This window comes from Channa argus, chromosome 11 (genome assembly GCF_033026475.1).
Source record: "Channa argus isolate prfri chromosome 11, Channa argus male v1.0, whole genome shotgun sequence".
NCBI classification, from domain to species: domain Eukaryota; kingdom Metazoa; phylum Chordata; class Actinopteri; order Anabantiformes; family Channidae; genus Channa; species Channa argus.
The window spans coordinates 5,819,483-5,891,571 of NC_090207.1; the positions used below are offsets into that span (position 1 = coordinate 5,819,483).

The window sequence follows — 72,089 nt, forward strand, 5'->3', positions numbered from 1 at the left end:
GGTATAGTCACTCCTTTGTGTTCCTTTGTGCCGTAATGCCAACGTGAATTTATGTTTTACATATCAACCTTCAATACTAAGTCAATAAACAAGCACAATATTACTCTTAGCTAACTGCAGAGGGGATATGGCGAGACCAGGTTCCATAATCATACACAGGCCTCTGCAATTTAACTTCATTCAAAAGCAGCAGGCAAAGAATCCCATCGCAAGTCGTGCACATGCTCAGTCAACACAGTTTATCCTAAAATGCTGCACAGGGGTGACACGCAATGCACATTTCCAAGCTGTGACTTTCCCACAACATATCAAGGATGAAAAGCCATAAACATGTGCTGGTATGCTCAGCTGACAGTCTCCTCCATCTGCGAGGAGCGAACGGGCAGATGGAGGCAGTTGTGTCAACATTCCTCTAAGATCAATTTGTGATCTATTAAAGACTAAACAAGTCGGCAGCATGGGCCAGTTTTATCCTTCTGTGAGGCTGCACACCGTGGTTTCCTTGAGCCAAATGATAACATCAGCCTGCTTACACGCTAACAATGACAATGTCAACACATTCAGAAGGTACAGTATAATGCCCACCATCTTGTTAGTGTGATGGCATGAAGACATTTACTAACGGGCAGCTGGTGCATCTAAAAAAGGCAGCAAACAGTATGTCGCTCAAAACCTGGAGAACCCTTAATCTGTTGATCTGCTCAGGGGACAAAATCAAGCTAAGGCATGAGCAAGTGGGCCAGATCTTCCAACTGTTTGACTGGTTTAAAAAGGCTGAATCTAAATCAATAATTTGTCATCATCAAGAAAAGACTCGAGTCTGTGTTGAGGCACAAATACAAACTACACCGCACAAGTAGTAAATATAACCATCTCAAAAGAGTAAAATGTACCCAACCCATCACATGACCTGTCCTTCCATTCATTCTCCTTCATTGCCTTGCGGCCCCGGTCGTGGTTATGTCCAGGACCTGGGGCCACAATATATGATTAACTCCTTAGTACAGACTTTCCACTGTTTTTCCTTCATGAAAAGATCTGTTGTCCCCCCCCCCACCCACCCTCAAGGAAGAGTCCCCTGGTTCCCTCAGCCTCTTTGAAAAGCCAGTGTGACTGAACGACACGGCAGGACTCCTGCCCAGTAGCCCTGAGTCACAGGAAAGGGTCAAATACCAATCAGCCTTTAAACTCTGCAGAGAACTAAAAACGGTATATTTATGCAGCAGACAGTATGATGGCTATAAGTGATATATGCATATGGATTAAATGATGACTAATTCATAAGTTCAGGTTTGAGTAGAGCTACATGTATTGCTTTTTTTATTCCAAAGAAGTATATGAAGAAACACAAATGGAAATCAAAGGTGTGTAACAACAAACCACAAAAGACAAAATACATCCTACAGCTGGTTGCAGCTTTTCAGGCCCTTCTTCACAAAAATGCATTGCAAGCCTATAAAAAACAGGTATGGGCCAGTCAGATAACAATTGGCACTTCATAATTACACAATATTATGGTTTTAAGTATGTACTGTAAATGCATTTGTTTCAACAGTGGTATCATAGTAGTATTGTACACTCCTTTCTGCATGAGTTATTTTCTTATGGCAGACAGTAATAACTGGAGGGAACAAGACAGTTACAGATTTCCTGCGTGGTTATTAATGCCATATACTGTAATTACACTCCGTGTCATGCAGTTAAGTGTTACACAAACAATAACATCAACAGAGAACAATTACAAAGCCAATGTAAACTTTACAGGAGGAAAGTACTGAAACTGAAAAGTTTCCTTCAGAGCCCAAAACGAGCAAAATACAAAAAAAAAACAAAGCAAAAAACCACATGAAAGCCAGTTCACTGACACCAAGGAAAACAGAAGAACTAATAAGGTCATATAAGCACAGCTTACAAAGATAACAAGAAGTACACAATGTATACAAGTAGAACAAATAACCAAAGAAAAATTGTTGTACCTTGATAAAAACACACGAGTCAAAGTTTTGTTTTTGGTTTTTTCAATTTAGCTGTTTGACGTTTTCTTCGGTGCAAAACATGCCAATGAACATTAGCTTGTTACACAGCCATCCTCCATTGTTCAGAGCTCACGTTTTGAGTGCTTTTTTTAAATCTAGCTTTCCCCCAATAACAGAAAAAAAAAAAAAAAAAAAAAAAGCTTGATCAGTCCAGTTTCCGGCCAGACAAGGTTTTTTGGTTTAGTTTAATGCAATAAAAGTTTAGGCACAAGTGGGTTCTTCTGCTTAAACTGATCCACAGTTGAGGCACTTTTCGAAACTTGAGGCACTGTACCATTTATAATCAGCCTAAACCAAAGCACCTTTTTACCTCAGCATGACTCTACTCGCTAAAGATAATGTGATCCTTAAGGGCCTAAACATCTTTGACAAGGGTTTAATTTTTTTTACATTACCCCAGTGGCATAAACAAATTTGTGAAACGAAAATAGCTCAAATATTGACCTAGTTTCTCGACTAAATCAAAAGACCACATGAAGACACGACGGTCTCCTGTAATCTGTAGAGAATGTGAGCGTTTTAACAAAACCATTTATTGCATCTGATTTACGAGATGATATTGTCCTGCAGTATGTTTTCCTAAATGTAGCACAGGGAAAGTGCAGCTGTTGCTATATTACAGGGTAAGTGGGCGAGTTAAAAGGGATTTATAAGCATGACATAAAGTGAGGACATTGGATAACTTGGGCTTTCATTTCTGACATAGTGCTTTAGCTGAATGAATAAAAAGTACAGTTGGAGCACGTTCTGCTGTTTGTGGTGTTAGCAGAAGTATGAAAACAGCACAAAGATCGAAAGGTTTGTATGGGAGTTGGACATAAGAGAGCAAACCAAAAAATGCTATATTCTTGCCCGAGAAGAGCCTTGAAACCAATGAAGTTCAACGAAGAACTAAAAGTGCAAGCAAGGAAGGCAACGTCCTAAATGCAGTACGACGTCTGTTCTTCGAGGTGTCAAGTTTAGTTGACTTCGACTTCAAATCTGTTTAACAAGGGGAGTGTGAGTACAAATGGGTTTTCGTTGCTGAAGACAAAGTCCTCCACCAAAACCACAATGAAAATTAGAACAGTGGTCCTCGTGACAAGGTTTGGTTAGCTCCTTTCCTGCACAGAAACGTTTTGGTATAAACACAAGGATCTCGCCTTATTGTGGATTAAGGTACAGAATTGTATTTGTGCATGTTGATCCGCCGAACTAGGGAAGAACACCAAAGCAGACAAAAAAAAAAAATATATATATAGCTTGCAATCCTGAGACGATCAAATTTTTTCCAGTACCTTAAGTACCTGTGGAAAGCATAGTGAAAACAGCTCTTTTCTGGCACCTGCAAACGGCAGTTATCCAACCTGAAACGCAATCGGTATTGTATATAAATTAAGTGGTAGACTAGCTGCAGAGGATTGGAGATGAATTAACTACAGATTGCGTCTTTGCGCCACTGTTCTCACAGCTGTGTTCGGCTTGGACACAGGTTGTGGTGTGAGATCGATACATAGTTGTTAAGCCATAAAGGACTCTTGAAATACAATGGTGTATAGGGGTCATTACAATACAACTCACCCATTTGACCTAATTGTGTCCTCAATTTAAAAGCTCTTCTCACTCTTGACTGGTCCTGAAGTCACAGCACACTCACACAGGAACATGTTTTCATTCCTCGATTGGAAAACTATGTGGTTCGCCTTCAGTCACCGCAAGCTTGTCTTCAAATGCACTTACTTCACTACCTGGGGAGGCATGATGGCTGTCTTTTGCTGAGGTGTTTTACTTTCAGGTGTTTCCAAAGTCCCCTCCTTGCCTTTCTTTCTGGGTGGCTTTTTTATGGGAGTTTTCTTTGGCGTGGCATCCAACGTTGGGTCCCCTGGCCTTGAGCCGTTTAAGTCCTGCTTCTCTGGGCTCTTGGTGTCGGGGTTACCGAGGTCGGCGGTGACGGGCGCCACCATCTTCTGGAGGTTGCTGGAGGTGGGCAGCAGGGGCTTGGTGGAGCCCTGCTGGCTCATTCCACTGGAGGGAGTCCTCTTGGCTTTCTGAGGAGGTGTGGGCTTCTCTCGGTTTACCTTGGGTGTGGAGAGGCCGTTGGTCTTTGTCAGGCCGAACCCCTCGTTCCTGTTGATGCTTTGGGTTTTCTCTTTGAGCTGAGCAGCCAGTAGCGTGGCAGCCTGAGAGTTCATATGAGGATGAATGACCTTGGGGCTCTTTGGTGGCTCTTTTGGGGTCTCCTTTGGACTGTCAGCACTCTTCTTATCAGATGAGGGGCTGTGGAAACTACTAATTTTCTTGAGGGCATTCTGAACAACGCCGTTGATGTGCTCCATGTGGCTGGGACTGCTGTGCTCATCCCCAGACTTCTTCCCTCGCAGAGGTTTCTGTTTGCTGGGGGAGACCTTGCTGTCTGCCTCCTTCCCCTCCTGTTTTTTCTGCTGCTCACAGTTCATTTCCTTCATTTTCTGCTTCTCCGCACTCTTGACCGAGCTATTACTTGAGTTCCTCTTTTTCACCTTTGGCACGGCAAGTGCCTTGAATGCCCCCTGCCCCTGCTGGTCTGGCTGGGGAGGCCCAGTGGTATTTCCATGTATCCACGACACCTTGGGCTTAGTAGATGGATCTGGTGGGCGTGGCTTCAGCTTGCCAGGTGAGGGTGGTGGCTTTCCATTTCGCTTAGCCTCAGTGGTAGGTGTGCCCTCATCGTCCCTGCCACTGCCATCATCCTCCTTGGATTGCTTGGAGAGGCGGGCGATACGTGCGTAGAGGGCTGCAGTCGTGGACTCAGATCCACTGGTGGAGCCTTCGCTGTCAGAGGACTTGAGTAGGGGCTGCTCGCTCCCTTCCTGTTTTGTGACACTGGTGTCTTTCAGGGAGGTGTACTCCCCTGCATCTTCCTCATCTGGGATGTCATCTGGCTGCTCTGTTGCTGGGCTGGGACTACGCTTTTCTTTGCTCTCGCTCACTGATTCTGTGGATTGTTGACAAATCAACACATATTAGTCAAACATTATAAAAATATACAACATTTGTACAATAATTTTTTTACTTTTAAGTACCAAAGATGGATTAAACTAAACTTATACATTTTATTTTTTAATTGCAAGAAGTTTTTCTAAATATAAAATTAGATACATTAGATATTCGGAATTCATGAACAATAAATGAACCAAGGCTTAAATTAATACTCTCAAGGACTTATCTAGAATGACCAGAGATGGTAAGTAACAAAGTACATTTACTCCATTACAATACTTGAGTGCAATTTAGCACTTTCCTTGATTGTTTCCATTAGGCTACTTTTACTTTTACTCCACTAAAATAAAAATTGTACTTTTACTTCAAAACATTTATTCTACAGCTTTAGTTATGAGTAATTTTTTTTGCAGATGAAGATTCTTATTTTTGAGTCTTCTTTTCTTTTAGGCTGTTCCCTTTCAGGGGTCACCACAGAGAATCATGTGCCTCCATCTAACCCTGTCCTCTGCATCCTCATCTCTCACACCAACTAACCTCATGTCCTCTCTCACTACATCCAGAAATCTCCTCTTTGGTCTTCCTCTAGACCTCCTGCCTGGCAGCTCCAACCTCAGCATCCTTCTACCGATATAACCTAACCCCAGGGCTCAGTCATCTACACAAAGCTTGACTGAGAATTATGGAGGGTGATGAAGGTAAGATTGCTGTCATTACGAATACCTGGTCATGGACTTTTGGCTGACCAATGCCCAATTCCTGAATCTAGTCAATGATGCGTTAGGAGATTTGCTGAACAAATATGTGTACGACATACTCATTTTCCAATCTGAGAATGATCATGTCCACCATGTCAGAGCAATCCACCAGCAAGTCCTCCAAAATCAGCTATTTGTCAAAGCAGAGGAATGTGAGTGCCTTGCCACCAGTTACATTCCTTGGCTACATCAGCTCAATAGGCAAGTTCCCCATGAATCAGGAAAAAGTGCAGGGAGTAAAAGAATGGCCTAATAGTCACGACAACAACTCCAAAGGTTCTTAGGATACGCCAATTTATACTGCCGCTTTGTTAAGGGATATAGTAGATAGAGTCCATAGTAGCACCTCTTCATCAACTCACCTCCTCCAAGGTCAGGTTCACGTGGTCGACTGCGGACCTTCCCCTTCGGGTGTAGGGCAGGAAGCTTGCCCCTTGCTTTATTGGCCCTTTTCCCTTTGCCAAAGTCATCAACCCCGTGGCTGTCAAGCTACATCTACCCAGACCACTTAGGATCCATCCCATGTTCCATGTCTCTAAGGTCAAACCAGCAGCCACCAGTCAACTCATGCCCTCCTTTAGGCCCCCACAACCTTTCCATCCTATGTAGATGTTTTAATCACGCCATGCATGCGTTTTACTAAGCCATGTGATTGTCTGACTACTTCTTTATACAGAGCTCAGACGAGCATTCACCACGTGCTCATACACTTAACTGTTGATTTGAATCAAGTGTCAAGGACTGTTCTAGTAGAAACCAGGTTAATATCCCAGACATACTTTCACGTGTCCAAATACTGTGAACCAAGTTAATGTCACGGAAGCATTTTAAGGAACCCAGAATTAAAGGACTATTCTTGGCTTAATGCACCTCGTGCTTTTGGACTTTTTAATTGCTTTTGGAAATAGATAGTTTCATAGAGGAGTACTTGTACTTTTGGACTTTAAGTAAATTGTAAAGCATGCACTTTTAACTATAAACTGAGTAAAGAATTTGAAATAGTACTTCCACGTAAAGGCTAGCACTTTCTCTTGAGTATTGAGTATACTTTTACTCCCTCTGAATATGACCACTAGCTTAAGGTGGCTAATATTTGCTAATGTTGGCCCACATTTATAAGATTTCTCTGTATAAGACATTATTTTCTGCCTACCAGAAAAGTACTCCCACACATTACTGAGTGATATTTGATATTTGATATCACTTCATCTACTAATTTGTGTACACATACTTTAAATCTGGAACAGCTCCAATGCAAACAATCCTATCTGTGCAGCTCCTAATTCTTTTCATGATGTTTACAGTAATTATTTTGAGGCTGAGGCCTTTTGCCCAAACTCTATTGTTTCAAAACCCCTTGAACAATTAATGGGAAGAACACGAACTAAAACCAGACTAAGTGTTCACTATAAATACATCAAGCAAACATATAAAAAATCCACACAAACAAGACTTGCACTGTCAGACATCCAGTATAGAAGCTGATGAAATGGGTGTTTTCCACCAAACATCAAGGAGTTATGTCATTGTTTGGATTTGCGCCATATGCTGACTTGACATTTCCTGTTTATACTCCACTTTCCCTCCAAGGAAACACTGAACCTAGATGGCATATGATAAAGAGCCAACTATCTCCATAATGAGGTTTACAAAAAGTGGGCGAATCGCTGCAGACTTAAGGTCTGGATCTTGACTTTTTCGCATACGTCGTTATCTGTGTGTGAATGTCTTTGTGCGTGTGTGAGTGGGGGCCCCCACAAGCGACTCACCTTCGTGGGGCACACAGTAAACTGGCCCCTCATCTCCACTCTCAAAGGAAGAGAAGGACTCCTGGGACGACCAGGAGGAGGGGGAGGGCTGCTCGGCCACTGAGGGGGGCTCGATGAAGCTGCAGTTGAAGGTGTTCTCTGGGTCGTGGTGGGCTACTGAGAACAGAAAACAAAGCAGAAGCCAAAAGGTCAACTGGAGGGTATTGTACCATGTTACAAGATCAACAGTCTGTTCTCACTCATTCTCACAATTGTAGCTTTTAAGTGAGCCCGCAGGAAAAAAATGAGTTTTATTGGTTTTGCATGTGAGTTAACAAAGGCTCCAACGTTACTGGCTTTTGAAAGCAAATATAGAAATATTATATGAACACCTTATACTCAGATATGCATGTATAAGCTGTTCCGCATATTTATATTCTAATGCCATAAGCGAAAGCAGCTCAGGTTTTCCACAGTTTTCTTCTTACAACAACACATTGTGACCATGATATAAAACAGAAAGTCTCATTCAAGAACTGATGGTATTTTTTGGAGGGGCCAGAAGCTTCTAGTGACGCAATAAACTACAAAATGTCTGAACAAATTTCACATTTTAATGGACGTAGAGACAAAAAGGCAAAAAATAAAAAGGACATTCTTAGAAGACATGTCTGTATATCTGGCCTTTACAAAAACCACATAGTTCCAGAAATGTGAACTTCTGCTGTAGTTCATGTTCTGTAGCTGCAATAGCTGAGAATGTGTCCCTACAACAGCAATATATAGTATAATATGTCACACAGTACACTGTAGTATATAGTATCAGCTGTTCCTGTAAACATGGCATTAACATTAACCATTTATCTTTGCAGCAGGTGTTGAGCCACATCAGCCATCATTTGGTTTTCTCATTAACTTTCAGTGAATCCGCACCCTCAGCAATATATAGGTCACGTTGTGTTTCTTTCTAGCTGCTCTCCTTTTTCCTTCCTCCCCGGCAGACACTGCATCATTCTGCTGACCCTTCAGTCTTGGGACAGCTGCGGTTTCTGAGGCATCCTTGGGGTTGATCTTCCCATCTGGCGTGAACAATTTTGGCCTAAACTGTGGTGGGCGTTCCCTCGACATGACCGACCACATCAGACACAGCTGTTTACACGGCTGATGACACACGGGTCCATCCGTTTGTTTCAATCTTCAGCGGGTAGGAATGCCCTTTGTGCAACGAACACTCTAACCGATGCTGCATTCACTTTCTATTTTTCTGTGTAATATCACGGTACTTCACACATTCTCTGCATCTTCTTTTGATGGCAAATCTTGACTTTAACAAATAACTAATATAGCACAACTTTGAAAGACGCTCTGTTTAGATGTTCTTTCACCAAGAAGTGTAAATAAACCTGGTTGGTTTACTCTTCATCATAAACTAGTCTGATGTTTAGTCTCTTGCTTCCCATGTCCATCTGTCTGCCTCACATCATGTGACTTTGTGCCTTTTTAACTTTCAACATTTTCTCAAATAACAACCAGATTTCGTCGAGACCAAATCAGAAGTGGGTCATCTAGGGCACGCATCTGTGTGTCTGTAGCATGTTTGGTATAAAGCAACTTTCAGAGACCCCCAGTTGTTTCTTCCTTGAAGCTGCTGAGTCTTATCTTTTAGCTGCAAGCTACTACCCGAGATGGAGGATTTGTTTCAAGGCATGCAAATATAAATGACTAATCTCTATTGCTACACTGATCTAAATGTATTTATTTCTTACATTTATGCTTGAGTTTGAGAGAATATATGCCTTTATGTTGCTTGCAGGGTGGATATGTCAACACAATAAGCAAGTACAGATGTGTGTAAAGGGGAACAAAGACTATAAATACAAGTGTTTCAGATATACTGTATGTGTAGAGGGAACTTCCATTCAAGGGCACTGCGATTATTTAAGGACATCCTGTTTACCAGAACATGCCAACCAGCTCTCTCTTTCTTTAAAAGTAGTTATAGGGTTACACAACACAGAGATGCCTAACATGGTGATACACCTCTGATTAGATTAACTATAAATTAATTAGCTTTGTTTGGATGTGCTAACGCTATGCAGAACCCAGTAAAGAATCTATCTAGAGGTTGGTGGATAACAAAATGGTTTTGCCCAAATTCAGTGGAATGAATAAATAAATGCATAGATTAAGCTGTGCACTCTCTCTGCACTTCTGCTGTCAAAGGGTTGTTACTGGGGAGAAGCAGGCAGGAAGACAAATACTCTGAGGGACTGAGGAATGCAGAGCAGCTAACCTATGCAAAGGCTCCTTTTAGGCTAGTCGACAGGCTAATGTGTGGACATTTTGCAACATTATTTGTATGAAGTGATGAACAACTGCAGGCCTTGAAGGCAGCTCCCTACAGACTATGGGTTGAGCAGGATTACATGCCACTGTCAACCCTCCCCACGTGGAGGCCAGTGCACAAAAGGGCATTATTGACACGTCCCCAGCTGCAAAGATCAACCACCACAGCTGCTCAGCAGGGGGGGGGGGGGGGGCGCCTTTACACAGCGTTGGCAGCGCTGGTCTAGAGGCTTAAGTGCTGTGGTAGAGCAAGACGGCTGCTGGCTGAGATCTTTGGTCTACATTACAATAATAATCCAATGAATGAATATGTTTCACACGAATTCACATTATTTCAAACTCCAGTTAAAATTTCCATCGGTGCAATTTAAACGTGTGTGTTTAAGAGCAACTATGAGACTGGGAGACTTTTTTGTTATGCAGCTCACATCTGCGTGCATGTGAAGTGGTGTTACTGCAAACACACAGGCAATCCACTGGATAAAATGAAGATGAAAAAAGCAGGTGGTGCTGCTCTCAGCACTCACCCATGGGGAAGCATTTGGACGCAGAGGATGCAAGGAATGGTAGATAGAGGGGAATTTATAGAGTGAATAGGTGACACTCTGACTTTTTATACTAACACAGAACGAAATGTTGTCTTCCTCCTCTGCTTCACCACTGTTCCTTTTTTTATTTTGCCTCACCACATCTGTTGCCACTGACCCTGGTGTGGATAAATCACAGCCTGACACAGGGCTGGGGTAAATTTGACCACTTCCTGTTTCTAGCCTCATTGGGCCCCCTCTGGAATGTGGGTGTGCAGAAGTGCAGCCCCAGTCACAGCTAGAGTTTCTAAATGTCGGCAGACCACACTTCTGCTGGGTTACCAATAGAAGTGGCGAAAATGGGCATAGGATAGAATGAGGAAGGAGCAGAGAGAGTTTCGACATTTGTAATGGGTTTAACTGGGTATGAAGGTCTGCCTTTAAAAGTTTGTTGATCCATTTTGCTGTTATCTATTGTCAGAAAATGGCTAAAGTGACCTAAAAACTGAGATTTTATGGGAAAAAATGTGAAGTAGATCATTTGTTAAAAAGGAATATTACATCATTGACGTTGTTTTTTTATGTCTATTGCACATGCTCCACGCTGCCTCAGTGTCGTATAATGCAGGCAGATTCTAGCCGTGGAGACGGCACACACTGCTCAGAAAAGAAACCGAGGCATGTTTTAACTTCTTATGCACCACGTTGAAATGAAAGACCTCTTTTAAAGCAGCAAATTGCAATGTTTTAGCCACAGCAAGTGAAGGAAGCCACGTGACACCGGCAAATGTGCAACTTCCTTAAGTCTCTACGTCTCAACAATCCTGGTTTTCAGTTTACAAGGTCAGAAAACAGACACAAGCAGGAAATTCTCACTTTTGAGAAAAGGAATTGCAGAGATGCTTTTTGTTGATAAATTATGTCTGACAGTCTATAGATTATCAAGCCTAAAGACACTAATGTGAAGTTGGGAAAATGAATCAATTAGTCCGCTCTCATTTTTAATTTAGCAGATGTCACTTCTGTTTTGCCAGTTTTCTTAGCTAAACATTATTCATCTACTACTTCAATTACTAAATAAAACATTTGTACAAGTAATGAAAACACCCCTCTACTGTCTTAATGTGTATACAGCAAGAAAGATAAGCAGGGGAAGTACATTAAGACATGCTGTTGAAGGCTGATATGCAGTACCTTTATTTTTGCAACTGATTGTACTACACCAAAATGACTAACATTTAAATAGTGATTTATAAGGAAACAGGAGCAAGAGGACCAATCGGTTTTACACGAAAACATGGAGTTTTAAAGAAGTTAAATTAGAGTCATTTTGTGTTTTTAAAAATGTCTATGAACCTTAAAGAAAAGCAGCCGTGTTAAACTGTGTGGAACGGACATTAAAAGATCAGCATATGTCCTCTGTCCACAATGAAACAGACTTGGGTCACAGACAGATCTGTCACACACCACGAGACCTCCACATGGAGCAGCAGCGCTTCGGCGTCCACCCAAACAGTGCGGCCTTTGATAGCAGTGTCACCCCCCCCCCCCCACACACACACACACACACACACGCGCCCAACCCCCGACAACCAATGGCCTTCTTTTAATAACACAGCCTCCTCCTCAGCCCAAGACAAAATTTCTTGGGGAAGAAAAAAACAGTTTAGGGTTGTTATAATATGAACACATGGCATTTGAGGGTGCCAAGAATAATAAGGGGCTCTAAAACCAGTGCATTCCTTTCAAATGAAACCCCATCCTCGCCTGGCAGCCACCACACACTTTTCAACCCTATTCATCATCTAAGAGACAGACTAAGGTAGCGCTGGAAGAAAATGCTAACCCTGACCGCCATTCGTCTCTGTCACTGTCCCTGCTGCGCTAAGCTGAAGACACTGCTAAGCTGATGTCCGGAAAGCCACTAAGTTTTTGTATTTGACAAACTCATGCATAAATTCAAAAAAAAAAAAAAAAAAAAAAAGCAAACTGTGAAATTACGTTGTTCATATTTATAACTATACACATGCAAAGTTTTGATCCATTTGAAAAGGTGGCATGGCTGGACTAAAGGAAGCTGGACTTTCACTACTGAGCCATCTTGCTGAAATAAGCAGGTCCTTCTCAAAAAAAAGACCTGCTCTAATTGTGACCCCGACCAGTTACCAGTCAACCTCACAAGGTTTAGGAAGTTTCACCTGATGTGTTTTTAGCATTACACAATAAATAGTCATTTTTGTTTTTAACCAACAATCAAATTTTTCATTTTTAACAGTTAAAAGATGCCGTCACTGATTTTGTTTCTAATTTGGACAAGTTCTTGTAACTGAATCAATAATACGTCCCTCTGACTTTCTTACATTAAAATAAAACCCTCCGGATGATGTCATCTGGAGGAGCTTTTTAGCTAGAAGCAAAGAAATATTTGAATGTACGTTTACACCCTAACCTAAAGCCATGGAAAGCAAGTTTATAACTGGTGAAGTTGCTTTTTAATATGTTGTCTTTGTAGTATTTACGATTAAAAATAAAGTCTTAAATTATTTACAATTCATTATGTTCATTTAAGTCTTCTGGAAATGGGGTTTGCATGTCTAAAGTTGGAAAATGATCTGTACATGCACCGAAGAAAAAAAACGACATGAACTACAGAAGCTTCTGGCAGCACGGTGGGATATGAGAAGGAGTTTTGGGGCTTACCGACTACTTTGGGCAGTTTCTGTCGCCTCAGTGGAATACGGGGAAGTTTAGTGCTGATTTGGTTGAATCGTCCGCACAGGATCCGCTTGGCTTTTTTGCTGTTGGTAAGAGATGTCTTGGTTAGGACTGAAAAGAGATGACGCCATGGAAACTCAAATGAATCATTCGAAAGAGGCACATTAAACCTGGCCCTGTGCCTCTTTTGAGGGCTCTGGGGCTGCTCACATTGCTACCCACACTGTAACGTCAACACACAAATGCAATTCATATGCATTTATTCATATGACAACTTATACCTGTGAGAAGAAGCATAGAGAAAATATCTTCCCATATTTTCCCGACAAAGCTGGCAACGGGATCCCTCATCACAGACCCCTGAGTTAGAGACACCTATCTGTCACTCACTTGTGGTCGTCTTTGTGTCGACACAGGCAGCAGCAGCACAGCAGTGAGAGGAGGACAATCAATAAAAAAGAGACCAGGGTTCCAGCCGCGATCACACCCATCCGCTGGTTGGGCTCTGAAAGACGAGATGCAGGGAAATCTGGGTGTGCCACACTGGCGCAGGGAAACACTGAATGCCAATTTCAACAAATCTCTCTCTCTCTGTCATCACTAGCACTTCAGACAATGACATCCAGTAAATGATTGTGATTTATCTTGAAGCTACGGTACATTTAACTCACTTGAGGCTTTAGGAGATCGGATATAATTTTCATTAATGTCACGTTAGCTTTGATCAATATTCAACAGTTTGTAAATTTCGGTCATTTGCAGTCTGATTTCCTCCTTTTACGAAACGGACAATAATGTAAGCTCACCCCCACTTTACTACAAACCCCTTACTGTGTCTCATCAGTCATTTGAAATGATTTAGCACCCCTCCCTCATCAACTGGGATGCACCCCAAAGATAATATGTTCCGTGTTGCAGAAGTGTGGTCAGCATTTGGTGCCTGCAAGGACAGCCACCAAGAGACGCAAGGCATCCCTCAAGTCCTGGAGGCCGTCGGGTCTTTACAATGTCACGTAAGGCTAACAGGGATTGTTAGGCAGTCTGGGTGCGGGAGGTTATGTTTCATTGCCAGTTTGGGAGGTATACTAAGGTGTAAGTATAATTTTTAATGATATCAGCCGCCCAAAATCTCTTCTACCCTGTGTCGTATAGAATGTTATTCCCACTGCACAACAACACAACAACACACAAAGAAATAGTTTCAAATCTACTTTATTCCACTCCTCTGTTTCTTCTCCAAGTTATTCATTTCTCTTTCTTTCTTTCTTTCTTCCAACGCCCACTCTTCTTCCTTCCTCTCTCTCTCTCTCTCTCTCTCTCTCTCTCTCGTTCTTCCTCTTTTACTCTGGCTGGACATGAACACAGCCAACAAACACAGCCATAAAAATGACACCAGTCTGGGTCTGGAAACACTATCAAGGCACTGCAATGCTAACTCTCCAACCACATATGCTGATAATATGAAATAATAAACTAGCAAATGTGTTTGTTGGTATTCGGTTTGTACAGCCAATTATTAGACATTTAATACAGCAGCAGCACTAGTTAAAATTTAAATGCTTAGAATGGCTTGTGTATGTGCATTACCAGATCTGTCTTGTCTGAGAAAACGTACATTATTGGGAAAACGATGTGTTTTCAAATACTGGTCAGGAAAACATTTAAAAAAAATCCTAACTCCTGCTCTTAAAAATCAGATGGTTTTCTTACGGAGATGACAGGCACCAGACACGGGATCACAGTTCTTGTCATTGCAAGAGCAGCTTTGGTTGCAGTTGACTCCGTACTGGCCAGGTTGACAGGTCATGTTACAGCTTGAGCACAAAAGGGGAACACACAAAACATCCATTTAATGCTCATTTCAAGCGAAAGATGTGTAAAGTGGGACTTTATTTTAAGCATTTTGTATTTCTATTCCAAGAGCGTGACTTACTAGGTGCCGTGAAATCCTGGGTCGCAAAGGCACTCACCGGTGACCACATGACAGATTCCATTAAAACAGTGGCTGCAGTTGTTCTCACAGTTCTCGCCATATGTGCCGTTGGGGCAATGCACCTCACACCTATCGCACACAGAAGCAATGCCATGATTAGGGTCCTTTTCACGGGTGGCAGGCGGAGTCATAGACATTATCACATTGTGCAGCTACTAGTTAAAGGTACTGTCACAATGTTTTCGCACTGGAAATGCGAAACCTTTAGCTTTTTTTCCCCCAGTATTTCTAAGTTTCGCTGTGTGTTTTCTTACCTGTCCCCTATCCAGCCAGGGTTGCAGTGAGAGCACTTGCCGTCAATGGGGTCGCAGTGGTGACCGTCCTTACAGGTGGGACACACTTCCTGGCAGTTTTCGCCAAAGAAGCCCTTGGAGCAGAGCTGATCACAGCGTGTCCCATTCCAGCCCCTTTCACAGGTGACGCAGCGTCCCTCCGTCACCTTGCAAGGCTGCTGGCCCTTGCAGTGTCCACACCTGCGGCCAGCCAAAGAGACAGAACGATGAATACTCGTTCGTTTTGTTAACACAAACTCCCTCTGTCTCATCTAAATGTGACTGAAAAAGAACACATGAGGAAAAGCATCTGTGTTTTGCATAATTTAAAGTGTTGCTCCGATGATCGTTTTACGAGGGAGATGCAGTAAACAACAGTGACAATTCTGTGATCTTCTGGGTCTTTTAGAACTGTATCGTGTGCGAACAGCCTAGTCGAAGGAAGGTAAAACACTTAACCTGAATTGATTTTACATGCTGGTTGATGATTACGAGATAATGTGAATACCAACCCCAAAATATAATTTTTTTATTGCTGCTCCATTAAGTAACATGTTCGGATATTTTAAGAGTTATCAGCTGCAGAATATATCAAATCTTATTTGCTAGAGACTGAGCATTAGGCATCTGTAAAACTGCACATTTCCTGGATGTTTGTAATGGTACGTTTCTGCTCTTTGCCAGCGTTTTTCTCCCACCTGTTCCTGCAGTTTTGACCGTAGAATCCAGCAGGACACGGTTCCCTGCAGAACTTCCCACGGTACCCTGGCGTGCAGGTACACGTGCCGTCAGCCTGGTTGCACTTCCCGTGGACACACTGGCAGTATCGCTCGCACCGTGGGCCCCACAGCCTCTCTCGACACTGACAACGTGCCGTTAACTGTTCGCACGGGGAATTGTTACAGTTACACTGGTTTTGACAGAGCCTTCCCGTCCACCCAAGGTTGCACTGACAACGGCCTGTCGCTGGATCGCAGACAGAGTTGATGCTGCAGTAGCAGTTGTTGTTGCACTGGGTGCCCCAAAAGCCCGGGTGACATGTGCATTTGCCCGTTTCTTGGTCACATTTGCCCTTTTGGCATGAGCACGGGTTCTTGCAGTTTGGTCCCCAGCGATTGGAGTTGCAGGTACACTCGCCGGTCAAGTCATCGCACTGGCCGTTAGGATAACAAGTGCATTTCCCCTTGCAGTCAGGACCCCAGAACTGGGCAGGACACTCTGGTAAATGACAACAGTGTAATCACAAGCCATGCAAACATACTGCTAAAAAAACCAAACATATTCAGCCATGTTTACAGCATGTTTTAATATAAAGCATCTATAGTCATTAGTTTAGAAGGTGATTTGCTCTATATGAAAGCATTGTCTGAACACAGTCTGGAACTGAGGATAAAGTGTAGGACCAACCAACCAACCAGCGGACCAGCTTTGGCAAGCCGCTAGCATTATTTATATTTATTATAAATATATATTTATTTATAAGATTTATGAGATCTGTAAATTCCCTGGTAGTTCAGTTTTTCATCAGTGCTAAATATGGGTATTTACCCATTTAATAATTTTTCTATTACTATGATATTTTAACACCACTTGTCATAAGGAAAACAGTAGATATGCTGATAGAAATGTGCACAATCCCTTACTAGTGTCGCAGCTAGCTCCAAAGTATCCGTGACGACAGCGACATTCATTTGGCCTCACACACACCTCATTTTCCTTGCAGGTGAAGTTGCCTTCACAGAGAGCTTGGATGAAGAAGAACATGCCACATTATTGAGCTTTCTTGCACAATAAAATAATATATATATTAATGTTTGCACTCTGTTTGGTACGTACGTGTCAAGCATTCATCCCCTAGCTGCCCCCATCCACTGCAGCACACCGATCCTGATAACCTGGAAATAAAATGCAAAAGTTATGGATTCAGAATGAGAGGGCAAAGATGAAGCACCTAACTAACATCCAGTAAAACAAACATACATCAAGTCAAACTTCTTTGATCTCACAGTCCGTTTTTTCATGTGGCATGATGCCAAACACTACATACATAAGCAGGGCATTGTACATGACACATGTGCTTAACACATGGTTGTCTATCGATGTGAATATAGGTCATTCACATCCAACTGCATAAGCTACTGAAAAGCGGATCATTTACACAGTTTCTAAGATTCTTCTTCTTCCCCCAGGCTTTTGGGGAACGACAAGGAGTACACATTTTCAGAGGCAATATTTTGCAGCCAAATTTTAGGCCTGTCAGGAAAGGATGGATGTGTCTCCTCTTCCTCCCACGCCCGTGACCTCCGTGGGGCCCCTGCAACACGTCAGCATCCCCTTAAAATGTTTTAAGATGGCAGTTTGCTTACAGTCAACGAGCGAGGAACAACACTGTTTTTCATCCTGCCAACATAGGCATGTGGTAGAGACCACAGGTCTACCCTCTGTATGCTTTCACTTTCCCACTTAATGTACAGTATAAAATATGGCCCTGGATTTAACTTTTAGCAGCGGCGCCGCTTCAAACTTTGATGCATTCCAGTCGACACGTATCGAGTCGAGTTACCTCAAGCACGCAGTCGATCGCTGTCAGAATTCCGCGAAGACAAGTCCTTGTTGTGTAGCATTAATTACATGCTTTGAAGCAAAGCTGCATGGCTGTTGGCTTCTTATTATCACACAAAGAATGTACCAGTTACATTTGCCAAGCACTTTTGCTGATTAAAAAAACACATTTTCTTGTGCCAGTGCTCAAAGCATCACGTGGCTAACAGCTTTCGTGTTTGTTCCCACACATTTTTTTGTTATGAATGCTTGATTTTGGAAAACAATGAATGCTGAAGGCATCGTCAAAAAGATGTTAAGATGTATTTAAGTTTCAGAAAGATTCCGCAGCTGATTTTTGCAATGCAAGGACACCCGTTGGAAAATGCTGACTGAAGATGATTAATGCTGGACCACTTCCTCCTATTCATATGATTCAAGTTGCGCATAATAGGAAAAACAAGTGGTAAGTGAAGAGTTCACTGCAAGGAATGTTGAATACTGGAAGGAGGGCAAAATGTCAAACTTGTCAAGCGTTGAAGGTCGGTGCTGAAAAACCCCAACAAAGCTGAGAAAGAAGGTTTAACTTTTTTTTTTTTAGGCAAATGCAAGTTTGTTCCTTCAAAAGAACGAATGGCAATTCATGATGAGACGACAACTCAGCTTCCAATTTTGGAGAGCAGCTCTTTGGATTCGTTTTATCCTGACAGCACGGAAGATGTAGTGTGTGGCTTTTCTGATAAGTTAGTGTCAAGTTTTGCTCTGATAATTTTGACATGACAATTTAAGGAAATATTCACTTTTTTTTTTTTTTTTTTTTTAGTATGTCTTGATGTCCCGAAGTGTGTTTAAAACACTTCATAAGCACATGATTTCATTTCATTTTCTTTTAGTGTTTAGCCAGATGCTACATGTGCAAGTTCATCTCTACCACAATTTCCAACATCATAGATAATCTGCACAGGGAGCCTGGATGCTGCAGTCAGCAATTGTGGCTTGGACATTTCTCTTTGATTCTAGACATCCACAGGCTCAACCCCCATCCCAAAGGTCATCAAGAAACGTTTTATGGATACCTTAACATTCAAGAGGAAGCTGTCCAGATTGACAGATGTGAAGCTTGGAATATAATTCTATTAACTTTCACATATTTGATCTTTATTCTTAAATATCAGCTGTCAAAAAGGTTCCTTTAAACATTTTTATGGCCTACATTTTTCTCAAAATGGCTAAAGCTTTATTTTAAAAGAAGCCAATCGCAATGTGTCAAAAGGCTCTACAGTGGGTTTCACTAACAGCGCCCCCTACTCAGCAACAAAACCCCTCCTGTCCCAGATGTCCACATCTGTATAGCTGCTTCCCTTAGTGGACTCCTCCTCCCTCCTGCAGCATGTAGAACGAATTAGCTCAAAAAGGCACTAAGACTTCTAGACATCACAATGCCCATGAAAAAGTTTACAGAATAAAGTTTGCGGGTTATTTCACAAGTTAACGTCCAATCTTCCCCCCCTGTCTTTTAGTGAGAAGCACCGAGCAAAAAAAAAGATTTAAAATAAAACAAAAATCAAAATTCTCCACGTTTTATCGAGTCATGCATGACTGCTGCTCAGTTTTGTAACACAAGCACAAGAAGAACTATGTGAGGAACGTTCAACAAGAGGCTGTAAAGAAACAACAGTCTCATCCTGAAATGGACAATGAAGCCAAAGTGCTTACAAGGAAAAGCTACAAACGAACCCTTCAAACCAAGCTTCTGCTTACCCGTGTGCTTTGCATACATTCCTGCCTTTGGGGTTGAGTTCTTGGCTGAAACAGGAGCAAAAGAAGAGACAAACCACCGCAAAAACGGCCAGAGAGTTTTTCACTTCCATTGTACAAGCAGCAGCATCCTTTAGACGCTGCTTTTACTCCGCATTCCGCCTCCCCAGAAGCAACGATGGTGACTTTTCACTGTGTTTCCAAACCTCGAACTTCTTTGATGCACATAATCCTGATGTTCTACCAAAATCCTTATCCCGGGGCGTTTCAATACGTCTTGCAGCACCTACGCCAAACACAAAAAGGAAACCAAGAAAAGTGACCCGCGACAAACCAACGGGTTTTTTTTTTTTTTTAAGTCACTGAAAAACTCGAAAATCACAGCATGTTTCACTGACGTTATTCTCTTGTGGTGCGCAGTTTATTCCATGAAAGTTTGTTCCAATCATCCAAAAGATGATGTGGTCGGGCTCGAAATCAAACAAAAATCATATTCCCAAGACAACGTCTTTAACGCGCCTGGATACGTGTAGGTCGATGGTAAATCTTGACCCAAAAAAGAAAAGAAAAAAAAAAAAAAAGTTAAGCAAAGTAGCTGCCGTTCGCCTTTTCCTCCCTGAGGAGAAGCGCTCAGTCCCAAACTTTTGTCCTCTTTTGCGCTCTCAGGAGTGGCAAGAGGGAAATTCCTGATTTGTTACTCTATCTTTGGCTTCAGCGCGCCATGCGTGCGCCACCAGAATCACACTGTGAGGCCTGCGCGCAACGGGGTCCGTTCAACAGTCGTCCTTCCAAATCCCTGGGGATTTCTTCTCCTTCTCGTTTTGGTAACAAAACTTTACCGAAAGCGAATTAGATGAAAAAAATCCTTCACGTTACTCAGTGCGTTAAGATAAAAACGACCACAATCAACATTATCATCACTGACACCCATTTTAAAAATCCAATATGCAAAATTAAAAATGGCAGATTCGTAATAAGATGTGTATAATAGCAACCTACTTTAAAGAGCACAAATTGTAAGGTAGTTTCTAATTGATAGATTCTGGAAGTATGGGGGAGTGGAGGGGGCAGCAGTTAAATAACAAAGCCACATGTGAGACAATGGCTCCCCCATCTGTTAACACTAAAGTAGTGGTTATGGCACCTCATGTATTAAATCCTGCAGATTCAAGTTCACGGTCTCCAAACCACTGAAATGCTCAGAATGAGCCAAGAGAAATGATTATGCTTTTATTCGATGAATAATGACATGCAGTCCAATGCGTTTTTTGACAAACAGACCCCAGTTGCTCAACCACGTGCCTGGGCTCTTGCTGTTTCTCACCAGAGTAACATTGAATTCCACTTGTGGGCTTTGTGGATCTCCAGGGGATTGTTGGAGGGGTTGAGGTTCAAACTAGTCATTTATTAACCCTTTACAACATGTTGATATGACAGTGTAATTTAAATCTTGACATCATCTGTGATACATGTGACAGAAAAAAAAAACATTCAAAAAAAAAAAAAGGAAAAAAAAGGTCAGAGTCAGAATTCTTGGACAGGTTGTGGTTGTTATGGCTATAATCCATAAAGTTTATAGATGTTTATAGAGGTTTGCATGCGAACTGTGTGGAAATACCTTTAAGGGTTGAAGTGAGAGCCCTACTTATAGTCTTATTGCTTATTTGTCTTGCAAATTATTCTGAAAGCTACACTCAGAGTGAGTTGGTTATGTGGCCACAGTGTGAGTCAAAACATCAAAATGTGCAGAAGTACTCAACAAACAAAATTCCCTTTGATGAAATATAGTAATAAATTATTATAACACTAATATTTACTTGCTACACTGTACAATATAAATGCAATCCAGTCTATTCTCATATTTGCATATGCTACTCTAGGCTTATTATTTCCAGTTTTGTCTTAAGCCAAAATCCCTGACATGTATTACACCATCAGCATTTTGATAATGTATTACAAAGGCGATTTCTCATTTTTATACTCAACTTGCAACCGACTGTGGATGCGATGTGTTAGACGTACATTAAACCACTGCGCCTCGGTTCTAAACTCAAAACCCCACAAAAACAGCTGCTGGTTTGCAACAACAGCGTCCACTCATTAGTTATTTTCCACTGCTGCAATTTGATATGTCGGATCAAAATACCCCGCCGGGAGTGTACACGCTGCAGGGCGCGTGCCCGTGATGTCAGTGATCCTGCTCCACAGGTTACTCACCTGTGATGCTTTGCGACTGGCTCCATGTTTGTTTACGCGGCGGCGCGCGCAGAGGGATGTTCTGCGCGTCTGCACCGCTCCTCCGTCGGACTCATGTTTTATGTCCGGGCCATACCTGCCCTGACGCGGGCAGGGAAGGAAATCCCCCTACAACGACTAACGTTACTCTCCAGGCGAGGACGACGGTCCACAGCCACCAGCTCCAGCTCCAGCTCGGAGACCCAGACGAAGCCGCAGGACGACGCGTGCCAACATGACTCGGCACGGCCGGAGTGTCCCCGACAGCCGGGGACAGGGGTGACCCCGGCTGATGGTGAGGTCTCCGTAGACTTTGACCAGACCCGGGAGGCTTATAGGAGCAAAGACTCATTGGAGTTGCTGAGAAGTTTGGTGGTTTTCAAACTCTGCTCCTATGACTTCCTGGTTGATAAAAATAAAAAGGTAATGGAATATTGGCCTTCTGTGATGTAGCTTTGTGATTTAACCTAAGTCGAAGGTGACTTAATTATGACGCTTTCATAAGGACGAGTGTCCTTATGAAAAAGTCTTAGCTAAGAGTGAATATGTCCAGGCCCAGAGCTCGATATATTTTATTGTTAACCATGAGGTAAAACATACACATGCATATTTCTGAGTCTTTTGGTGGACGCTGTGCCACCTGAAAAGCCTAAAGACGTCTTCCTTATTACCAAAACCTCAGCCAGACATCACGTGGGAACCCACAGAGCCCTCGTGCTCGTGCAACACCTACTTCTCAAATTGCAACTTGTTCCTTCATGCATGCATGTGAACCTCCCCCTGCAGCCAAATCACGTAACCTCAGATGGCTGCACAGCTGCATCACTTGTAACTGTCTAAAGCTTTGTCTGTTAATGTTAGTAAGCACTGCATTGGCCATGAGACACACTTTCTATTCATAAAAGACAATTTCATTCAGCCGGTGTTGTGATGCATGGGAGTACAGGGCTTTAGTGCACTTCCAGCGCTGGAGATTCATTCTTTCTGCCCTTAGCACACCTTCGTGGAATCAGTGGAATCGATAGAAGCTTGGCTGTGGTTGTGAAAGCATCATGTGAAATAGTAGGCTAATCTAATTTTGCATCACTCCAATTTTCTGGGTCGCTGCTGTGCTTCAGTCCTTGTCCTTGTTTTAGTTTTACATGCATTGTGTAGTTTGTTGCCTAGAGATGTAGCAGGCTCTTTATTTAACTTCCTGTTTTTTGTCTTTCTTTTCCAATAGTCTGTCGCGCAAACCTGTTTCCATCAAAACATGCTTACACATGGTTTTTCTTTTATGAAACATAATGATTCACAAACTCAAAGACTAAACATGTAGAATGAATTAGGAATATTATTCGGAACACTAAGCCACTTACTACAGCATGTTCTCTCTCCTTTTCTGCTCAGATGATGGATCTGGGAGGGAAAATCTTGGGCCAGCGAGCATTTAATCAGCTCATGAAGATGACATTTTATGGCCAGTTTGTGGCTGGTGAGGACCACAGGGCCATCAGGCCGCTGATCCAGAAGAATCAGGCCTTTGGCGTCGGTTCTGTCCTGGACTACAGTGTTGAGGAAGACATCAGCCAGGAGGAGGCAGAGCGGAAAGAGATGGAGTATGACTTTTGTGAATTACCATACATACATTAGCATGCAGTTTGATAGATATCACCTTCAAAAAGGTCAGTCTGTCAAATTTGTGCCAGAGGGATCATGTTGACAAAGAATAATGTCCAAATACAAGTACTAAAAGTATACTACAGTACAGCTCACTTTAGTCCTGTTCTCTTGTTTGATGGTAAAAATAGATGTAGTTTTGTTACAACCAGGAAATCCTCACTCACTACAATATGATCTTGGTCCTGGATTGGCTCGCTGGCTGCAGAGAATCTCTCACTTGTTAGGAATCCAGTCACATGTGGAGCACAAGACACTTGGGTGACAGCATAAATCTTACGCAAGTGCTCTAGCTTCGCAGCAGCAGCAGTAGCACCAATGCTACTTAAGTTGTGGCTCGGGGCATTCATGCATTATGAGTAATTAGGACATTTTGGCCCATTTAGGATCTGCTTCACTGTCTAAATAGTGAATAAAATTTGCTTAAGTGAAAGTGTTCGATGCTCATTTCATTGAAGTAAAAAAAAAAAAAGGCACCTGTCAGATTTACTTAGTGTAAGTATACTAGTCAGGCAGAGAAGACTGACCTTTATTTCTTGCATAGCGTCTCTGAGTTTTATAAATGTCATACATAGCAAATAAACAAGGCTGTTAGGCCGTATATCTAAGTATAAGGTCGTTTAAGTCTGTTGACGTAGAGTGACAGCTGACTGCAATGCCAGCTTGTCCTCCATTATTGTTTTATTGTGTTATCACATTCTGAAAGGTGATAAAGCTCCCAGGCCCTTTGCTGTTACTCGGTCGACCCTTCTTGTACTTTAAGTCGGTAGATGTTTTTTTATATACCATGTCACCAGTAACAAGATATCACTGCACAGCTTTCTCACACTTTGTCCCGGGGTTGGCTGCTTGCAAACATCAAACGAAGTATCAAACCTCCACCTAGAAAGCTTTTGTATGGCAAACATTCACCTTCAAACAGTGAGGGTGGAGTACAAGGTGCATTAAGCCAGCCTGATCTCAGACAGCAAGGCTTTGACAGGCACACCAATGGACTGTCAAGATAGCAAAAACAAGATTTGTCAGTTCTCTTTGCAACAGAAAGATGTAAGATGCAAGTCCTGCCTTGCAGGTGAGAGCTTGATACTCACAATGCAAAGGGCATCCATACTAAAAATAGAGTTCCTGCTTTTAGATTGGATTAATTCAGGGTTTGAAACATGCTTCATTTTATAACCAACTTGTTGTGCTAATTGTTACCAAAGATTACTAACGCAATTATGATTGGGTCCTACATGGTTTGAAATCTTGGCAGTGTAAAACAGAAAGCATCTGAATAGTCACTTTTTTTCTTTCTTTTTTTTACAAATAGCTAATATGTTTAGTCTAACCTAACTATCACAGGGTCTCTCAGCCCAAAATGATGTCTTCATGATGTTATTAAACAGAGAACTATTTAGTTTCTTGATAAATGATATAAATATTTAAATACATGCATGAGACCCTGTCTACCTATTGCCTTTCACAATACAGTTTGCGAAATGGTGGCAACAGAATAAACCCATGAAACAATATTTGGTTTTACTGGAAAATGTGACACAGAAGAAGCTGTCACACAACATTTGTATACACATCAAATCCACAGTACAAGTAACTGTTAATTTAATGTAATGTCTTAGGAAGTTAACCTCTTTAAGTTTTCCAGGCTTTGTATTCCACTGACTTCAGAAGTTGCGCTTGTTTACAGTTCAGTCATTTTTTTCGTTTACATTTTGCCACCTGGTGTCCCAGTGCCTTATGATGGGGGGAACAGGTCAAGTGTGGGGGGGATAGACCAACACTCTTTGGAGTGGTCAGTGGGTTGACCATCGGAAAGTTCAGCTTATATAGGATCACAAAACTCAGCCTCTTGCATTCCACTGACGCAAGGCCAAACTGTTTACACAAGACTGCTGTTTCCTATAATAAACTAAGATATTCGACCTTTTTGCAGCAATTTTGTCACATCTTGATTTCTTATGCGTCCCAAACACAGGGCGAAATCAACTAATTTCATTTGTTTGTGCTCTTGCAAATGTAGCTCGTGTGTATCTGCTGCAGAGAAAGAGAGTGAAGGTAAGCTCGTGTGTTTCATTCTCATTTGTGGACCTAGTATGTGATGTAATTAGAGGTAATAGGCATATTTTCACCCAAAGGCGAGGGCCACAGAGACAAGAAATATCAAGTGCACAAGCAGTTCGGGGACCGTCGCGGGGGAGTCACCGGAGCTCGCACGTATTTCTACGCCGACGAGGCCAAATGTGACCAGCACATGGAAACCTTCATCAAATGCATCAAAGCATCTGGTCAGTAAACAGAAATAAAACTACATCAGTAATAAAAGTTTACAGTATCTCTGATTTGGCATGATGTGTTGAAGCTTTAACTCCACGCTGGCTCATATACTTTAATGCTTTATACCCCCTGTTGTCTTACCGTCCACTCTGCTTATTACATTCAGTAGTCCTGTGTACGCTTAACATTTCTGACTGTGAATTTTTATTTATTTTCAAACTAAATATGCCAAACATATAGGTGGGAGCTCAATGAACGGCTTTTCAGCCATCAAAATGACAGCTTTAGGAAGACCCCACTTTCTGGTAGGAGCTAACATAGGAGGTAAAATATTCAGCTGATAATCCTGTGGTACATGATGGGTTGACGGATGCTTTTTTTTTTGGTTTGTTTTTCTTTTTTAAAGCTTCAGTTGTCAGAGGTTCTGGTTAAATGGCGGCGATTTTTCCACTTCTTGGCATCACAGCAGGGGAAAGATGGCATGGAGGCGCTAGCGCAGAGGCTGGAGCTGAACCAACTGCAGGTGGTTTCCACCTCTGTTCTTCTGGTGCAATTCAATTATATGTATAATCTCTACCAAACACTGCATCCAACGTCATAGATCATCTTAGCGTTTCTGTTTTATCTGAACAATGAGCAGGGTTACACCAGGTGCCATAATATACCTTAGATCTCTATGTTCACTTAGGAATTCCTCACCCACCTGGGCGCAAAAGGGGACTTCTATGGCTGGTTCACTGGAAGGAAAGCAGAATCTTCAGGGTGAGCTTGAATAAATGTTTGAAACATCTGGGAAAAAATTGTTGCACAAAATAATTTCCACACATTCAAGGCAATCCATTCACAAAACATTAGGATGTCTTAATGGACGGCATTATACAGATACTAGTAGTTGACATCAGTCATCCATCTGTTAGCTAGAATGTCTTCTTAGAAAAAGCAGAATTTTTGCTTGACATTTCACAAAAACAAGTGTTAAAAAAACAGAATTATTGTTTCTCAAGCAAAACAATTGTACATTCAAAATCCAGACTGCAGCATGAGTTTTAACAAAGAATTTGTTGTGTCATGAAAAAACCCAAACAAAACAAGATATGTAAATGGATGATTAACAACAATGACAATAAGTTCTGTGTTCTCCAATGTAGATGTGGTCTAACACTGGTGCTGACACATAGACACAACTATTTACACTCGCATTCACTCCTACAGACACTTACCAGTTACCATATAACTCAGTCTGCATGTGTTTGGACTGAGGGAGTAAACCAGGCTACGCAGAGGAAACAAACACGGGGAGAACATGCAAAGTCCACACCGAAAGGCCGCAGACACAACTGGATGCTGTGAGGCAACACATGCCCCTGTTCTTGACATTATCATTTATCAACTAATTCATCCTTACACACCACAAAAGAAAAACCCACCACCAGTCTTTTCAAACATACGAGTCAAAGCACATATTTTAGCATAATTAGTTTTTCTTGATATATGCAATTTCACAGCGTGTGAACAGTGCTGCATAATGTATCGTTAAAAGACAAAGTCCTTCTGATGTTTAAACATGCTACTGCTGAAGTTTGCCAGCCAAATTCAAATTTTGCTGAATAATTACAATGTCAAAAGAGCTGTCCTTGATTCTTTAAGTCATCTTACGAAATAAGGGAGAGAAGCTGTAACTGTTGGGCTTACATTATGTTATTGCATTTTAATTTTAAAGTTTGTCCTTAAGGAGATACTTAAGGAGCTGCAAAATGACTAATGTGTAGAAAGAACTAGCCATAATATTCTAAGTGCAGAAATATACTGTTGCTATAACGCCTTCTATCCTCTGCCTTGACAGAACCATTGACGTGATTGACTGGAACAGCCTAATAGATGACAGAACTAAGATATCAGAGCTCCTGGTTGTCCCAAATGTCGAGGTCAGTAACATACAACGAAACACTCAAAAAGTGGAAATAACGGAGAAAAGGGCAGCTTAACATTCCTTAATCAAACAACATTCAACATCCAAACTCTCTGCAGACTAAGTCACTCGCTGTTTGCTTTTTCGGATGAGTTGCGTATATAATTTACAAGCAGACAAGAGATTTGACGTAGCACCCGATTTCAGCTAACAAGAGTAAATGTGAAGTGCATTTAGAAGTAATTTGCCCTAAAAGCTCCATCACCTGGCACAGGGAAGGAAACCAGTTCAAGGTCTTTGTTACCGAGATGGAAGGTGTTAAAGAAGTTTCTGTGTTATGTCAGACTGGCCGTAAGCAATGGAATGCGGAGCAGCTGTCTGTGTCACTCACGCAATAGTGTTGCAACTTAATTTAGAAATGTGTTAATGTGTTTTTCTCTCCTCTGTGAACAAGCTTTTGTGACAAATGCGGGCCAAGACATTTCAGGAAAGTCTGTCAGTTGCTGTAACACTGTAAATTCCGATAGAACTTTAAAGCAGAGGTGTTACATCCAATTTGAAGGGACCTTAAAGTAAACTGCGTTTGAAAACCCAGATAACGGAGAGTTCAAATGTGAACCACTTGTCTCCTGTGTTAAACAGAGCCTGGGAGCTAATTGCACGTCTCCAAAATCTGGGCAGGTCTCCCTTGACGTGTCTGTTAAACATGGACCAAACACAGCTGAAGGCTGGACACACTAATAGGTGTCATATTTGGTTCATTAGCACCTCATAGTGCATGCTCTCTTTGGTTGTTCGCACAGCTAGGTGAGCTGGAGCCTCTGCTGGCAAAGTTCACTGTAGAGGAGGAGAAACAAATGAAGAGGATGTTGCAGCGCATGGATGTGTTGGCCAAGGTAATCTCACCTAAACTCCTACATCCAGACTGATTACTGACACATAACCAGTGCTGATAGTGTACTGCAACCATAAACATAACATAATCTGTGTTGACATGTTTATTCGAAGTTACAGTGTCGACAGAAATCGCGTGACAGTGATCATAATCGATTTCAACAAAGAAAGTATCAACTATTATATTGCGTTAGAAACACTGTTGGGAGTTTTTTTTAATAAATGGGATCTTTTTCTCTAGCATGCCTTGGAAAATGGCGTTCGCTTGATGGTGGATGCAGAGCAAACCTATTTCCAGCCAGCCATCAGCAGACTGACAATAGAGATGCAGAGGATCTACAACAGAAAAAAGGCCGTCATCTTCAACACGTACCAGTGCTACCTTAAGGCACGAAGCCACAGCTGGCAAAATGACCAGATGTTCAAATATGTCAATGATGAACATGCACACAAATCATGCAGACAACTGTAAATTCTGATAAAGATCAACTAAAATGGACGGTTTGGGTCGACGAGAAGAACTGGGTTTGGGCCTAAATCAAGTAAAATATTTTTGCCTTATAGGAGGCCTACGACAACGTAACCATGGACGTGGAGGTGTCACGACGTGAGGGCTGGCATTTTGCTGCCAAGCTTGTGCGTGGAGCCTACATGTATCAGGAGCGAGACCGGGCCAAAGAGATCGGTTATGAGGACCCTATTAACCCTGATTATGAGTCCACCAACAGAATGTACCACAGGTATGGGTGTGCTTTATCAACTGTTTATGCATCCAAAGTGTGACTGCATTGTATTTAAGCTCTGTGTTTTTACCCCAGGTGAAGCACTTTCATTAAACTGTCCACCTTATAGGCCCAAGTCTGCATCAATAGACAACACAGGGATTTCTTAAATTGGGGTTTCTGGGTTTAACATCTTTTAGCAAGCTTCCACCCTGTTGAGTTGTCCTTGGGCAAGCTACAGAAACTATCCAGCTCCAGTGGTGCTGCGTTGTAGTCATCTTCTGATATTTCTAGTTTAATGGCACCTCAAACAAACCACCCCATGGAGATCAATATGTTTTGCACAAAAAAAGAGGAAAGGCCAACTTCCTCAAGCATTCGATTAGATTTTGAGGTAAACATCGACATTAGGACTAAGTTTGGCTTGTGCGTTGCAACACAGCTTGAGGTGGGATTTAAAATATGCAGATGTTGGCAAAGTGCAAGCGTAGTAAGACTGAAAAGCTAGCAGAAGGCAGGGGTCCTACCACAATGGATTGCTTCAGATTTCTAGTAAATATGTGTGTGGAGGTGTTCTACAGTTCAGTTGTGCAAAGATAGTTCTGCACCACACAATAAATCTTGCACGCTAATGAGAAAGAGTTGTTTGGGGGAGTAAGGCAGGCAATAATAGGAACCCTAGTTCAATATAGCGAATAGTTTAGCAGGAAACAAGTGCGGTATTTCCCACAACAGGGACAAACATTCACAGTCATCCCAAAGGCAGTAGCGCGGTCACATTGCTTTTTTTCTCTTTGTGTTGCGTGTAAGGTGTCTGGATTTTGTGCTGGATGAGATTGCACTCCACGGAAATGCAAACGTGATGGTGGCTTCCCATAATGAGGACACGGTCAAACACACATTAAGCAGGTATTGTCAGGTCTATGCAGCACGGGCTGAAGAAACACACGAATGCATCTTCGCAGCTGCGCAAACCGAGTCCCACTCTAAGTCTCTCTCTTTCTCATTTAGAATGAATGAGCTGGGTCTCTTGCCCAGAGAGAACAAGGTGTACTTTGGTCAGCTACTGGGCATGTGTGACCAGATCAGCTTCCCACTGGGTGAGAAAAACACAACAAACACACAAACATACACTCCAGCACCAACCAAACAGTGACTAGGCACCGATCTCTCCTGGCCCACATAGGGCTGCTGGTCTGACAGTTTCAGTCAGGCCTCGGCCGAATGAGTGTTTGCCATGCTCTCCTGTAGCTCTCAGCCGTGTCCCTTAACACCTCTGACTTACAAACATGTGCTCCGCGGATCACGTGGACTGCATGAAGTCAGTGTGCTGCCCAGTATCATCACACGTGAACTAAGACACCTCAGTATTGACAAGCTGTCCTAACGAAACACGGCTGCCAGCTCTCAACACTCTGTTTGTCAGTCAAAGACAGACACAGGCAGTTGTCTGTCGTTGTAAGGCTCAGCTTGAAACAGCCCTGACTGTTATTGTAGTAAACAGACACACATGTTACTTCGGTGTTTAGTTGAGAGACACTACTGCTGGTACTGTGTATTGAATTCTCTTTGGTGAAATGCAGCATTTCGGAGGTTGGATCTTATATCTACGTGTATTTGTAATAACCTCGTTTTCGTGCAATATGTTTTAAGGCTTTGCTTGCGGCTGTAAAAGAGCTAAAGTGGCATTAATTGTAACACATCTGAAGAGCAGGTCATGGTTAAACACTCTCAGCATGTGAGCTGCACTGGCTGATGACCTGAGGTCGTTTGTGCAAACGCTGCTAACCTGTCATATTGTTGTTATCATGTCAAGTTGGCATCTATCTGTAATGCTTTCACCAGTCTGTCCATAATAACCGGCGAACCAGAAAAGCTGACATGATAACTCTGCTGAAAAAGGGATATTTGGGGATATTTGTGTATAAATATTTCGTTATGTTTATCCTCCTTATCTATGACATTCCTCAAAGTTCCTTTTTTCTTTTTTTGTTATTTTTCTTCATCCCGTCCACTTCAACCCCCCCCAGGCCAAGCAGGCTTCCCTGTCTATAAGTACGTCCCCTATGGTCCAGTGAATGAAGTGATGCCCTACCTGTCTCGGAGAGCCCAGGAGAACCGAGGCTTCATGAAGGGTGCGCAGAAGGAGAGGGAGCTGCTGTGGAAGGAGCTGAAACGCAGACTGGTCTCTGGGGAGCTTCTCTACAGACCCGTGTACTGAAAACACAGGGTGAAGAGACAGAGAGGAGAGCGTGTCAATGTGTCGAGTTTTTTTTATTTTTTTATTTTATTTTTTGTACTTTCTCCATTTGACGGCTGCTGCTGTGTCTGTCTGTTCTGTCTCTCCCTCAGTACGTCTCTCGCTGGATGTACTTGCCCTGTGCTGGACTTTTATTGCAGATGGACTTTTTCTGCATGTCACTTTCTTTTCTGCTTCTCACTGTTGTTTTTCTCCAGTACTTGTTCCCCTTCTGTTCCTTGCTGAGGTTACCCATGTACGCCACCATCCTTTCTTCAACCCTCTGTTTCTTTTACTTATCTGCCTCTGCATCCCTAAGCATTCCTCATTTTGTCCTATCTATGTTGTCTGTAGAGCTCCGGTATCCATCAAGTGGGCACCTTTACTGCTCTAAAAGGACTCTCTAAAATGTCAACGAGACCGGGGTGGGTGTCTCTTTTTATCACCCTATCTATCTCAGGGAGGGACAATAATAAAAAATAACAGGCTTGATTTAAATGGTAGTAAAGGAAACATCCATATTCCCTTCCTATATTACTGTACGTGCTTTAATCTCTTGGACAGGCTTCTCTGTATTGTGTGTTTGTGTTTAAGGTTGTATTACTGCTTTGAAATGATGCCTGTTTATGAGTCAATGAGAAAGTATAAACGGCTCCTCAAAGCATATCCCTCTTCTTCTGAGAGTGCAATGCTTTTGTTGTCATATTTGCTGAAGGAAGCCACATTATATTCACGGTCACTGAGGTGTTACAGGAAAACATACAGCATTTGGTATTCAGTGACTGACTTCCCTTACACTGCAGATGCCTGTGAGTCTGGAGCATTGTGCTTTTCTCATATATAATATGCAAGGGAGTAATGAGAGGGTTGGTTTTTAATATAATTGCATTTTGGTGGATTTACTGTGGGCAGTTTTGGTTGACATTGTAAATATGTTTGAGGCAAGCGAATCTCACGTTATTGCTAAAAGAAAATAAATATACACTGTGCGAATGCCAAAAATCTAAGGGATCGAATGTTTGTGACTGCAGCTTTTGTACATCGGATTTCTACACCTTTGGTTGGTCTTGGTTTTACCCTGTGACATGTTCCACTTGGTTTTTGATACACAATTAGTATTTGAGTCAGAGGGTAACCAAGCTTCATGATAATTATGGCCCTGTCGTTTTATGAGAGCAGTCAGTCCTCTATAGACGAACGTTTAATTACCCATGATACAACGCTCAATACAGATCACAGAAATTGGATGCATTAATCATTACTCGGAAGAAACTTTAGTGGCTGTTAAGTTTTGCTGTGGCAAAGTGCCACAGAGCTGTTACTGCTGCCGTGTTTCGGTTTAATTAAGAATCGAGTCTACTTTTGATGTGAGATGTGCTTTGGGGTATACATTTGCCAACAATCCCTTCTTACATGGCGACGAACTTTTCGCCGATAGCTGCGACTGATACATTATAGGATGAAGAATTCTACACTTCTTGAATGCTACACTTCTTCCTGTATTAAAACATTCAGGGATGTACGTGCGGCTGAGTCTAATTTAATCTACGTAATAAATGCTGACATGCACGAAGTGAAGAATAGACTTTTCCTTCTTTGTGCTCCACAGCTATTGCTTCCACGTGCTCTGATGTGTTTGGATTTTAAGTTCGACTGCGCCGCTGGATTTTTTGTTTTAATGGGACCAATGTACCGTAGATACCGTGACAGCCCCTGATTTATAAGGAAAATATACTGAGCTTTGTTTTTCAGGTTTAGACATTGGAAAGATTAGTTTTTTTCGGTGGCACAATGGATGGATTTGCTTGCTGCTTTCTCGCAGCCACGTAATCTCTAATCAACGCTTGTGTGCCAATGGATGTAATGAAAGTAAGGAGTGCAGTGATTTTGAGCTGCCTAGGAGTATTAAGTATTTTCATCTTTTGATGGCAAACTGAGAGATTACTGGCTCTCAGTGCACAAAACACAAAACTGGGCCTGAGCACATTTCAATTGAAAACCTGTAATTATACCCACAATAATGAGATGATCACTCCGGGAGGGCTGACAAAGTTTAGAAAAGTCATTTTGCAATATACAGCAGAAACCTGATTATGAAAACAAAAAGAAAACTCTTGTTTCAAAGTTTAAAGCGAGTGTTCATCTGGCTGCCCAATGGTTACAATACAATCCCAAAACATTTCCATCAGATCTTCTCGCTTATTAATTGACCTTTCTCGCAATTTTGCTTCAGCCACAATCATCATTAGGAATATTATGCATGACGGCTAGTTAAATCATTGGCACTCCTCAACAATTCTAGTGCACCTTGAAAACAATGGAAGCATGGAGAAAATAAAGACTGGAGGCCTTCAGCCATAGGATGTTGTATTTCCAGACATTACAACACAATTGCAACATAATTTCTACACGGCCAGTCGGAATTACAAGCAGAGTAAAACTCGGTATATTGGCATCTGTGAAAATACTGAAAACCTTGGTCAATATTTTATAACTACTTCTGAGGCTCACATGTCTAACAAGGAGATGGGTTTAACTTTCTGCGAGACGATCACATTTCCCCACTAAAATAATTGGCAACATCTTCCAATAAACAGAAGAATGAATTACTTAATAGCAACTACCTCTCCGTGCTCATGAATTAATACGACTAAGACAGTTTGTGAATAATTGTGTATGCAATAGTTGGCAGCTATTGCTTGTATGATTTCTTGGTGAGTTAGATGACACGATAAATGCCATATGTACAGTCATGTAGCTACAGCCAGCAGTCGGTTAATCTAACAAGACTCCAGGATGCCACTGTGCCCAAGATGCCAGGGCCAAGAAAGAGTCCAGCACAGAATCCCTTGGAAAACTAACCCAAAAAAACAAAAACAAAAAACAGACAAATGAGTTTGTAAAACAATTTAAAACTTTTAAAAATTATATATTTCGAGAAAAGACTGAATCTAAATCATTTGGATACACAGAAAGTTGTCACTGTTTAAATCTAAAACAACAGAATTGTATCGGGGCGGCTCGAATAAATAAAAGAAAAAAGAATGGTTATTGTTATTTGAATAATTGCTAATACAAATACATGATCATTATCACTCTGGGAGACATAACTTATGATATTACAGCCTGACTTTTAAACTGGGGGCTTGGTCGGAGAAATTGGCAAAAGTTAAAAAAGGCAAATTCAGTTTTACACTTTCATTTGATTTTTGCTTGTGTTAGTTTGTATAATCTCGTGTGACATTGCAGCAACAACCACACTCAAATATTCTGTGTTGTACTGCAACAGCTAATATTAGTTCCTGAGAGTCCTGACTTTTTACAGCACCAATAATAGGAAATAGTGTTAATGATGAAAGTAAATCTGTAAATAATACAGAAAAGGGCAGGGGCATGAGCCTCCCACCCTTTCTCCACCTTCCTGGTGACTAAGACTGAAACCTGAACTTTCAGGCATCAGAAGGTATTTCTGAGCTTGGAGGAGAGGAAACTTTGTCTTGTCTCTATCTGAGGATGATTCCTTTACTACTGACATTCCAGGCAGAACTATAACCAAACGAGCTTCCTGTGATCCAGACTTACCGAGAGCAGATAGATGAAGAAAAAGGTGCAGATGCAGAAATAGATGAACGGACAAATCATGAGCCTGTGAAAAGTCATGTTGACGAACACGTGCAAATGTGTTCACATTAAAACATCGCAGTAAACAACTGTAGGTTTCAGTTTCAAGTCATTCTAAATGGCTCCAGCTGCTCGATGTAATGTGAAAGTGTCCCAGGAATTGGTCTATAAACAGCCACCACAAGAAAAACTGTTTGCTAATGAGAACTCGCAGTTTCATCAGCCGCTTTATTAAAACCACAGGTAGTTGCTTCATTGTTCGACACAACACTATCAAAACTTTTGCCTGCAATTCTCCGTCTGGCTCTGCGACACAGGCATTTTTCCCTCCGTTTGCCTTTCATTCCAGGCATTGATGAAGGGAACTGAGCTTGTTCATCATAGCCACTTAGTGAGAAATATGATGAATCGTTGAGCTAAGTTGACCTCTGAGCCGAGACCCAGAGAATCCCCCCCGTAGCAGCAGCAAGCTCTGATGTGAACCAGCGAGTAAACAAATGAGTGGTAAACACAGCAGATGGGACAAGCGATGACTAATTTCATCATAGTCCAACTAGAGTGGCAGAACGTAGCACGAATGATCAAAAGCCGTGAGAGAGAGAGAGAGAGCAAGAGAGAGGGGAGACGGTTCTGTTTTTGTCCCGCACACTTGACAGCGTCCTGCACTCTTGACAGCGTGCAAGACGGGAAACACTTTTATTTCACACACCAAAGCGTCACATCGTGGCGCCTCTATTGGTGTCGTCACTGAGCTATCAAACACCAATCACTGAAATCATGGCAGAGCATTGTCACTTATCACGGGTTTTTCTGACAGCGCGGACTGAAAAAAAATGCAAATAACATATCACATGCCTCACACATCCCTGAAATGATTTATTTATTTATTAAGTTTCTCCAGTCAGCTTGTCATCACTGACTGGCCTGTGTTTTTAGTGATCTCATCTGGAGGCGAGTAAAGCTGTCGAGGAAGATTTGAGAACCCAGTGGCCACAACAGCAGCCTTTCCAATCCCCTCGCTCCAAGTCACCAGTTAAGGTGGATGACTCGATTTCTTCCAGTCTGCTGTTTCTTCCCCCAACAGCTAAACCTTTTGTTCTGTGCCAATGAATGGTGCCCATGTATTATAGATCATTAAACCCCTTTCATCTCCGCTGCTTGAGACGCATGCTGTTTTCCCTTTGAAAGTGATAAGCACGGTGCATCTCGAATGAGAAAAAAAAAATCAAAAATGACGAAAGATCTTTGTGTGTGTGTGTGTGTGTGTGTTGAAAAGGAGACTGAAGATGCCACCAGTGTGGAAAAGGAGCAGAGCATGTGATTTGTCACAGATGCTGGCCAAACAATCAAGTTGCAATAGCTCTCTTGCCTTTGCCCTATCACAGAAAACGCAAGCACGGCCACATGCAAATGTACAGAACACATATAGATGTGGAAGCACACACAAAATACGGCCACAAATTCAATCAGTGATAGTATAGGCTGCCCCGCAACCACACACTCTTCATCCCATGAGTTCCCATATCTATCAGTCTGGGGTGAAAGATGATTTGGAGCGGCTGAGTGTTTTGATCATTAGTTTGAACTCATGGAGTGCAGCAGCGGTGAAAAATGAGACCGCTATCTCATGGCCACCTGTTCTTTTAATAAGAGAACGAACAATTCCCCATCACGGGATGGATTGGCTACCTGATGCCTGAGGAAGAAAACCATGTTAGAGAGAGTGTGTGTGTGTGTGCTCGGTCAGTGTTTGTTCATTCTTACATGCATATTTATCTGAATTCAAGCTGGGATAAAGGTAACGCATAAATCTTTCTGGAGTACAAGCATCACACAGTGGAAATGTGAATACATCAGGTAGTAGAGAGTGTGGCTGAAACTAAAACTAAACTTTCTGCCCGGTGGTGATGAAATTTAGATGTTTTGGCTTTATAACACAGTAATAAAGCATAATAATACATATTTGACTAAGTAATTCTGACATTACATTACATTACGATTCTAGAATTTATTTACCTGCACAGTGAGTACAAATATATATTTATAAGCATAAAGGAACTATGTGCATAGTTTGAAAAATAAGGGGAACCACATGGGAAAGGTAATAAGTACTTTTTAAGTAAGCTGTAGCTATTCTAATATTATGTGGTAAGCATATGATTATTGCTAAGCAAAAGTCTGCTGTGAGTCATTTAGAGGGAATATTATGTGATACATAGTAGTATATGACATATTTCGGAAAAACTTCCATTTGGTCGGTAATATTGTTTTAGGTTCTTGGAATCTATAATTCTAGGACACAAGATGAACAAAACGTCATCGTCAACCAAGTGACATTTCGGAAAGATGAATTTATGATTATATGTTAAACTGACACATGGAGATGAAAGTGTATTGCATAAATTCCTTCTTAAATAGTAGATATATGCGTCCTGCAAATGTCAGTGGTGGTTGCTTCCAAAAACTATGCCACATAAGCATAGATACCCCTATTTAGAAAATACTTGCAGTATAAATACGTTCCCAGGTTGTTATTCCCATTTCCTAAATCCTGGCGTACAAACTTAAATCTGTCAGATGCATCAACAAACTGTGGCAGTGTGGGGAGTAGTTTGTCCTGTATGTCAGTTGCCTTTATATCCACCACAAATCCAACCGGAACCTTGTCTGGCACTGAGTTGAAAAGTAACTTTGATATTAAAGAAAGCACAAACATTACAGTCCAGGTTGTAGCTAATGTTACTTAAGCAACCCAATTTGTTATATGACAAATCAGTCATGTGTACTTATTTGCCTTAATTGCCTCAACTTAAATTCAACTTCAACCACAGAGGTGGCAGAAAATAATCAGATGCTCAATCCTTTTGTTAACTGATATTCAGTCATGAGGTCTTTTTGTTTATTTATTTATTTACTCTTAAGATGTACTTCATGTGTGTGAGCATGTCTTTGGTTACGCTTGCACGAGCCGCTGCCCATTGCTTTACATACTATGTTATTGGATGTACAGTAGGTCTGTGTGCCTATGGAAGGCAGCATGCTGCCAAGCAAGCGCCGCATGGTGCTCCTTGGTTTCGGGATCCAATTGTGATGCCAGAACAGTAGGAGGAACATTTACCCAACCAGTGATGCTGAGATGAAAGGAGAGAGAGCGGAGCAGGCAGGCGGATTTTTCTTTTTTCTTTTTTTTCGTTTTTTGTATTTTTACTTGCTGCTCGGGAGAGAGCCGACGAACACCAATCGACAAGATTGGTGTTTGGATTTGCTGGAGTAATACCGAGGCGCTTTTGTGACAGCAATAAAGCTTTCACCAAAGCAAACCACGTTAAACTGAACTTCATGGGCCACTGCCAACATGTCCATGTCTCTTTCTCTGCTAGTGTCACTTCATATACATATGAAGACTTTCAAAAACAGCACTGGTAAAAGTCACCAATGATCTTTTCATGGCATCAGATCATGGACTCATCTCTATACTTGTTCTGTTAGATCTTAGTGCTGCATTTGATACCAATGAACACAACATTTTATTACAGAGACTGGAACATGAAATTGGGATTGAAGGAACTGCACTAGGTTGGTTTAAATCTTATCTATCTGATAGATTTCAGTTTGTTCATGTTAATGATGAATCCTCCATGCACACAAAGGTTAGTTATGGCGCTATATAAATAAAGTTGAATTGAATTGAATTGAATATATAAAAAAAAAGAAAACATATTTTTTTCATTTTCTCATTACTGTGATGCCGTGCACATCGTTGAGGTTTGGTTCTCCAGGTTTCAAAATATCTTTCTTCCACCCCAGTGACGTGAAGGGAAAAATGAATTTTATTAGCAGGAATTCATAGTTAAACTGAATATCATGATATTGTTTGTGTACGCAGAATATCCTGACTCTGTGTCTACATAGAAGGTGCAGAATGAGCAGCACGTTAGCATATACACAGCAGCAGCCTCGTGCTGCACGTGGATGTGTTTTGAGCAATGCCCAAACATGGCGGCCAATCGTTTTCTGGCATCCAGGGTTTCCATTAGTGTCATGGAGCCATGGAACCTCAAGACATCACTTATGTCCCATCACTTACCATCACTCATTATATTCAATGGAGAGAACGCTTTTAGTCCCCATACATTCAGTTGTCATGGTACATCCATGATGGTGTGTGTGGGGCCACCTGTTACTGCTAAGCACTCAGAGCCCGGTGTACAATTACTGGGGTTACACTTGTAATGCAGGAAAAAGAATTAAAGCATAAAAATAGGCTTCAGGTCCCTGTTTTTAGCTTTGTATTAGTTCTCCACCGACTCTGTCTCTTTCGGGGCTGAGTGCTCTGCTACATTTAAATTCGTCTGTCTTCTGTCAAGGCTGGGCAGGTGGGAATTTAAAGCTTTTCCAGCTGAACAGTTGTTTGTTTTGCTTTTTGTTTTTTCTGCTGTGTCCTAAAATTCCAGTGTAGAGTACGAGCAGTGACAGTGAACCAAAATAGTAAAGTCGCGGCATGTAATGCATGCGTTAAAAGTGAACATCGGTGTGATAATTATCCGTGGGTTCATCAAAATGAGAAGCAGCTTTTAAAACACAAAAAGTCCCATTATCTGGGGTTTGCAGACGAAATATTGACTATAGCTGCTGTAATTCCAAATTGCACGGGATGAATTCAGATAACACACAATTGTTTGATAAAGCGGCACAGATCCTCCTCTATGAAATATGAATGTCTAATTGCATAGACTCGTTCAATAAAGCTTGAAAAAGGATGACTTAAGTAAAAACACAATCGGTTCGAGCCGTGTTCAGCAGAACACAATAAATAAACGAAAGATTTAAATGATAGAAATCATTTGACATAGGACACTTAAAAGTATAGGTCCAGTTATGCACTGTAAAGACATTTCGACGTGAAAATCACATGGAGAACATACAGTAGATAATTAGAATGCAGAAGAAAAGAAGAGCAATTGGAGGTGAGCAGAGAGCCATGTTAGCAGCATTAACTTATTTGATCCCTCTCCAAACAGGATATGAATAATTGCTTGTTTTATTTCAGGATGATGAGTCAGAGAGCGCCTCCCTATTCTTACACAACCTCAGGCTGAACGTGAGGAGGAAGCGCTGATTTTCTGGATAACAGAGCCAAGTCTGGCACATCTTCATTGATTTCTCCCTCTCCCCTGTGTTTGTGTAGGCTCCAACACTGAAAGCTGCAGAAAGAGGGCGTGTGAGGGGGGGGTTAAAAAAAAAAAAAAAAAAAACCCAAAAAACCAAACGGACATCTCATCCGTTCTCGTTCAGTGTTTTGGACACCCACATCTTACTTGAAGCTACGATCACAATGCCTATATGAGGAAACAGAGCCCACATGTTTCTGCCTGGCCAAATGCTCAGCAGAGATGAATCTCTGGATGGAAGCCCAGGGAGGGGAAGGACATGTTATCCAGCAGGCAAACACCAGGGGGCACTGGTAGTCTTCACGGCCTTTCCGTGAACCTCGACCCAGCTGTGTGTGAGAAAGAGATCCTGAGCAGCATCTTCTGCTCCACAATCCTCAGTCCTAAAAAGCCCCTTTAAAAGGCTGTATGAAAATTCATCGTGCTTTCAAACTGACCTATTTTGGGAGATTGGTTGCTTGGCTCCTCAGAAAATTTCTCTCTTATTTTTTCCACCCCCCCCCCCCATATTCTCCCTTATCCTGATGGGGATTTTGAGAAGACAGAAGAAATATTGGCAAGTGGCCGGGGCAGATTTAAACACGGAAGCACGAGCAATGGTTTGCAAAATTCCGTTGCTAAAAATAGAACCATAATACTCCATGTGTCTTTTTTCCATAAATTACTCAAGGAACATATGGCAGCTGTGCACCCACACGCAGCCAACATGCACACAGAGAGAACCATAACAATTTTGTTCTTCTGCTTCACTCCAATCATTGCACAAAGCTTCTCGGAACTCCCAACATGCCACCATCACTGGCTGAGAGAGCTCCATTTCCACAGACATGCAGGTAGTAAACACAGTAATCCCCTCCTCCATGTTTTAAGGATTAATATCATCTTTATTCATAAGCACAGCGGAAGACTGTTGTTGCACTTGTGAAGGGACACACACACACACACACACACACACACACACGGCAACGTGCGTGCAAGACATTTGGTGGCGTGCGTGGCGGCTCAAGCACACGTGTCCTCCTCGTCGTTCCGTGATGACATGTTCTGTGGGTGGCAGATTGATTTGGCCCAGTGAGAGAGAGACAATCAGATCAAAAAGAGGACGTCAGAGAGAGAGAGAATAAGCAAAAAGGGCGGGTGAGAGAGAAAGAGGAGCTCTTCCAGTTTGACTTGATGGATTTAACACTCATTCAAAGGGACAGACTTATGACACAAGGGAGAGAGATTCACTTTTCCTTACTTTTATCTACGGAAGTACTACATTGTCTTTTCCACAAACACACACACACACACACACACACACACACACACACACACACACACACACACACACACACACACACACACATATTAGTTGTAAAAACACCCACACACTCTACTATCCTCACTCTCTGTTCTACACACAAAAACACACACATCCACCGCTTCGGCACTCATCTTCCCTCTCTCCCGCACTCTCCTTCTACCCCCCCCCCCCCCCCCCCCCCCCCCCCCCCCCCCCCCCCCCCCCCCCCCTTCTTTTCTTTCAGAGATGGCTCCAGCTAACAAGCTCGAGGCTTAGGGGTTGCATTAGCAAGGTCCTTGCTCTGCGGTCCCCATCAGTGAGCTGGAGGAAGGGTTTCAGACCACTTCTATCTATCTGATTGCCTGTGTGATAAAAGAATAAAGCTGTTAGGGGAGAAGGGAAGGAGGAGGAGGAGGAGTATCATCATACCAGCCTCTGGTGGTGGGGGGGTCTCCTGGGGGGCAAGATTGGGCACCTCCGATTTTCCCGCACGCTTGGTACCCAGACTGATAAGCCAGAGTGTGGGGGGCTTCCAAATGTGTGGTTGTGAGCTATGTTGGCGGCATCTTGGTCATGACTGCTTGCGAGCACAGTGTGTGTTTGTTAGTTCGTGTGCTTGTCCGTGGTCTCAGGTGAAGATTACCTTAGTACTCATTATAACTCGCGGTGAAGATCATTATAGCCATGTGTGCCCCCCCCCCCCCAAGGCCGCTTTAGCTTCTGCCCAGTAACTCACTGCTAATACCCACACTGCTCTGAGTCACACTGTAGGCTGCAGCAAACAGCAAAGGGCACATACTGTACATAAAAAGAGGCTTGCTGGCAGGGAGGCTGCACTTCCATCAGAGAAAAATGCAAGATAACACAAACTATTACTAAGGTAAACACATTCATCCACGGAAAGCACACGTCTGGAAAGCAGGCAGACGCGGCTGTTGGTATTGTTTCCTCTGAGTGAAAACCGCTTACAAGCTTCTCCAGCAGTTTACAAATCTGTCTCTGGAAAACAATTTCACTTTCACAGACCTCCCTCATGCTCATTGTTCTCAGTCTTCTGTGTCCCATGTGGGCATTAAAACCGGCTCACCCCTTGATCTCACGTCCTGCATCAAATTCATTGATCCCTGATGGGAACACAGAAAAGCATAGAAGAGCTATCACTCCATAATGCACGTTCTGCACAAATACTACATGAACTGTACTGTACGTATATTAGAATGGTTACGTGATGAAAAGGTCTTGTCTTGTGTAAAAATACACTTTGCACTGATGCATTAATGCAAGGATGCCGTGTTCGTGAGTCCTCAGTGTAAATACATATCCTCTTCCAAGTTTGAGAGTGACAGTCATCTGGTTCCCATTTTTATGTGGACCAGGCTACCACTTCGTGTTTTAGTTCCATAAAAAAAAATAAAAAAATCCACAGTTTCAGATTGGCACGTTAGATCACAAGTCATGGAAGAGACAAAACACTTTAAGTCATGAAATATGTGCAACAGAGTGGCAAAGCCAGTTTCTGTCACACCATCAAAGTGAACGTATTTCCCCCTTCTTTTACCATTTGTCAAAAACGTATTTTTTGAAAAGCGGAAAACTGTCATCTAGTTCTTATTGCAAGCTGAAATATAGTCTTTAAAAGTACAAGCGTATTATTATTCATGACTGACATCAAATCACATTTCACCTACATTTTAATGTTGACTGAGGAAAAAAAGTGGTGGGTTGTGAATAATATCATCTCAAACAGCTGAAGTTCTGATTATCTTGCCGCACGCCCAGAGAATAATGAGACCCACCAACCCACACGAACAATACAGAGAAATACTACTAATGCGTTTCATGTGCTTTCAACATAGTGTAATGAAAATGTGAGCTGTTAAACTGACTGTTGTTACCGGCTGGCTTGCAGCCAACGAAACTTTTAGCTCGTTTGCTATAATGTCCTAAATCTGATGGATGAACTTCAATCACGCATTCAATAACGTCAGCATACAAAGCAATGCTCCAGGGGATAGTTTCTTAGAGCTTATCGTCCTCTGCTCCTAAATGCATCAAAACAAAAACGATGCTGATTTGCTGTGTTGTGTGGCACACGAGAATAGAAAAGAACCTAAAGGGCACAGAGGAAGCAGCAACAACGGTTATTATCTCAGTACATTTGACAATGACATATAGAGACAATCCTGGACGAGATGAGTTTAAGCACTTTTCTGGTTGGTTCCCCTGCTTTTGTACTTCTCCTTGACAAAGAGCCGGTGCCAGAAATTTCGTCTGATGCTGGCACAACTCCAGCGGGAAGGAGCAATGAGGTGTGGCTGAGGTGTATGAGACTATTTCTTAATGTAAACAAAGGCATTCGTGACCGCTGAGTCGCATCTGTCTCTGTCTGAGGATCTGCCTCCGTGCCTTCTTTTCCACACACGGCCCCAAAATATTCACCGACACGCACGCTCACACAAATTCATCTCGTTCTCTATCCCATCATCCCAATTCGCGCTCCCTTTCAGTTGTTTAATCACGGCAGAGGATTGTGGGACACAGTGCTGATAGGAAAAAAAAAAAAAAGAAGAAGAAGAAAGAAACAACAGAGAGCGGAACAAATACTGGCTGGGCAGTAGTCGACACAGATTCCAGTCTCAGCAGTCTCGACCTCGGTCGACCTTGCGGTGGTGTCAAAGGGGGACCCAGAAAGCCTGTCTGGATCGGGCCACTCTTGTTTTTTAATTTCCCTCTCTTAACTCCGACTTACATAAATGTCTAGAGTTTTCCCTAATCTGTCCACCTCCCTCTTTGTCACTCACACACTCAAACTAAAACAACCAAACTAATCTCATCAATTGTAACAGCCAGCGGAAATGAGTGTCTCTCTGTCTTCACATGTATCCCAATTTATTACACGTACATGCTTCCTGATTATAAACATGTATATGGTTCTTGATTCATTTTTTCTGTGTATAGTAGTTCAACCTATGGCGGGGCGGCTATAGCTCAGTTGGTAAAGGCAGTTGCTTCCGGACCACAGGGTGAGTGGTTCAATCCCCGGCCCTGGCTATATGTCAAAGTGTCCCTGGGCAAGAACCCCTGAACCCCTAACAACCCATTCCCCCTCCCCAGCGATGCAGTGCCGGTCTAAGCCCGGTAGAAATTGGGGAGGGTTGCGTCAGGAAGGGCATCCGGCGTAAAAACTGTGCCAAATCAACATGCGGACAATGATCCGCTGTGGCGACCCCGAACTCACGGGATAAAGCCAAAAGGAGAGTAGTAGTAGTTCAACCTATGAGCAGATTAGGAAAAACTTCAGTATTTACTTTTGCTTAGTAAAAACCTGGAACCTCCTCAACTCTGGAACGTAAACTGACTTTCAATAACATTTTTTAAGATTTAACCCGAAAATTCCTCCATTCATGTCCTGGCATTTTGTACGTCCACCACGTCAAATGGGTTTCATTTGGGCAGAGTATTATAGGTGCATTAATGTACCAAGAACATGTTTCTCTTGTGCATTATTTTTGTGTGGCCCACCACACGTGCAAATAAGTGTCAGCATCCCTAAGGGCTATGACACACCAAGCCAACCTCCAAGAATGAACGGTGACGGGAACCAAGTGCTTCACTGGCTCATGTCGCCTTTTGTTTGGACAGACAAGTGGCACTTGAACACACCAGGCGACAGACATGTAGCAGGCACATTTAGCCCTTGCAACACAAAATAGCGTTTGCTTTAATACTCACCACAGCTGGTTTATAACTACTTCTAATTGGGGATTTTCCTGATAAGAAGTTTTAAATGTATCATATCACCGGCCTGTGTCGGGCCACAGAGCTTCATGTTGTCATCTTTCAGTTCCACAAACTGGCTTCCTCTAAAACTTTTCACTGGACGTCCTTGTTCTATTCCTCTTCCTCCATGTCCACTGCTTCTCACACGGGCTCCTCTTATTTTAGCCGACGTCTGAGACCAGCTCGCACATGCCACCTACATTTGGACTGGCTTTTACATTTGTGTACTCACAGGGTTCAAAGCAAACCATTGAGCGGACACCTGTGTGTGCACACGCCTCTAGTGTGTTAATGATGAGAACAGAGCTCTTGCTGTGTTCAACCTTTGGACCTTGTGCATCAACATTTACCTCCATAAACAACGAGTTCAGAATGGGGTTTAGTGTTTTAGCTAAGAGAATGATCTCTCTTATCATCAAGACTGATGCCAATTCAACATGCTGAGTCATCGGTCAACCATAGTTCCAACGCTCACCGATGGCAGGTTGTCGGCTTGGTGTCGCGTGGCTTCAAGACCAATGACCAGTCCCACATTTTGATGATACTATACTGTCAAAACAGTATTAATACACAGAGCCACTAGAAAAAAACTACTGTAGTAAACGATGTAGTAGTATGGCAGAGCTGCTACACTTCACTCAACTTAACGAGAAACTGTGCCAATTTTGAGCATAAAAGTCTGTTCACAGGTCCTTGTAAGCACTACTGCATATGTGAAACATGTTACATAAAGCTTTTTTGTGGCTCCACAAGGAGCTGAGTGGAGCCAAGAGGTTGACTCAGGTGACATCACTTGATTGGACACGTATGTCTATGGTGCGAGTATTACAGGAAGACATATGCAAATGTCTCTGAAGCAGAAAGAAGAGACTCGTCCTCTGCAGCCTGCTCCTTATCTCTGCTAAGGGCTTGCAGCTTAAGGCTACATTACATGGCACTATCATAATACACTCCAATCTCCATTAGAACTGTGGGTACTGTAGGTGAGTTGCATTAAACTGTGACAGGGTAGCATGAAATGGAAAAAGCTCTCTTTGTTTTTACTGGACAATTTTTATTTATTTTTTAGTTACCTTTTTTGTCCATCTTGAATCTGGCAATGTTATAAGATGTTGAATCAGTGCATCCACAGGCGTTTGGTGAAAAGGCGAAGCATCGGCTCTTTCCAGAAGCAACAAAGACACTGGCTCTAGTTTAAAGTTTAACTTTGTTGGCAGAAAGTCAAAAGGCATTGCAGCAGTAGACACATTTTATTTTTTTTCCAATTGAAAAATTGAGCTGCTGTGTGTCCACAGGTCAGATTAACGTTGTACTGCTTCCAGGTGTAAACGTGTGTGTAACAGTATAATGGATCATGGCATTCATGCTAGGAAATTCTTTTTTAAAAATATATTAAGAACCAAGGTATTACTTATTGGTCTTCCACAGTTCACATGTCTAACCATCATACTAGCATCTGTTTGTTGGTGTCTGAGGGCACTAAAACATTTTGGTTCTTTGCTAATTATATAGGTGTAACTTATTGTTTGCGAGTAGCACTTCTAGAACATCCTACACAAAATATGCTTTCAATTCACACATTTGCTGTGTTTATATTTTCACTTTCACTTTCCCAGACGTACACGATAACAATGCATTCGAAGGACATTGGTTTATGAATTATGCCTATAATGTTTGCGCTTGGTTTATTTTCCTCATCCTTTAATGATCCACAACGTTTCTCATTCTTATTAGTGGTCCACGCTCAGCAGCATGTTTGTTTCATGCACATGTTAACATTCGAATAGGTTGTGTGTGAATGCATGTCAAAAAAATGCCCTAGACAGTATCCACTGTGGCTACAAGCTGTAAAATGGAGGAAACAGCTCCTTTCCCCCATTGTAGATGATGCCCTGCTGGATTTTTTTTTTTTAGCAACCCAAAACAGAAACTCAAAATGCCTAATGATGTAGCTCACTAATTAATTAAAAACAAGAGTCCTTGCAAATATATATATAAAAAAAAAAACTGCCTGGAGCATTCATGAACACCCAGCATTGGTGAACAATGGGTCTAAAATGAATAACTAAGCTGCGTAGCATGTAGGCGTAACCTGACAGAAAGTTACACGGATTAAAAGGTCATCTATTGCCTAGACGTCAGTGAAGTGGAAGCATTTGAGCCGAAGAAGAGTCTAAGTAGAGCAAGAAAGGGATTAACCCTCTCCTCCAGGACAGCAGGAGACCCTACGTGTCTGTCTGCATGAGTGTGCGTGTACGTGTGTTGAGCAATGACATATCAGTATTCCTCTCATTTCCTCTGCTCATGTGGGATGCAGCCAGTAGGTGAAAGGTAGTCTGGCATTTAAGCATTTGACACTATCAATGGTGTGTGAGTGAGTGTCAGGAGTGTGTGGGTGTGCAAGCGTGGGCGAAAGGAGGTGGAGGAGGAGGAGGAGGAGGTGGGGGGTGCAGAAAGGGGAGGGGGTGTGTAGGTGTGTAGGAGGGATTTCCAGTGAGCCACAAAGCAGATGGTGCAGATGTGAGTGGGTGTTCTCAGTCTCAGCAAGGCCAGGTTTATCCAGCAGCTGTGTGGAAGTCCAGGGATGCGTCTCAGTCTCACTCTCCACTGCTTGCTAGCTCATTACCAGCCTTAGGCTAAACTGTGAACAATTTGTATGTATACAGCACAACTGGCACGATGCTAAGCCTCGTATTGTGGCAAAGTTTAGCTCGGTGAAAGTACGGGCTACAAAATTGTGAGGTGTCAGAGCGATTGCATTGCTCATCACACAGTGGAGGAGAAGGGTTAGGTGTAGGATGAAAAAAAAAGGTTTGTCAGATTGTAGCTATTAAAAGAGGTGTTGAGAGTTGAGGTGTGATGCTGCTGTCAGCACATGAAAACCCTGCTTTCATATCATTTCATAAACCACAATCACAGATACTGTAGAGCTATTTGAACATTACTCCTCTGTGTCTGTGTAAACATCACAACCCCTCTTCCTTTGTAGCTTCTGGCAACGACCTTGATTCCAAAGTGTTAGAAATAAACCTAATGATTAAAAAAATAGAGGAACCAATGACTCAGACGATCAGTGATTGATTATTTCCCAGAATTACCAAGGTAAGCAATCAACCACATGAAACGGTCAGCGTTGATCCGACAAAGAACTTCTAGCTCCTTTTCCGCGACATCATTCTGTCCTTCTCCCGTCTTAACAGATAAACGAGACAGGAGAAGAACCGTAGACGCAGTGTCTAATGTTCCTGCCCACAGGGTAGCCTGGGGCCACTTTTCATCATTATTTCTGTCTTCTTCAAATATCGTACTGTGACCTGTTCTTGACACACTGGTGGCATTTTCAGTGTTGGGTGTGTGCCTGTAATCAAACAGTCACGAGTAGCATCGACAAATCCTGTCATTGCCGAGAATTCAATCCCGTAGAGCCCCTCACCTTGTGACAATGTGCATGCAAGCTAATGAGCATGCGGTGAATGAAGTTTGTGCAATGAACGCTGCTGCTAAAATGTTTAACCTGTTCTACTGGATGTATAGGTGCCGATAACCAAATCCAAGAAACAGAAATAACGAAAAAGAAAAACAATAGTGTTCAAGAAAACTACACAGCGCATCTTTTCATAATGCTGTAAAGAAAAAATATTTTACATGAGTTACATTTTAAAACTGAATTGTTTCATCATTGAAAAGAAAAAAATAATGAAACTAAATTATTAATTGGCAAATGTAATATATTCCTTCAAAGTGTTTGATGCATCATTTAAATGAAAACGTAATTAAGTTAGCTACTGAATGTTTTAATTTAAGCCACGTATTAACTGGCTACAGATAAGTCTGTCATTATTCTGGTGTCCCTCTCTCTAGATTTTGTAGTTTGTTTTTTTTTTTTGTCATGGCCCAGAAATACAGGACTTACCATGACTCACAAGACACCAAAGAACAGTTCAAACACTTCACCTTTATTAAAAGAAAATGTGCAGCTTTGCTGAGGGGCAGAGACAGCGGAATGGCATGGGTTGGTAATAGTTTGGCAAGAACACCAGGCAAACAGCCACGAAGAGGAAGGCAAAAAGCAACGTTCAAAAACCTGCAGGAGGTTGTAAATTGTCACACACAAGTATAAAAAGCTGCTACAGATATGAGAGGGATGACAATCTGGCAGAATGCACCTGAATACATGAGAATCATAAGGAATGCAGATGTTTCCATACTGTGTGGTTCGGTTGAGCCAATGAAGTTCAGTCATGCTCTGAGGATTGTATAAAAATGCATTGCAGGTGCAGGTGATTCTGATTTTGGATCAAGATGGCAAGAGTAAAAGATCTAGGAGACTTTAAAAGGGGGTTCATTGTTGGGGCCCAGCTGGTGGGAGCATCAGTCACGCAGACTGCTCAACCGGCTAGTTTTTCAATAGGAACAGCGACTGAAGTGAAATCTGCACTTTGATCCATGGGAAAGACGTCAGTAAATAGGACCGGAAAACGTGATCATCTGTGCACATTTGATGGCCGTGATACTGCATCGGTGTGAAGTGTAGGGAAAACAGATAAGCCACTGTTCCTCAGATGACTGCGAATGTCAATCCAGGATGAGAGCAGTCTGTGGACAATTACATCCAATGTGTTAATCATTTATCCTTTTCAGGTCACACAGAGGCTGGAGCCAATCCCAGGTGTCATATGGGCGGCGGGCAGTGTACACTCTAAGCTGGTCACCAGACTGTCACAAGGTCACACTTAAAAAAACAATCATCCACACTCACATTCATACCTATGCAGCCACGAATATCTCTGGAGTGTGAGAAGTACCTTGAAACCCATGCAAACATGGGGACAACATGCAATATAGGGAATCGGAAATGGGGGAATGAGGGCAGGGGGATATTAAGGCGGCTGGAAAGGACAGAACAACAGGGGTTACTGCTGTGATGATGGGAGACAAACTACAGTAAGTGAATAGCTAAATGCTGAAATGGACATTCGCAGTAAAGTCATCTCAGGGGTTTTAAAGACTTAATTAGAGAGGAGTCAGGGTCTAAGTAGGACAACGATCTAACAAAAGCACGTCAAAAGGAGGTGACTGGCTTGTGGTTTTCTGGCTCGAGAGAAGCTAGGTGGGGTTTTTCTTCAAAACCACAACAGAGGCTGCACAAAGAGTCTGCAGAGATAGATTTGTATATAGAAAGTAATCTGCCCCATAACCGCACATAAATTGTCAATTTAGTTTGCAACGGGACAGAGAAAATTCTGACCCAGTAAAATGTGATCAAATCTCTCTACATTGCAGACACATTTCAGAATGCAAACCAAACCGATTAACCCACTAAACTGCACTTTACCCTCAGATGTGCTGAATTACATGTGGCCCTGCTGCATTATTTCCCCATCTTATCAAACCGTCACCCTGTGGTCGTTCCTTGTGTTCCTTCCCCTTCATCTTCTCGGGCTTATAATTATCCTCCTCCTCCCTTGACTTCTTTTTCTGTATTTTTCATCTCCTCTTTAGATCTTCCCTTCCTCTGCCCCAAACCCCCAGCTTAGAAGTCTGTGCCCTTTCCTTCCTCTCCTTCTACTCTCGAACCAACTCCAACAATGGCTCTTTCTGTGCCTAACGAGAGTCTGTATGACAGGGCAGAGGGGGTTCATATGGACCAGGGGACAATGACAGAAGCCTGAAAGCAGTGATTCATTCCTTTGGGATTGATTAACAGAGTACCCTACCTCCTAGCCGCCACCAGTGACCAGTCAATGACGTGTCTGATTGACAAATGAAATGGTGAGGAAAAAAAAAACAAAAAAAAGAAAAAGACGCGCACTAAATGGATGTCGACCCAACTGCTCCTCGCCTCCCTCCTCTGGCGAGAGACACTGATGTGTCACGGACGTGTGTGGCAGATGCTCTTTGCTCAACATCATTATCTTCCAATTCACAAAGTACATGTGTAAAAGACCCCTTTCTACTTTCCATGCTTATTTGCTTTACTAAATGCAACCAAACAGTTCATTTGCAACTGATGTGGGAAACATTTTTAGCAGTTATATTAAATATACAGTTACCGTTATGTTGCTAAAATGGACAACTGTAAGAGGGCTGGTCCACAAACACTAAAAAAAAAAGGCATGTCATTTTGGAGCTATTTATAAATGTAACTGATGTGAAAGCCTCTGGGGTGATGATGCCATGTCTTATGCTGTCGTCTTTTCGGTCCCATTCTTCTGCTTTTTATTCCGCTCTCTGTGCCTTTGTCTGTTTCACTCTAAGAGCATCTACAGGAAATACAGTACAAGTGCCTCTTCATGCTTGGGGCTTTGAGGATACGATAAAGAAGACGAGTCTTAGTCATTCGAAATAATAACTTGTGATAATGCAGCTAGTACAGAACCGGCCAGTATTTTTTTCATGTTATAAGCAAGACTTTGATTTGGTTTATTAGTGTGCTGAAACCTTCTGCGGCATCTTAAAGTGATAAGAAACAAGCAATCAGGTAATAGGCGACACACTTTCCAGCAGCCATTTTATAGACTCAAAAGCTCTCGGGGAACAACAGCTGTGAACAGCTGGTTGTGTTTCTAAATATACGACTTTCTCTCAAATGAACTGAGCACATGCTTCATTACCGTGCGCTTTTGAGTCGGAGCTTTTCATTTCTCTATTGATGCATCAAATCAATTTCTGCTTCTTCAGCTTGTTAGCTAGCTTGTCTCGACATCCTGTTGTGACCACATCTGATTAGTTATCTGCAAGTTGTAGAAGCACGGCTCTCGTGTCAACACTGATAGCATGGCGATTACCAGCTACAAGTTAAATGCATTGTAGATGCAGTGCAGGTGGTTTCCTCGGGGGGGTGGAGCAAAAGCAATACGTTTAGTATGCTGTCAAAGTTTTATGTCAAAGACGGGTGCGTTTGCACACGATGAACCGAAGAAATAAAAAAAACTTCCTGTGATTATTTCTCCTCTTCCGCTCTCACATTCATCAAGTTCAGCCTGCGGCAACCTCACTCATTTGCCTATTCATTACACAGTCATTCAATCACCTTTTTATTGTCTGTTATAAACTTTACATCGGCAGTGTGTCTCGTGGCTGTTGTGTCTCCAATGTTCTGCATTCCTTTCGCTCTTTAAAGTCGCAATAAAATTTAATTCTGAACGTGTGTTACTATTTTCATTTGATACTTATGCGGGAAGGGGTATATTGCAATATATTGGGGGGGGGGGGGGGGGAAGGAATGGTTTTATTAGTTCATGCTGTAGTTACATCTTCTGGTAGGAAAAGAGGGATCATTTTCCCACACATTTCTGGTGTCAAGCAGTTAAAAGTACAAAGAATGTAAAACAAAAGTTCAGATATGCGCAGGGATTTGTGCTGTACATATAAAAATAGTCTCACACACACACACACACACACACACACACACACACACACAGCGGTGGCTGCCATGCAAAGTGCTCACTGACCCACCGAGAGCAACTTGGGGTTCAGTGTCTTGCCCAAGGACATTTCAACATGTAGCCGGGAGCAGGGATTGAACCACTGACCCTGTGGTCCACGGACAGCTGCCTTCACCACAGCCGCCCCAAGTGCCTACGCTGAAAAAATGAGCGGAGCAACTCTTCATGGTCGGGTACATTTACAGCGCACACAAACGGCTGCTACATTGAATTTACTGCTCTTGTGACTAAACCTATCAACCACTGCAGGGGTTCATTTAGCAATTTAATGTTTACACATTCAAGGGTGGAGAAAATCAATGATACACTAATTTCACTGACTCGTTTTTATTGTTTTTGATGCATTTTTGTTTTCCTATTTAGAAAAGGCAAATCCTTTCACACACCCAACACACAAATCTCTTTGGTGCAATCTCGCTGATGAATAATTAGCCAATAATTGTACAAGATAAACACTTGTGCCTAAATTGAATATAATTCCAGCCCAGTTTATTAGAAGAATGCAACGTCAAATTAACCAAATCCATGCTTATGTGCAATAAAATGTCACGGCACATTTGCAGGCAGTTAACACTTTAGATTGGGCTCACAGGCTCATCATATCCCTGTCAATACTAGCAGGTGGCGCCTTCTCAGCTTGTAATGAGCTTTCAATCTATATGGATGGGTGAATTAGTTTTGTGCATCCAAACTAGTTTCTCAAAAGTGCCACTGCAGGGAAAACTATGACACGCTAACAAGCATAGTGTGCCTATGCTGAACTGTCCACATAAAATGATCACGTGCGATTGCCCGAGCTGCATGAGAGCAGCGGAAAACAGGGACCGCTTGGGCGCTAAGCACGCCAAGAGAGTGGACAGCTTGCCAGAGATGAACAATGAGGATGCAAAGGGTCCATCTGTTGAGAGCATAAGTTGGAATTTTTAATTTGTCAGGCTGAAAGTAAATTCTAGTTTTCTTCTTAGTTTCTGGCACCGTGATCCTCATTAATTACATGGAAAGAGGCTTCCCAGATATACGAGCATTTGACACCCAGAAAAGTGTGAAATGCAGAATTATTATTGTTTTTTTTTTTTGTTTTTTTTTTTACTAATTTATTCATGAACATTGACATTCATATTGTCTATCTCAAGCATAACATGTATCAATATCGGACACTGGGGTGGAGGTTTGCGCAGCTCAGTCAGTCAATATGGAAATGCGTTTTCCTTTTTGCAGATAGTGTTTCCATGATGAGCCAGTGTTCATGTGTCTTCATATATGTGAGGAGCGGAGTGATGATTAATGGAGATTATATTATTCCAGGCTGCCAAATTGGTCCCACTAGCTCCTAAGCAGACAGAGGTTAGTGCAATTTAACCTCTGTTCATTCTGTTCCCTTCTGGAGCAAATCCATCCTCTGCAAGACTGATTACGTGAAGAAACACGCATAAATCATACTTTGTCAATTGTTTGGCCAATTCATTATATTTTGCTCCCCACTTGGCTTAGCACTTACACTGATTCACAGAGGCACAAGTACAATGCACAATAGGTTTGTTTGCCCTCGATATTGTTCGTCCAGGTGCCAATTACTATATCTGGTACTCTTCAAGTGTCCTTTGACTAGTGCGGCATGTGCGAACGTGTCCATCTGTCTGCGAATCCCACACGTAAATAACATGTAGGGACGTACTCTGCGTGGGTGCCTTTATGTTTCCAGTCACTGGTTAGCAGTCTAACGTTACCACACACCTCTGCACTTTCCTCCCCCACATACCCCCTCCTCCTCCGGAGAAGACCAACGATAGCAGAGATTCCACATTGAGCCAATTAAGCTGATGGGTAGCTGCTGCGCTGGCATGAGCATGTGTTTACAATCTCATTATAAACACACTTCCTTGTCCTGATAGGGGCCGCCTCATCATTATTCCGTGCCAAGAGTAATTCCCAGGTCCTTAATTTGGCAACGCACTGAAAACAGCTAGCCCGTAAGGAGTGGAAAGGTAAATTGAGATTGTCTGTACCTGTGACTCAGAGGTGGTGGTAGCAGGTCATGCTTCTGGTGCCGGCGGATGATGCTGAGTGTCATCACCAGGGTGGGGGGTTCCTTGTAGCAAGGTGAAGGTGGAAACTAATTGAAGACTAGCCACGTGGTCTGAGTGTCTTCAACTGTGCCTAAATATGGCTAAAAAGATGTTTCTATTCTCCTGAAGTTCTTTCTTGAAGTGGAAAATATAAGTGGAAAATGCTGCAGTAGGGGTTTGAAAAGTTTCTGGGGATGTTTCACTATTTGTCTCTAATGTAATTTATAGTGAAATCCATCGGATTCCTCTATACTCTAAAAACATAAATCAAAATGACCAGAGCTACTATTGTTTTTAACAGGGCAAAATTCGAACGTTTAAAGTCCATATTTCAAGGCCACAGAGAGCGAGTGCGGATCTGTCTTTGACCGAAAATAGATCTGGAGTGGAGTTTTGCTCCAGTGACAAGGGTGTTAATGTATTTGCCGGCAAAGAATATGTGGAAGATAACGCTGTTTTTGATTAAGCGAAAAACATTTTCTACCCAGCAACAGCAAGAGGGATGTAAAATGGCACAAAAATCCTAAAACATTTAAACACAAATACAAAATGGCAAATTCGGATGCCCTGTGTTTCTTATTCCAGGTATTGATTCTCATGCAGGAAACCTTTTACAGGCCTCTATGGACAACTCACAACGCTGAAGTTCCTGTAAATGAAGCCTGACTATAACCGTGCGTGATTTATTGTTCGGGCGCACAGTGAACGCCGCACTCAAAGCGACAAAAGACGCACACTGATCGTCCCAGTAAGGACGGAACAGGTGAACAAAAGGTGGCATGCTGTGAGGACAGTATCTGGTTTGCAGTGGGATGGGATCAAGCATGGATTCATAGAAAAACATAAATCTACAGACGCAAAGAGAAAAGCGCTGCACGACTGTTTGACTATTTACAAATTAACAATACGAGCGTGCAGCTGTGTGTGAGCGAGATAGGGAGACGAGGATGAATTTGACAGCTAACAGGGTTAATAAAGATCAAATATAGAATGAGACATGAATATTCATGAATATGCAGCACACTGGAATCCTGTGAAGCATGAACATCAACACCAGAAGCAGGAGAATACATCACTGTAAATACGTTCCCATGATTTATGCATATGCTTTTCCAGTAGAGATTGGCTTTTCCTTGCAGCAATAAAAGAGGAGACAAAACTTAAAGAACTTGGAGGTAAAACTGAAGCTAGGAAAATAGTGGGATGTCAGAAGGTAAATGTTTCCCCTCATACAATAGCAATGTCTTAGAATGAACCGAAAATTGAGCCATGTCTGGTCGGTCACTCTACCCTGGAGTGGTTTAATGCCGATATGACAGAGAGTTTAATCTGGACACTTCACTCAAACCCATTTCTTTGAAGTGGTGGGAATACGAGTGCAGTGGAACCGGACCAAATTTTACCCGCGACTCCACAAAGGCTTCGGCGGCACCCGACAGCGGGCATTCACGCTGTCACCTTGATTGGCTCAATAGACCATGAAAACCAGCCAATGGCGGTTCACGTACAGTCCTCCGCTTCCGAGCACCAGCAGTCAGCTAGCCATCCGGATACTAAGTGAAAGTGAATCTCCATCAATAATGATTAGTCAGTGCCGAGCACTCTGTCTCACCCTTTTCCCTTCAGCTGTATGGATATAGATGGTTGTTTCTTTTCCACCAATATACAACATAATTAATTCAAGTGAACTGTTATGGGGAGAAAAGAAACTTTAGCATAAGCCCACTTCAGTGGGGCCTTGGGTCCCAGTTTATAGTTTATGTTAAGAACAGATACCAGCTAATTAGTTGTGTTTTCTATAACCTTCTGCCCTCTATGTTCCGGCATGTGTTTGTCTCGCTGGCTGACCAAATTTTACCCAACTCTGGCGGATGCCAGAGTTCCTGGTAGGCTTTCGTCAGAAATAAATCTCACCTTTGCTGCGATATCAGCCTGTTTGCGCCTAGCTCATTGGCCATCAGCCGCCGAGCAAGTTATGCATACGTAGCACACGGCAAGAAGGGCGGAAGAAATAAGAAAAAATGGGCCTGTGTGCTGAGCTCATTGACTGGGATTGAAAGAAAATTGGGTCTCCCCACCCACTGTGGAAGTTACTGTATATACCCGCCGTTATTAATGCACACAGCTTTAGTCCATACATTGGAAATATCAAACAAACATTGCACAGCTTCAAAGGAGCCATCTAAGTTAAGCTGGGGAAAGTCAGTGAGGCAATTTTCTAGCCAATAGCCTTGTCAAACCATATTAGGCATCTGATTGCCACTTTCAGTTTATTTTTTTTTTTCATTTAGCTACAGATATGGTACAGACCTACTTTTTTCACCCACTTAAGTTTGTACAAATCTTATTTACTGTATGCCGTGCCATGTTATACATATGCATATACAGTCTATGATTCAGCAGGAAGGGAAACCAATTTCCCCGCCGCACCGTAACTAAAAGCATTTGGAGAAAATAGAAAATGGATTGCATTAACGTGCAGTGCACACTGCGTGGCAGAATGGATATTGAATCAGTCCTGTGCTCCCCCACGAGTACAGAGATGGAAAAAATGAAAGCGGTCAAGTAGTAAGTATAATGGAACCCATGAGAGCTACCTCAAAAGCCCACATCTGTAACCCCTAACCCTGTTTCACAACACAGTGCAGTGGCCAGTGGTGGGGAATCAGATGTGACGATCATTCCAAAGATCAGCGATGGATTATCAGTTTTCCCTCTGTGAGCCCGGCTCTATCTACTTCTGAGTGCATGTGTTTACCGACTGCAATTTCTGATATGGGCCTCTTCTGGTGACTCGGAAAGCCCGAGGTCTCTGGAGAGAGTGCATCCTTTAATTCCTCTAAACAAATAGATAGCGGGTTAGCCAAAGCGCCTCTACAGTGGCACAAGACCAACAACGCACAGCTGCCTGGCTGGCTGCAGCCGATCTACCTCCAAGACATGCTCGGGAGAATAGAGATCAGAGAGAAACAGAAAGAGACGGAGAGAATGCATGTGAGAAAACACTTAGTGCTGCAAACGGAGAGGGAGGGAGGCCGACTTTATGTGAGGAGGGAGAGGGAGCAGAGCTGCAAAGAGAGAAGCAAGCAAACCTGAAGGACATACGGAAAATGATTCAAGGTGGGAATGTGTTAATGTGTGAGAGAGACAGAGAGATCCGGCAGATATATGCGTCTGTCTGCCTCTAAAATTGAAATTCATCCAGAGCCAAATACAAGATCCATCATACTTCTATTCCTGACAGTTTAAAATATAGACAGATTTCGATATCCTATTTATACGTATACACGCTTTTCATCATATGTAGATTCCACCACATTTCATTCCTAATACCTTCATAATCAAAACCTTATTCCTTAGTATGTATTTGTAGTTTTCTTTTTGCATACAGATCCACATTCCTTCCCAGTTTTTAACTAAATTTATTTTACATGTGCAAAAGACCCACCTGAAGTTGTGGTCTCCTTTTACTTTATGTAAGTACAGTTTTATTAAAAAATAAAAGAACACTTTTGGTTCTGACTGTAATAAACTCGTAAAGATTTTGAGGTATCAATGAGATAACTTTACAGTGTTTAACACTGTAAAGTTTTACACTGACAGACTTATACTACTGAACTGTTACTCAAAGTGTCCACAGTGGTCCAGACAGACCTATTGTAGTTTTAACTGCTCTACACACTGCTACTGCAGTTTGCTGATTAACAATCTACATGCCTCTGTCTAAGGTCACAAGATAAATCTGGAGAGATTTATCTTTGGAACGTTCACTGGGCAGGACTGTGGAAAAACCCCACGCTTACAGATTTTTAGGACTTTAATTAACCCCCCTTTTGTGTTCCGGGCAAAAGTGTCTGAATCACAAGTTTAATCTCTAAAACTGCAGTATATTTGATTTGTTAGTCATGAGGTTCCATGACTTTGTTCACACGTGGCATTTGAACACACAAAATACATTCGAAATGTTTTTATAAACGTGTTAGTTTTAGGCAGGACTGCGTAAAACACAGTTAAAGAACATTTCCACACTCCTTTCCCACACCTCAACACGCAAGTGCCTTTGAGCAGTCACACACATGAGCGCACACAGACTCACGCGCACACACACATGCACACATCTTATGCCGTGGCAACCCCTACGGGAACCTATCGACAATATAATTTTGACAGTGAGGAGGCTTTAGAGGAGGAAGTGTCAGAGGTCGAGGATCACACAGAGTACAACCCAGAGGAGGAAGATTCTGATACCGAGGAGGAAAAAAGACCCACCTGAAGTTGTGGTCTCCTTCTGGTCCAAAAATGGGAATTTTTCCTGGATGTCAGTTAAGTTTTCCCTGTGTACATTTGGGCTTTAATTTTCAATAAATAAATCATACTTGTCAATTTTTGACCTGGAACATAAGATGTGGTATTTTGTGCCACAGTTTAGAAAATTTAACTGGTTTACAAGAAATTAATTTGGTAAAGCATGTCAGTGAAGTGCTCTGTGATAAATAGTACAATGAGTTTCATCTTAGCATTTGTTATAGTCATAATAATATGTTTTTTTCCAGAAACGAGTGGTATGAGCTCAGGTAAGTGAGGCCTGTGCGTCATACACAGCAAATACAAGTTCAAAACTTGTAATGTTCACAAGAGCTGAAGTTGATAAAAAAAATCTAATACAACATTAGGTGATAATATTCGAATTATTGTGGATTTATAATGCACAAACACCTCAAAACTGTACTTAATTATTGCATTTTCCAACAATGAAAATCTGTTCAAAACATGCCAATGGATCAATAATTTAATGTATAATCATGCAAAATATGCCATTTATTGTGGATAACTGCTTTAATCATACGACTGAGTATATATTTACTTGTCAAGTATGTAAATGATATGTAATCTACATGTGCTATTGCAAACACATCTGTTGCTGATGTCATGCTGATCACAATATAACATATAGCTGCAGGATGTACAACTGGTGCCAAGACTGCACAATCCAAACTGTAATTACTGAACGTCAATGCACTGAGCTGAGTCATCGACTGCGGTTTTATCTTTGCTTAAACAGATGGAGCCAGCGTCTCTTTGCATCTCGCCGGGTAGGTCACCAAGATCATCGCTAAACAGATTTAATTAACACAGATCTATGAGTTTGTCCTAATCCTTATGTGCTCACGGCGGGAAGCAACCACTCGCTTGGGTTGGTGTTGCACAACCCCTCAGCCAAGGCATACTACGTGAACACACACACACACACACACACACACACACACACACACACACACACACACACACACACAGGTTGTTTAACAGAAAAGAAGCTGCTGTAAAACATTCTGGCATGTTGGGATAACCACAACAAGTGCATCTGTAGTAGTATTAATTTAAAAAGAAAACAGAAGTAAGAAAACTCCATTTAAAATTCAAATGAGATTGTGCGTTCAAGCATGTACTGTGACAATCCAGGTGATGGACATAATCTTACCACAAAACAGATTCATTCAGCAGTTCCAGCAGCCTGATAGATGCTTCAGGTGGATCACCTGGCGGGGCTGGATCTTCCTGATGGTCCAAATGCCAGACCTATCCAAGATTTGCCAAGTTTGCCTGAAGTTTGTTTTATGCTGCATAACATTATTCCCGAGTAATTCAAGTAGGCTACTGACCATTCAAAATAATTAGCAGCACCTTAGTTAAATCTCCAATTTCTCGACTGCATATTGAAATGATGCTGCTCAAATAACAATACAGCCAGTTCACATGATGATGTTTAACAATTCAAAAATCAACATGGTTTTCAGCAGTGCTCAACTGACTTAACACCGAAATAAACACTTGAACAAATAGGTATTAAACACCCTAAGTGACAGACCATATGCAGTGAAGTCATTTATGAGGTTTACTGTGGTAAACAGCACCTGTTTCTCCAATAAGGCAAACCCACTTAAATAAATTTATTCTCTTAAAAACTAAATTAGTATTCATTATGAACCCATTGCTATGCTGCTACACACTAGAAAACCTAAGGAGTGAAGAATCAACACGAGGCATTTCACAAGCTTTGCTTAGGGCCGATATTTATACTACTACTCAACAATTTCTTTTAAGCATGAATATGTTTTGACCTACAACATGTGCGTATTATTCAGAAAAAAAAGTTCATATTTTTTGGCCTTGTTAGGAGTTTCGTTGACATAACATATTCCTTATCTCCTTCCCCATCCAGCATCCGGCATCGATGCTGCATGAGCATCCACTTATGATGCCAGAGGAACTACTTTATACACACACACACACACACACACACACACACACACACACACAAACAAAAACAGCATTACGGTTAGGAAACACAGGGCAACGTTATGTTAAGACCCAACAATGGTTATGTTAGAGCAAAAATTCCCTAAAAACAATAACCCCGGTCTCCTGTGGAAAAGTCCTGGGTCTTGTTTTGTCTTTCTGACATCTCGAGAATGAGAACAGGCTGCGTTGCCCTGCGCTGTCACCCAAATTAAACTAAACCCAAACCCTGAAACCAATTCTTAACCCTTAAACAAGCCTTCACATCTTTTAGGAGCAGGGCAAAATGTCACTCATACACTAAGAGTTAACATTTCATTCCTGAGAGGCCAGCTTACCTAGACCGAAGAAGCATGGCTGACGTGCCGTGTATAAACCAAGTTTCTAGCGTCGTGTCAGCTCATGTATGGGAACCTTTTCTTTGTTTTAGTTGATTAGTTGACCATTGAGACACGTTCCAAAAACTGGGAGCTAGTGGCAGCAGCGGCGGCAGCGGCGCTGTTGAGTTGCTGTGTTTTTCAACCCGTTTTTCTAAGATAATAATTTGAAGGAATGACTATAAACCGTGTTTTCCCTCAGTCCCAATGTTTTATACTGTAGATCTGTTCATTTCACTGCATAACTTTCCTAATTGTTTTTATTGTAAACCACTGACATCTGCTCCTAAAATGTGCTACATAAAGAAACTTTCTTCTGGTTATTTTGTCACGTTTGAACCTTTGGCAGCAGCTTCCAGTAAAAATTCACTGACAGTCTGGGGAACCATATCCTTGTTCTAGTATCCATGTTGCGGATCAAAAGATTTACCAAGAAGTTGGACTGCTCTAATACTTTAAACGTATCAAGAGCTATGAGAGAAAAAAATATATAAATAAAGATTTGTTCAAGTATTTTAATCTGCAGTAACAAGTAAATTTAATCTATACTGTATTTCTGGGCAAACAACATAAATCCAATGTTAAAAAAACAACAAATGTCCAAACAAAGAAGACCATAAAGATAAAAAGGCTACATTAATTCCACGATGAGGAAGTGGGATTGTGTGTCATAAAAAAGTTGGAATAGCGTATCGGTTTAAGTTCAGCCAATATAAACAGTAACATTCGGAGATTCACGTGGAGCTCTCAGGGGTTTGGCATCAGTACAAGCTGTTAAAAAAGAATGAATGGTGGAAATGCACATGTTATTAAGAATAAAGAGGACGGGTTTAGAGATGTGCAGTGCTGTGAGGCCACTGATCATACAAGTATTAAAGGGATGGAACAAGCAGATATAGTAAATTGGCAAAAGAGACTCTAAAATTATCCACTGATACAGTATAATAATAAAAGTAGCTTATGGTAGAGGAGAAGCACCGACTTCAATAAGAACTGCAGCTATTATGATTGGCACAAAGAATGGGGTTTAGACACTAACACGGTGATCAGTTAATGTAACACGGATTAAAAGGAGTGTATAATGGTGATATTTACAAGGCTACAGATTGGACATGCAGGGTACAGTTTAATATTGTGTTTAATGGGAAAGAGTCAAACAAATCTTTGTCGGTAACTGTCCAGAAGATGCTGAGCATATAATTATGCACTGTGCTAATCTTTATTCAGAGTGGGAGAAACTGAAAGAGAGATTGTGTATGAGGCAAGAGTGGAATTTAAAATCAGTATTTGGAACAAGTCAAGATAAAAAAAAAAAACAATAGCCTCCAAAGACAAATGTGCTGTGGAGACGTCTGAATCACCTTGTACTGTACCTGATATTTTGGTGATAAAGATGCAATTGTGGCTAGAACAACCAGCAAAATGCAAAAAGTGAACTCAGATATAGGAAACACCCGTCAGGACGTTTGCTCTTCATAGGTGAATTGAACTAGATCTCATCTTGATACAGCATTGTATGTGAGCACGTTCTCCTCCAACAGTTGACAAAGTGCTGCCCTTTTTTGCAGGTCGGCCTGTAGAAAGGAGTAAAAGCTACTTGTAGTCTGAAATGTTTTTTTTTTTCTCTTGCTGCCCAGTGAGTCCACTGACTTTGATGTTTAACACCAGATTAACCACTTTTGAGTTTCAATTTACTCTCAGTCGAGCTCAAAAGACCTTATTTTCCTGCAGACTGTTTTGACTTGTCTTAGCGGGAAAAGCACAGGTGTAACAAAAAACGTTCATGATGACATGGTCAGTAAACCGGGAGCCATGGTGAACAAAACCAGAGCTCTGGCATTAGCCAAGCCAAATGAAATGCATTTATTTGTAGCAGCCATTGAGTTACAGTTGTGTCAGACTGTGTCAATTATGTTTCTTTTCAGAATTCGAAGATGATGGAGCTTGAGACAGCTGTCCACACTGATCGTAATTGGTGTGAGATGCATCAACAGAATAAACACTTACCAGACAGTAACATCTCAAAATAAACCCAAGCGTTAAACGCGAACAATATTTGAAAAGCATAACTGTCTGTGAGATATGTGAAGCTTTCCGAAACACGGAGCATCTGGCGAGCCGTCGCCGCCGCGTGATGTGTGCCCCATGCTCTACATCCTGTGACCTGTCACATGTTGCGCCAGTCGAGGTTCAGAAGTCAGAGAAAACGCGGTGGAGGTGAACATGACAGCCAGTAAATAAATAAGTACATTTTTAAAAAAGCATTAAGGTGATGGGAGATACAGTCTTGTGAAGTGCACTGATATTGACAATAAAGTGATGCAGGTACTCGAAATGTGCACAAGGTTATTATCGATTTATGGATATAGATTTCCAAAGTGCATGCAACCTGACAATTCAAATTCAGGAGGCATTTTCCCACTTTATTTCAGTGGCAACTTACATTCGAGCGCTTTTCCTTTTTTTCTTTTTGCTGCCACATTTAAACAGTGACGTTCGCCACTCGGCTCAGGATCAGCGCTCGTCCACAGGCACAGAGGAACCTTCTAAATGACACAGCAGCTTAATTCACTTAAGTTTGTGAGCCACGTTCAATATGTCTCACCGTGTTTATGCACAACAGGAAGTGATTTGCAAAAAACCCCTTGAGTGTTTAACACTGACAACCACTGTTCACTCTTTATGGGCTTTGCAAAAGTAGCAGACAAACTAAAGCCCGCCCCAAGGAAGCCTTTTAGTTTTTAGTCCTAGTTCCATAGATGTTGGAGAAGTGGGTGGACGTGCTTGGCGTGTCCAAAAAAATGAATAACACCATTTTACAAACCCCTGTTGCTACAATCTCCAGCCCCCTTTCTCACTAGAAATCTTTTTCTTGACACCATTAATCTTTGTATCATGCATATCTGATGGCAAGTCAAGGACCTTGAAACATATTACTTGCTCCCTTTAAAAGAAAAGCTCTCACATTTTCTTCATTATGCTTCAGTGAGAGCCAGGATAGCAGTCTTTTAATCTGGTGGTTTGGTACTTTAATCTGCCTCCCATATGGTCGTCTGGATAAATCAGACAAGCTCTACTCTGTGCAGCATTGCCCCGCTGGATTTATCAACACGTCTTTCCCTCGGCAGTAATGACTATAGCTGCAATAATCCAAAGTTAACTCTCGTCACTGGTTCTACGGTGTTGTCATTTCACCCTCACACTACTGCGGTTTCTGTCACCTACTCTTTTTAACATGCAGCAAGAAGTAGCTCACACTTCATTTGGCTTAGGTTACGTGAGACGGTGTATTTGTGCACATCTGTTTGTGTGCGCGCGCGCGTGTGTGTATGAGAATGTTTCAAATAGAAATGACATCCCAGCCTCTACACTGTCAGAATAATTTAGAGTCAATGGTTTGCATCTTCTGGGCTCAGGGTTAATCTTTTGCGAAAATGCCAACTCCAACTTGCCAAACTCCACTTTAACTTGAGTGATCTAAACTGTCAGTACTAGTGTAAGAACTTGCTCAAACCTTAACTAAGTATTTCAGTATTAAAACACTGGATGATGATGCATTGTCCCTTATGTGCCTAAACTTTTCCCTGAACTTCTGTGTTTGGTACAGGAAAGTTACATTAGCTTGACTGGAACAAATATTGTAGGTAAATATAAACCAGATGTTATTACATGTGCTACAAAATGTATATATTACAAACTAATAATGTATGAACAGGGTTGGATGTGTTTTTGATAAATAATGCATCCTCATACTCATCCTCATCATTTTGTCCAGCAACTGGCTGAGTAATGGTTCGGTGACTTATGGATTCAAAACAAGATCTGTTCGTAAAATCTGATTAAAAATTCCACTGACATTTGAAACAAAGTACTACAAAGCCAGGCCGTGGAACATCACCTCACTCAACAGTATGTCACAAGGTTTACTCCATTAGGATGGTAATTTAATTTCCTAATTTAATTGTGCATTAATAATTCTCTTTAGAGCGGGCTTCTAATGAACCCCATTTCCCATAGGCACTTCACCTTTGCGTGAAGCCTATGAAAGAAAACTAGACCATGAGTGAGATAAGGAGCCACTGCTAGTCTGGGCATGTGTAAAAACACCATGACAGTGAGACATGAACGGTGTAAAAATATAGACCAAAAAGCAGAAGGTGACAACTTCAGCGAAAATAACTTTGGAGGAGAGCTTTGGTAAATTCTCCGGTTACAAAGCCAGCACCCACCACTAGTGGTTTTCGTCGCATGCCCACAAAGCTAGCGAAACAAAGCCTTTCCTTAATGCAATGTCAGGATTCCCTCAACCAGCCCATCCTCCTTCTTAGGCGATTCAATTTTTTTAATTTTATCACTGTGCTAAGAGCTAACAATGCATGTTAATGACAGTTTGGTATTCTGCACCATTATGTTATGTGGAGATTAGCTCCCCCAGCAGAATCTCTAATTCTGCTTGAATTCTTGAAGAGCTCCTTCATAGTGCAGAGCCTTATAATACGCAATAAATATAAAACCATTTGCAATAAAATGTAATTTCTGTGTTGTATCTGACTAAAGCTCACTTCAGGAACCCATTATATTCAGGCAGTCAGTTGTAAAGGACTGTGAGCATGTGGAAAACCAACCTCGTCACAGTATCACATTTAAGAGCAGTGCAGCATCTGCGTCTGGGAAACTTAATACACGAGGTGTCACGTTGGCTTGTGTAATTCTTGGCATGATTGTTGGACACACGGCACAAGTCAGTAGCATTATTTCACATAGATCCTTTTAAACCGGTGTTAACGTTAAAAGCCACTGAAGGGGAAACATTGGGTCGATCACCTCTGGTTTGACTTACCTTACTGTCCATCGGCACACTAATTTAGTCGCTCCCCTGTGAGATGATTATAGCAAGGTCGCCGCTGGAATCCTCAGCAACTTGTAAACTCGGAAATGGCATTTATTCAGACATCTAAATGCCATCACAATTATCTCCAAACCCTGAAAACATAACTGCCATTAATTAGCATATAATGACATTAGTTCAGGTGGGAGTGGCAAAGTAGATTCTATACTGACTTCGCATCGCCCATCAGACCAGTAACCTTTTGTACAAGTTAAAAGCTTGAAAAAAGCAATTAATACAGAGAGAGGGGGTCGACGAATGAAAGCATTAAGCAAACGGTTCAATCGGGGTCAACTTAACAAATATCTGATGACCCTTCCAAATAATAGGAGCCTATATAAAATGGTTATGCTCTCATTGCAATCAGCTGAGAGTGTTATGTTGTTTGGAAACAAGCAACAGGCTCTAACTGGGTGTTGTTAGGATTAAGCAGCAGAACGACGGTTTGCTGCTAAAACGTGAGCTGGATTTCCTCCCAATGTTCATATTTTCTGACATGATAGATACAGTAGGTGCTCTGAGGGAGAGCGCTGCTGTGATTTTTTTATTTTTTTTTTTGTAAAGCAGGGATTAACCTCCATTGGTTGTAATTAGATGGAGCAGTCACTTCCTCTCCACTACAATGGATTTGTGTACCAGTGGCCCCAACATGCTGGTGCTCCATTTTCTGGGTAATTCATTTGTCATTCGACTGTGCTGCGTGCTCGCTTTGAAACACAGAGCTCGAGGAGGTAAATGGGCTGTGCGCCCGAGAGTTTTGGCACTCATCTGCCATTAGACCCCTACTCCCGCACACACCAGACACGCAGAAATGCACTTAGAATCAGCAGCCATACATCATGGCACAAATCACCAATCTGCACCTCTGGTGAAGAATTTGTGCCATGATGTATGACACTTGATAATAATGTTGATAATTACATTTTAATTACGTTCAATCAATTAGAATGTTTATGGCAAATACAAAGCCCACATATAAATTCTCACCTGGCATAAAAGTAGTGATCTACAGCAGCTCTGCATGTTGTCGTTGTTTCATTTGACTGTTAGCGGCGTAAGAACCATTGGCCAACATTTGTTTCTCAAGTTTAAGTTGTTTGACAGAGTTTCATTACAGAGAGAACAAAAAAGATCCAGTTTATTAAATCACATTTCAAATGTGGGTGGGCAGAGTTTTGACCAGTGGTTGCAGCACTGTTCGATTTTCAAAGTCAACTTTCCCGCTCTCGTCTGCTCTATTGTCGTTCCTCAACCTCCCTGTTGCATGCTCATGTGGACTTTGGTTTGTTTGAAACATAAGATTAACCCCCACTGGCTGTAATTGAATGGTGCACGCACTTCCGCAAGTCTAACATGCTGCTGTTCCACTTTGTCTGTGCGTCATCTGTCGCTTGTGTACAGCTCTCGGTTTAGGCCATAAGCTCAAGCACGTACACAAATGGATTTTTTTCTACAACATATATTCACCCATGTTCTCCTACCATCTCGGGCCACTAGTCTGTAAATCATTACGCAGATGACACAATCCTTAATGACAGTCACAGAGCAGCACATGATCACTTCTAATTTTCCTACAAGTCGTTATGAAGACGTGTCCTGCACCACGGAACAGCACGTCTACTTTTCTAATAAAGCGCGATGTAATTACTTTATCAAAAATGGTAATCACAGCCGATAATATCAGGCTAATGCCATCAGTTGTTCAAAGTCAATCCACATGGGCTCTACAACTGTGTTACATTTATAACAATGGGGTGATGGAATTGGTTTAATTAATGTAATGAATCCAACAAAGTAGTCTTGTATGACAACCATTGGAGTCAGAACAGATAATGTCGCTATTGCCAGAAAAACAAGCGAGGCCAAAAGCTGAGCAAATCCACCATTGCAATTTACTTTTCTAGCCACTTAATGAATTAGCTCACCATCAGTTTGACTAGAAGACAATGCTCAACCACATTAAAATCTTTAGTTCCACTGATGGCAACAACCCAACATGCAGAATTAACAATTCAGCAAATTAAGCCAAAGAAAAACAGCTCATGTGCTGAAATGAGAGAGAAAATGGAAGAAGGAAAATCTTCATGGGTGTAACACGACACAAACAGGCCGATAATCCATTTTTAACAAGATGAGTGATCATGTCTTTTTGTCAGCGTGTGGAAGCTACACAATCGATGGTGATGATTTAACCCTCTGTTTAGCTCCAGAGCCCTCACTGTAGCAGACGACCGGCTCTTCATTTATCAGCCACACGTCTTACACAAGGCAGCGCCTGCTGCTCAAGGGTGGTGGCAGAGGGGTGGAGAGGAGTTTAGAGGAGGCAGGTGAGGATGAAAGTGGGGTAAATCAGTGCAGACAGAAAGGGAAAGACAAAGAGGACAAGCAGGAGGAGGGAAAGACGAGGAATGGGGAGTCGGAGGAAGGTGAAGGCTCTATACTCGTCCACTGCCTGGCTGTCAGGTAAATGCCATCTGGGTGTTTTGCAGATGAGACTGTAGCTGTTGGCATTTTGAATGCGCCTCCTACACTTTATCCTCCTCTCCTACACGCTTACTTATTCTGTATGCTGTGTCTACTCTTACACAGGCTCCATGGAGAATGGCCCAGCATTTGACATTATCTAAATCCGGTGTATTTTCAGAAATACCAATAAGTAATATTCCTGTTGGAAATGAGAGCTGGTGAAGTAAAGAAGAAAGGAGGAAAGGAAAACCCCCACCGCAGCTTATAAGGATAATTAGATTTGGTTTGTCGTAACTATAACTGTTGGTAGTTGTATTGGTAGCTTTTTTTTTTTTTGTTATCATCTATGTGGCATAACATTAATGAAATCATAAAACTGGATTCGATTTTTTAAATACTGGTATTTGTAAAGTCAGGCTTTGCTAACGCTAACAACTGCAGATTCCTGGATGTTCTAACTACTTGGCCACTTTACGATTTTGCCCATGGTGATGTAAAAACCCTAAACTATCACTTTTTTCCGTCTCCTTCATGTGCAAGTTAGGTTTTACCTAAATTTTACCTACCGGCTTCCACAATATTTTGAAAAATTTTGTGTCCTACAAAAACGAAAGCCACCTTCAATAGCAATTTTCTCTGAAGGACATGAAGCTCATGAAAAATACATTTTAAAAGTCGTGAAATATTTTTGCCTCTAAACCTCCCTGCTCACAGAATAGCAAAAAAAAACAACAATAGATGTATTATTGAGACAGGAAACGCCTGACAAAAATCATCCTCTGCCTGCAGTAATATGAGTGATTGTCCCGGGAGATTAGGAAGAACTGTGAGCGTACCAACATCCGGGGCATCCTGATAAAATTGCCCCACTTGCTCTTAATTCTGCAATATTCTCTGTGATGTTATTGTCCGCGGATGAGAATGTAGGTCAGAGGGAGGCTGTTGATGTTCTGCTGAAAAGTAGATTTAGATTTACACTGCCGCCCAGCCTGTCACAGCTCCCGACCTACTGAATGGATGTGAGTTCACACCTGTCCTCACAAGTAAAGCCTGGAATTTCATTCCTTCTCTATTCTGCCGTCTGTTTGCCCTGCAAGAACAAACACAGAGTAGATCTTAGCTTTCGCTGCTGCTGTTATTACATTAAAGCTGATGGGACAGAGTTCCCGTAGCTCATGTTAATTTTATACCCCCTATCCCTCCTGAGGAAGAAAGTAAGTGAGTGAGTTATTAAAAACTGAACGGACACCTGTCTGCACTAGATAGGTTTCAGTTTTCACCCATTTTTTTGGTGTTCGTCTGATGGAACAGATATTTAACAAGTCCCGATTTTACAAGAGTGTATCTGCTTTTTATTTTCTCTCCACTTTCATGCAGAAGAACAGGATTAGGTGTCGGGCACGCTGCTTTCACTGAACAGCTGGTGCAGATAAGGTGTTAACTCCGTGTACTCAAGATTAGCTGCACTTGAATAAAACTTTTATTTTACTTAAAAAGATTGCACCATTTGAGACTGTTAAAAAAAAAAAAAAAACATTTTAATTTTATTTTTTTAAGTCAGGGGATGACACTGATCAGCAACGGCATCATTTCTAGTCGGTGGTTTTAATGTTTTGGTCCACAGTGGCAAAGTCTGCATTAGGAGAAGCGACGGAAAATTTTGAAAAGCAATATTGTCAGAAGAGAGACTGCTGTCTGAGCCTGCTGAGACTCCTGTCTGTGTTTCTTTTATCTGTGACTGTTCCACCACCTTAGCCATGGGTTTATTATTGTAGCCTCGACAATGAAGGTCCTCTAAGCTCAACGCTTCAATATGCAACTTAAGGTTGTACTGGCGAGAGACTCAAAATCAATCTGTAGCCAATGGTACAAAATTCTTTCGATCCTAATCACACAACAAAATAACAGCATTTACAGTGTTTCCTGTCTTTAAAGCTGTGACAGAAAATACATTAAAAAAAATAAATATGATTAGACCTGAAAGACAATCTAACATGAAAATGAGGGGGATGGGGGGGGAAATAACATCAGCTCTTGCAAACAGAAGTAGCAAACAAACTAATGATGCAAAGTTGACCTACCTGTACGCGGCCGTCAGCGGACATGCAGACTATGTACTCCACATGATGTTAGAGTGGGGCAGTAACAATGCTGAAAACCAATTGCATATTGTGACTGACTAACAGAATCCCTTTATAAAACCCTTACTTGCATCTCTACATCCTGATTAAACATTGACCAGATCATTCCATGCAGCTGGAACAATGTCAAATATATGGGAATTTTGGCATAAATAATCCTGGAATGAATATTGGTACACAGTTCTTCTTTGCTGTATAATAATCTTGCCCATATTCAGTGCCGTCCACCATGCATGAATATGGTTTATGAAGAGGATTCCAAAATGACAAAGGATCAGGACAATGGCTGTCAAACTTGCACATCATGAGGGACATGCTACTTAATCTGACCAACTAAATGCATTTCTTTGACTGAATGATCTTATGAAATAAAAACCTGTCAGGAAGCTAAAGTAAAGTCAAATAAAGTCATAGATCCATCACACAGGCCACACTCTTTTGTCTGTTTCAGACCTTTGTCCACATCTCAAATTTTCTCTAGCATTTCAATGAAATGGTCATTCAGTCTGAATATCAGGCTACTATTCCGTTTCATCAGCCAAAATGTCAATGGCTAATTACTAATGGTTGCCTTACTGTGGTTCCCAAGGTCTCAGCTAATTGGCTATTTAGACTCAAGGAAATGGCACTGCCTCGAGGCCAGTCACCCCTGGATACCTGGGAATGAGCAACCCGGCTTCCACAAGTGGGAGACGGGGGGGTGAGGATTAATCAGTCAAGTGCAAGTAGACAATGTGGTATTAGGTTTTAAGACTGTGATACATGTCTCAGGTTGGAGTGTAAACCTAATGTCCCATGTAATACTGGTCACCAGAGCCATGTTGTTTGACAATTGAGTGAAATTAGAGTGATGTGCTCAACATGGTCCATGCACGTAAGATGAGAAATGTGCAATGCGAAAGAAGATTGTGCTCAGAGAGAATTACAAATGGGCTGTAGTTTGTACAGTGCGGGAGCAAAGCTAC

At 41.9% G+C, this 72,089-nt stretch overlaps 2 protein-coding genes across 3 annotated transcripts; one reads left to right on the forward strand and one right to left on the reverse strand.

Moving 5' to 3' along the window:
• Positions 1-1,285: 1,285 nt before the first annotated feature.
• scarf2 (scavenger receptor class F, member 2) lies at positions 1,286-21,996 on the reverse strand. Of its 2 annotated transcripts, none has more exons than XM_067520989.1 (11): positions 21,870-21,996; positions 17,190-17,248; positions 16,997-17,098; positions 16,052-16,571; positions 15,336-15,554; positions 15,022-15,150; positions 14,799-14,902; positions 13,479-13,593; positions 13,074-13,171; positions 7,522-7,677; positions 1,286-4,989 (listed from the first exon to the last, which is right to left on the reverse strand). In XM_067520989.1, the coding sequence occupies exons 1-11, from the start codon at positions 21,893-21,895 to the stop codon at positions 3,752-3,754; spliced, it is 2,766 nt and encodes a 921-aa protein (XP_067377090.1). In that variant the 5' UTR covers positions 21,896-21,996; the 3' UTR covers positions 1,286-3,751. The 2 variants fall into 2 exon arrangements, with proteins under 2 accessions (XP_067377090.1, XP_067377089.1); XM_067520988.1 differs by lacking the exon at positions 21,870-21,996 and adding an exon at positions 19,656-20,666.
• prodhb (proline dehydrogenase (oxidase) 1b) lies at positions 21,873-32,586 on the forward strand. The gene is made up of 14 exons (XM_067520990.1): positions 21,873-22,310; positions 23,277-23,485; positions 25,567-25,601; positions 25,682-25,831; positions 26,061-26,125; positions 26,227-26,343; positions 26,509-26,582; positions 27,664-27,745; positions 28,533-28,625; positions 28,865-29,011; positions 29,188-29,363; positions 30,156-30,254; positions 30,357-30,445; positions 31,376-32,586. The coding sequence occupies exons 1-14, from the start codon at positions 21,894-21,896 to the stop codon at positions 31,564-31,566; spliced, it is 1,944 nt and encodes a 647-aa protein (XP_067377091.1). The 5' UTR covers positions 21,873-21,893; the 3' UTR covers positions 31,567-32,586.
• Positions 32,587-72,089: the final 39,503 nt, after the last annotated feature.

Coding starts and splice junctions, on each gene's coding strand:
- scarf2 (XM_067520988.1), bottom strand. CDS start 19,765: ATGGAAGTGAAAAACTCTCTGGCCGTTTTTGCGGTGGTTTGTCTCTTC. Junction 16,572..16,996: donor TGGAGCTAGCTGCGACACTA/GTAAGGGATTGT, acceptor GTCATTTACCAG/AGTGTCCTGCCCAGTTCTGG. Junction 13,594..14,798: donor GTCTGGTGCCTGTCATCTCC/GTAAGAAAACCA, acceptor CTCGTCTTTCAG/AGCCCAACCAGCGGATGGGT.
- prodhb (XM_067520990.1), top strand. CDS start 21,894: ATGTTTGTTTACGCGGCGGCGCGCGCAGAGGGATGTTCTGCGCGTCTG. Junction 26,583..27,663: donor AGGAAAGCAGAATCTTCAGG/GTGAGCTTGAAT, acceptor CTGCCTTGACAG/AACCATTGACGTGATTGACT. Junction 29,364..30,155: donor ACCAACAGAATGTACCACAG/GTATGGGTGTGC, acceptor GTTGCGTGTAAG/GTGTCTGGATTTTGTGCTGG.